The following is a 72,089-nucleotide window of genomic DNA, read 5'->3' on the forward strand; positions in this document are numbered from 1 at the left end:
TCTACTAAGTTTAAAATAGATCATATGTAATAACTAGTATATATATGTTATGTGCGTGTGGTCAAAAGTTACTTACAGATATATCGCCTTGGGTATTTATATACACATTCTGCTAATTGTATACAAGATGTACCCCGATAACACACGGTAAACCCAGTTCAATAACTCTGTTTAACCTCCACTTTCTAATCAATATCTGTGGGTTATAGTAATCTGTATATAGCTTAACTAGGGGGTAATGCTGATGGTGACCTAATTTTCTATGTAAATGTGTTTACTTACCATACACCTGTACTTCACATAGGTCTAGAAGAGCGTCATCACTGTACCAGTCTCGTCTCGTCGGGCTATCTCTGTGGTTACGTATAGTGACATACCGTGCGGTACCGCTACATTCATTGTGGATGACTTCACTTCGAATTTGGTTGACATGCTGTGATTCGTCACGGAAACATAAATCTTCTCCGTTTGTAGTATTTGACAGGTAAACCTCGTAACCAGCAACCCGGTTTCTCCATCCAGCTAGATAAGTTAACGGTAGATATTTATTGTTAAGATTAATAACATGAAGAATAATATGAGTGTATTACGACAATGCCATGACGAAAAATCTATACAAATATCTTGTCGTTTGTCTATGTGGCCATCGTATTCCTATGACCTCAGCTGTCGTGAGAATGTAAAAATCCAATCAAGCAAGTATTTGTTGTCGATTTCGTGTGAAATTGTTACATCAATACTTAAATATTGCGTTCTGGAGTTGCGACATTTCAATTCGGTAAAACACAACTTCAACGTCCGATATATAAGTTAAAATATATACATGTAATGATTACGGAACAAACAAATATTCCTCTGTAGAAGTCTTATTTTGATGTATGAACACAACAAAGAGTACCAACATAATAACAAAACCATAATTCAAACTTAAAATCGATTATATGGGGGCAAAATAAAAAAAACAATATATATATTTGCATGGAGACTCTAAAAACAACACAGAAAGAATGAGACATTTTAATATTAGACAATACTACTCAACAGGCCAACATATCTATAGCACCTGAGTGATACTTCTGATTGAGTGATACTTCTGATTGAGTGATACTTCTGATTGGGTGATACTTCTGATTTAGTAATACGTCTGATTGAGTGATATTTCTGATTGAGTGATTCTTCTGATTGAGTGATAATTCTGATTGAGTGATACGTCTTTCTGATTGAGTGATATTTCTGATGGAGTGATATTTCTGATTGAGTGATACTTCTTTCTGATTGAGTGATACTTCTGATTGAGTGATACTTCTGATTGAGTGATAATTCTGATTGAGTGATATTTCTGATTGAGTGATACTTCAGATTGAGTGATACTTCTGATTGAGTGATACTTCTGATGGAGTGATACTTCGATTGAGTGATATTTCCGATTGAATAATACTTCTGATTGAGTGATACTTCTGATTGAGTGATAATTTTGATGGGGTGATATTTCTGATTGAGTGATATTTCTGATTGAGTGATACTTCTGATTGAGTGATATTTCCGATTGAGTAATACTTCTGATTGAGTGATACTTCTGATTGAGTGATACTTCTGATTGAGTGATATTTCTGATTGAGTGATATTTCTGATTGAGTGATACTTCTGATTGAGTGATATTTCTGATTGAGTGATACCTCTGATTGAGTGATATTTCTGATTGAGTGATATTTCTGATTGAGTGATTCTTCTGATTGAGTGATACTTCTGATTGAGTGATACTTCTGATTGAGTGATACTTCTGATTGATATTTCTTATTGAGTGATAATTCTGATTGACACTTCTGGTTGAGTGATATTTCTGATTGAGTTACACTTCAGATTGATAGATACTTCCAAGTGAGTGATACGTCTGATTGACTGATACTTCTGATTGAGTGATACTTTCGATTTCCATATGATTTGTATTGACTACATACACTGTAATATGAAAACGCCTGTATAATAGATAGTCTTACCCCAGAAAATTCCCTCATTCCAGAAATATATTTTGACCTTCTCAATGTTGACTTGTCTCTGTAGATCGACTTTCCACCAAACCTCCTGTAATCCTAAGGCTTGATGTGTACAGGAATTTCCAGACAGTTGCTGATTTAAGTTTCCGTCCACGACATTCTCAGGCAGGGTCAACAATTTAGATCCATCTGTTGGCATGTACTCGGTGCTTTGACTTGTTTTTCTTTTTAAAGAAACAATTTCTGAAACGAATTCGTGATTTCACTTAGTCTAAATTAGAAACACTTTAAAATTTGCCTGCATCAAAGATCAACAAGGAACAACACGACCATCATTAAACCATTGATATGAATTATCCAGTATCTCAGTGATACAAGTAATTTATTCGTTTGTCAGGTGGTCATAGAGACGGCTTAGCTTCAGTCATTTCCTGTTAGTTTTGAAAGTATTACTGGCGTTATTTTCGTTGCGAATTGGCGAAGAAACCTAGAATAGTCTGTATAAAATAACCCTTCTTAATCTAACAAAAATGGGGACGGGTCTGCTTAATGTGTAGGGAGAAAGTACGCTGAGGAGTATTGACTTACCTGACAACTCCACATCCTGAAAAAGATAGATGTAGACACAGAGTATCGTACTTAGAATACAGGTAGGTCCAGCCATTCAGTCTGATGGCGTTTGGTGCTTTGATGAAGCTCGAGAAAACTGTTTAAAATTCAGATCGAACTCACATTCATCAACAATGTAATATAAGGAAGTAGAAACCCCTATGAGTCAGGCCTGAATGAGACTGATAAACCCTTCATATATGATGTACTAGGACTGACTGATGAGTTGTGAGCCTCGTATTGAAGGAGATGCTCAATGATTTTTTTTTTTTTTAAAAGTCCTACTATCCCCTGACTATATATATAGGGCCGTGTACCCAAGGACTGGTCTCATTTTGTTAGTTTATATCGACCAGGTAGCAATCTAAAGTAAACAAGACAAGGGTTAGGGTAAGGGTGAAAGAGTCTGTCATTGCCATAACTACCATTCACGATTGTGGCTTTCATAAGACTTTCATCTATTTCCAAAACTGAAAACAGCTATTTCAGGCACCCTAACCCTAACATGCAGTGGGTGACTTTCTAAACAGACAAGAAGAGGAGTTCTATAAGATCGGTATTGAGGCCCTTTGACACCGCTGGAAAATGTGTATAGAAATACAATATGTCCGGCAAAATTCAAATCCAATCATTTCCTCGTACGCTTAGAAACTGGACTAATGAGTAGTCGATTTTCAACCAGATATTTAGCTGATAGTCAAACCTCGCTATATCGAAGTCGGGGAAAATGACCCAGTATTCGAGATACCTCGTGTATGTTTATAATTTCACTATCTGCTAAGCTATCACATATCATATAATCATGTCTTCGAGCTATCAAAGAGTATCACTGTATTTTGAATCTCAACAAGATTATTTTGGATATAACGTGACTTTGTGTCTCTAGAAAGCACGGGTATTTGGGATATAAACTTTGTTGATCTAGAAAATAGGGGTATTTGGAATATAAACATTGTTGGTCTAGAAAACACGGGTATTTGGGATACAAGCATTGTTGGTCTAGAAAACACGGGTATCTGGGATTTAACTTGTGATTATTTCACTCTAGAAAACACGGGTATCTGGGATTTAACTTGTGATTATTTCACTCTAGAAAACACGGGTATCTGGGATTTTAACTTGTGATTATATCACTCTAGAAAACACGGGGATCTGGGATTTAACTTGTGATTATTTCACTCTAGAAAACACGGGTATTTGGGATATAAACATTGTTGGTCTAGAAAACACGAGTATTTGGGATTTAACTTGTGATTATTTCACTCTAGAAAGCACGGATATTTGGGATTTACAAATGTAAGCTGTGTTGTTTAACTGTAAAATGTATATTTTACAAAACTGGCGCAACAAGTCATATTAACTTAATCCCGCTTGTTGGCTCGGATTGCATTCCATTGTAAATATCAGGATTGCTATCTTCCAAGTACTGGTGTGTTATTACATGCCATCGAACTTGTCCAATAACATCATTTTTCAGGTAGGAAAATCTTCAAACTTTAATTTGATATGTATCAACATTTAAACTTTAAATGAGCGACTGAGCGGATCGAGTCTTTGGTAATAGCTTATAGTGAAATAATTAGTTGTGTGATACCTTTTCTTGAGATGGAAGAATTACCTCCCTTGTTTGAAGCTCTTCACGAAAAACAAACCCACGTGTGTGGTGTGCTGTGTGTTAATATTAAGATGTCTCCTTAGTCAGCTTGTTAGTGACATTTGCTACATATTTTCAACTGCATAATGAAATAGAATCAACGAAAATGCAGGTTTCAAATCCAAATAACATAAACATCTACAATCTAAGCGCTGGTAAATCACTTCCTGAGGTAAGATATAGGTTTTGAGTTAATGAATCGGTAGCACGGTCCATATTCCTGTCACGGGTACTTGTGGACAGGAGTATGATTTTTCATTAATTATGATGAGTAAGACTAGAAGAAATCGTATTATAGCAATAAAATACTTATAGAATGTTGGTTTCAAGTATATGGTTGCTATAAAACGATTCATATAACATTTTGCAGGTAAATCATGGTCTTGAGCAATTATATAAGGATTCATTTTGGCCGAAAACGACAGTCGGTCATACAGTTTTTTTTCTGTATGACCGACTGTCGTTTTCGGCCATAATCCTTATATAATTGCTCTCCATAATGATGTCACAAAATATATCACACCAGTCCATTGGTTGCCATTCCCAATGTTTTATTATCTCTATCTTCAGACTCTGGCATGGTTTAGAGTCGACAGTGAACAGTCAAGTTCCAAGTATGGATGATACATAGTTCTCCAATAGCTCTCAGTCACACCCATATATATCATCCATACTTTTTTTCAATTTCAACAAATTTTATTGTACAAGATCTTATAGTACAAAGGGATTTGACAACAGGCTTAGCCTATATCAGTCTTCTCCCACATACATATGTAAATGACATTTTGATAATATAATATTGATAGCATTTTTCTAGACAACTTGAACAATAGAGCTATATAATTAGGGTTATTTATAACATTTGAACATACACTCATACACTCATACACACATCATTGTAATAGTTTAAGTAGTTTTTCATAGTTTAATGGAATAATTTCTAGTTGAAAAGTATCAAAAGTTCAGGAAATATTTTTATTTATATACGTAAACATTATATATATATATATAAAAAATAGATAATTATACAAAATTTTGTAGAGCAAAAGCGCTTCACCTACCTGACATTGAGAAAGATGAGTATTTTATTGAACAATGATAATAATATACATACATATTAATGAAATATTATATAATTAATTGATTCAATGGGAATTAAAACCTTCTCGAATTAGTTATAAATCTTTCTACATTACTTAAAACAAATTTGTTAAGATCAAGTGAAAGTTCATAGTTACCACATGTTAGTAAGTTAATATCTATAAAACCAACTTGTATAAATATGTCATGTATAAAGTGCCTTATATGGTTGTAATTTGGACAATAGAAGAAGTAATGGTCTAGATCCTCAGAGTAATAACCACAGGAACAGGCTGAATTTGGAATTAGATGATCTATTAATCTGTGATAATTTAAGTTGCTAGCAGAGTTTCTTAATTGGCAAAGAGTGATATTTAATTTTCTAGGTGAGCAAAGTTTAAATAAGTGAGTAGTATCAGTGTTTAAAGGCCTACTTCTATTCAATTTAGATTTAAAAATATTCAGTGAAGGAGCACTAGTTAAGTCTGTTTCAAGGGAGTTCCAAATTTTCATGACATCAATGAAGTAGCTGTTATCATACAAGTTTGTTCTGCATCGAGGAATATTAAAGAATCTATGATTTCTAAGGTTATGATGTGGAGCATTATTATTAATATAGGGTCTAACAATATCAAATAAATATTCAGGAGTCATTTTGTTCAATATTTTATACATTAGGATAAGTTTATGTTTGCGACGTCTTTCAATAAGTGGTTCTAAATTAGTTTCATTGTAAAGTTTATGATGAGATGTTCCACTTCTTAACCCAGTTATTATTTTCATTGCTTCAATTTGAATTGATTCAAGTAATTTCGACTCTGCAGTAGTACAATTATCCCAAACGGTATCTGAATATTCTAAAATTGGTCTAACATATGAACAAAATAGTGTAATTAATGAGTTCCTATCAATTTTATGTTTGAGCATTCTTAAAATGTTTAATCTTTTATAACCTTTTTCATAAATATCTTGAATATGATTGCTCCATGTGCCTTTAGAATTTAATGTGACTCCTAGATGTTTATGTATATCTTTCTCATTCAGAGGCTGATTATCAAAAATAAGTGTTGGATGATTTCTGTTTTTTTTTGTTACGGTTAATGCTATAGTTTTATTTGGGTTGAAGATTATTTTTCATTGGCTAGCCCAGTTGTTGATAGATTCTAAATCCTCATTTAATTCCATACATCGAACTTGACTGTTCACTGTCGACTCTAAACCATGCCAGAGTCTGAATATAAATATAAAATTAAAGTATCCAAGAAAACCTCCTTCTAATTGATATAGTCCTTCTAATGGAATCTTCCTTTCTAATTCATTCTCCTATTTTGGAATCTCTGATTCTCCTTTTTATGGAATGTTCTCCTTCTTTAGATTTCCCTGACTTTGATGATGATGTTGCTGGTTTAAAGTCTCGATTTAGGTTACAACCTCTACTCGCGACTCTAGGTTAGAACATTAGTCCGGGGTGACTGTTAGATGTTGTCAGTTGGTGATCGATCCCCTCCTCCTTTCTCAACGCGGGCTTGGGACCGGCTACGGCGGAGTTTTCCCTTATTTTGGGCTCTTAGCCCTTACTTTATAGTTACAGCTCGTCCCTCGCGGAGGACACCCAGTATAGAATCCCTAGGGATCTCTGGATATTGCTTGACAGGACCAGATTGTATTTCTTATACTAGTTTCATTTGAACTTTACTATATATTTACAATCAATATAAAAGTTAAATCTAAAAGAGGACTTCTTCTACTTTCTACTGATATAGAATACAGTATATATAAAACCATTATTAAGTATAAATGTTACCTTAGAAATACAGACTTCCATCTACTGAACATTTCAGTAAAAGTTCCACAGCTTCTAAACTATGTAGTCTATTGAATTATAAAACAATTTATAAATTCTAGAACATAAATTATAGAACACTTACTGCATCTAATAATGGTATGGATATTATAGTCCACAATAAAATAGTTATTAAGTTATTTATTGTTTTCAATTTGAAACAAACACAATCTCTTAAACTATCTTTAGCTTGGAAAGTCTCCTGTACCATATGGTCACCATGGGGGACAGACCCTTCCCTTCAGTCCTGGGTTAATGGGACCAGATATGGCACCTGTACCTATACAGTGGACAGCCTTATCCTGTTATCTATATATATGTGTATATATGTTATATAACATAATTAATACTATTTCTATCGGTCATACTCTCATGATAACATATCAACATGGGTTGTAGTGAAGTATGTTAATATCTGCATGTTTAAAACTCTCATGATAACATATCAACATGGGTTGTAGTGAAGTATGTTAATATCTGTGTGTTTAAAACTCTTATGATCACATATTATACATGGGTTGTAGTGAAGTATGTTAATATCTGCATGTTTAAAACTCTTATGATCACATATTATACATGGGTTGTAGTGAAGTATGTTAATATCTGTGTGTTTAAAACTCTTATGATCACATATTATACATGGGTTGTAGTGAAGTATGTTAATATCTGTGTGTTTAAAACTCTCATGATCACATATTATACATGGGTTGTAGTGAAGTATGTTAATATCTGTGTGTTTAAAACTCTTATGATCACATATTATACATGGGTTGTAGTGAAGTATGTTAATATCTGCATGTTTAAAACTCTTATGATCACATATTATACATGGGTTGTAGTGAAGTATGTTAATATCTGTGTGTTTAAAACTCTTATGATCACATATTATACATGGGTTGTAGTGAAGTATGTTAATATCTGCATGTTTAAAACTCTCATGATAACATATCAACATGGGTTGTAGTGAAGTATGTTAATATCTGCATGTTTAAAACTCTCATGATAACATATCAACATGGGTTGTAGTGAAGTATGTTAATATCTGTGTGTTTAAAACTCTTATGATCACATATTATACATGGGTTGTAGTGAAGTATGTTAATATCTGTGTGTTTAAAACTCTTATGATCACATATTATACATGGGTTGTAGTGAAGTATGTTAATATCTGTGTGTTTAAAACTCTTATGATCACATATTATACATGGGTTGTAGTGAAGTATGTTAATATCTGTGTGTTTAAAACTCTTATGATAACATATCAACATGGGTTGTAGTGAAGTATGTTAATATCTGCATGTTTAAAACTCTCATGATCACATATTATACATGGGTTGTAGTGAAGTATGTTAATATCTGTGTGTTTAAAACTCTTATGATCACATATTATACATGGGTTGTAGTGAAGTATGTTAATATCTGTGTGTTTAAAACTCTTATGATCACATATTATACATGGGTTGTAGTGAAGTATGTTAATATCTGCATGTTTAAAACTCTTATGATCACATATTATACATGGGTTGTAGTGAAGTATGTTAATATCTGTGTGTTTAAAACTCTTATGATCACATATTATACATGGGTTGTAGTGAAGTATGTTAATATCTGTGTGTTTAAAACTCTCATGATCACATATTATACATGGGTTGTAGTGAAGTATGTTAATATCTGCATGTTTAAAACTCTTATGATCACATATTATACATGGGTTGTAGTGAAGTATGTTAATATCTGCATGTTTAAAACTCTTATGATCACATATTATACATAGGTTGTAGTGAAGTATGTTAATATCTGCATGTTTAAAACTCTTATGATCACATATTATACATGGGTTGTAGTGAAGTATGTTAATATTTGTGTGTTTAAAACTCTCACACAGAATGGTATTTTTCTGTATATGTTTACAGTGGCTTTCTGACAGGAAGAGGAGAGCTTTACTCAAACAAGATGTTGGTAAGTTTCACAAATTGATTAAAAAATAGTACTTCGCTTACAACAATTTTTCTTTGAAATCTGTGTCAGAGAGGAAAGGATAAGCCCGGTCCAGAAAAGGACCAGCTTAATTAACAATTACAAACTGTCCCCTTCCCCACCTCAAAACCAATAAGAAGGTGCATGTGGTGGGTGTGTTTTAAAATCTGTTAAATCTCCCTATAAACCAATATGAATACTATACTCAATTAATGTTCATGTTGACCTTGAAGTAACATTATCTTATGTTTCAATGAACAGACATTCGACGGAGGATAGAGCTGCTCCAGGATTTTGAGATGCCAACTGTTAGTCATGGGGTACAAGTCACTTCAGATGGACAGTATATATGTACAACAGGTACTGTTTTTGTTTATCAATAAGTTTCTAATATACATGAACAGATGATTACAGAGGGCCTGAGGTATTCATTAGATCATGTTACAGAGAATTTCCATAATCTTTAAACTGTTTTATTACAGACATGGGGATGACACAGTGTTTGCCAAGGGCAATTGACAATTATGAGAAAGAGAGAAATAATTTGATGTCTTAGTGTAGTCCATCTTCGCTAGACAAGGCTTCTGATTACGTTACACTCCACGAACCCTTGGCAGATATAGGTGTCAGTTCTGGCCCTCTAGCGGAGATTCGAAATTACCACCCTTTACACATGAAATTGTCGACCAATCAAAACGAACGTTACCGATTTACTTCATCGGTGATGTTTACAAACGCACATGGAGGCTTGTGTCATTTTGATGAGATATGTGATCAACGACTTCTATTAATTGATCAATCACTGCGAATGTTTCCCAATGATTGTACGTCTCTGTTTTTAGGTAAAATGTGAAACCAAGCCTGGATGTAAAACGCGATTTGATTGGGTGCCCTGGGATTCCAGGGCGCGACAGTTTGAACACGTCTATATCTGCCAAGGGTTCGTGTAGTGTAACATAATCAGAAGCCTTGGCTAGTGAAGATGAGTGTAGTCGTGACAGTGGTAAACAGTAACTATAAATGTATATGTAACTAATGTATATATTGGCCAATTGTATACCAGTTGTTATTCTGTTTGTTAGAGCTATTGACCAAAGTCGTGTTACACTCTGTGATACCGATATATTATCTTTAATACTCCAGAAGAGGTATGTATGTTTATATTCAGAAGAGTGATGTATGTTTATACTCCAGAAAAGAGATGCTTGTTTTATACTTGAGGTGATGTATGTTTTATACTCCAGAAGGGTGATGTATGTTTTATACTACAGAAGAGTGATTTATGTTTTATACTACAGAAGGGTGATGTATGTTTTATACTACAGAAGGGTGATGTATGTTTTATACTACAGAAGAGTGATGTATGTTATATACTACAGAAGAGTGATGTATGTTTTATACTCCAGTGATGTATGTTTTATACTACAGAAGAGTGATGTATGTTTTATACTACAGAAGAGTGATGTATGTTTTATACTACAGAAGGGTGATGTATGTTTTATACTACAGAAGGGTGATGTATGTTTTATACTACAGAAGAGTGATGTATGTTTTATACTACAGAAGAGTGATGTATGTTTTATACTACAGAAGAGTGATGTATGTTTTATACTACAGAAGGGTGATGTATGTTTTATACAGAAGAGTGATGTATGTTTTATACTCCAGAAGGGTGATGTATGTTTTATACTCCAGAAGGGTGATGTATGTTTTATACTCCAGAAGAGTGATGTATGTTTTATACTCCAGAAGAGTGATGTGTTTTATACTACAGAAGGGTGATGTATGTTTTATACTACAGAAGGACGATGTATGTTTTATACTACAGAAGAGTGATGTATGTTTTATACTCCAGAAGAGTGATGTATGTTTTATACTACAGAAGGGTGATGTATGTTTTATACTACAGAAGGGTGATGTATGTTTTATACTCCAGAAGAGTGATGTATGTTTTATACTCCAGAAGGGTGATGTATGTTTTATACTACAGAAGGGTGATGTATGTTTTATACTACAGAAGAGTGATGTATGTTTTATACTCCAGAAGAGTGATGTATGTTTTATACTACAGAAGGGTGATGTATGTTTTATACTCCAGAAGAGTGATGTGTTTTATACTACAGAAGGGTGATGTATGTTTTATACTACAGAAGGACGATGTATGTTTTATACTACAGAAGAGTGATGTATGTTTTATACTCCAGAAGAGTGATGTATGTTTTATACTACAGAAGGGTGATGTATGTTTTATACTACAGAAGGGTGATGTATGTTTTATACTCCAGAAGAGTGATGTATGTTTTATACTACAGTGATGTATGTTTTATACTCCAGAAGGGTGATGTATGTTTTATACTACAGAAGGGTGATGTATGTTTTATACTACAGAAGGGTGATGTATGTTTTATACTACAGAAGGGTGATGTATGTTTTATACTACAGAAGGGTGATGTATGTTTTATACTACAGAAGGGTGATGTATGTTTATACTACAGAAGGGTGATGTATGTTTTATACTACAGAAGAGTGATGTATGTTTTATACTACAGAAGAGTGATGTATGTTTTATACTACAGTGATGTATGTTTTATACTACAGAAGGGTGATGTATGTTTTATACTACAGTGATGTATGTTTTATACTACAGAAGAGTGATGTATGTTTTATACTACAGAAGAGTGATGTATGTTTTATACTACAGAAGAGTGATGTATGTTTTATACTACAGAAGGGTGATGTATGTTTTATACTACAGAAGGGTGATGTATGTTTTATACTACAGAAGGGTGATGTATGTTTTATACTACAGAAGAGTGATGTATGTTTATACTACAGAAGAGTGATGTATGTTTTATACTACAGTGATGTATGTTTTATACTACAGAAGGGTGATGTATGTTTTATACTACAGAAGGGTGATGTATGTTTTATACTACAGAAGAGTGATGTATGTTTTATACTACAGAAGAGTGATGTATGTTTTATACTACAGAAGGGTGATGTATGTTTTATACTACAGAAGGGTGATGTATGTTTTATACTACAGAAGAGTGATGTATGTTTTATACTACAGAAGAGTGATGTATGTTTTATACTACAGAAGGGTGATGTATGTTTTATACTACAGAAGGGTGATGTATGTTTTATACTACAGTGATGTATGTTTTATACTACAGAAGGGTGATGTATGTTTTATACTACAGAAGAGTGATGTATGTTTTATACTACAGAAGGGTGATGTATGTTTTATACTACAGAAGGGTGATGTATGTTTTATACTACAGAAGGGTGATGTATGTTTTATACTACAGAAGGGTGATGTATGTTTTATACTACAGAAGGGTGATGTATGTTTTATACTACAGAAGGGTGATGTATGTTTTATACTACAGAAGGGTGATGTATGTTTTATACTACAGAAGGGTGATGTATGTTTTATACTACAGAAGAGTGATGTATGTTTTATACTACAGAAGAGTGATGTATGTTTTATACTACAGAAGGGTGATGTATGTTTTATACTACAGAAGGGTGATGTATGTTTTATACTACAGAAGGGTGATGTATGTTTTATACTACAGTGATGTATGTTTTATACTACAGAAGAGTGATGTATGTTTTATACTACAGTGATGTATGTTTTATACTACAGAAGAGTGATGTATGTTTTATACTACAGAAGGGTGATGTATGTTTTATACTACAGAAGGGTGATGTATGTTTTATACTACAGAAGAGTGATGTATGTTTTATACTACAGAAGAGTGATGTATGTTTTATACTACAGAAGAGTGATGTATGTTTTATACTACAGAAGAGTGATGTATGTTTTATACTACAGAAGAGTGATGTATGTTTTATACTACAGAAGAGTGATGTATGTTTTATACTACAGAAGAGTGATGTATGTTTTATACTACAGAAGAGTGATGTATGTTTTATACTACAGAAGAGGTGATGTATGTTTATACTACAGAAGAGTGATGTATGTTTTATACTACAGAAGAGTGATGTATGTTTTATACTACAGAAGGGTGATGTATGTTTTATACTACAGAAGGTGATGTATGTTTATACTACAGAAGGGTGATGTATGTTTATACTACAGAAGGGTGATGTATGTTTTATACTACAGAAGGGTGATGTATGTTTTATACTACAGAAGGGTGATGTATGTTTTATACTACAGAAGAGTGATGTATGTTTTATACTACAGAAGAGTGATGTATGTTTTATACTACAGAAGAGTGATGTATGTTTTATACTACAGAAGGTGATGTATGTTTTATACTACAGAAGAGTGATGTATGTTTTATACTACAGAGAGTGGATGTATGTTTTATACTACAGAAGAGGTGATGTATGTTTTATACTACAGAAGAGTGATGTATGTTTTATACTACAGAAGGGTGATGTATGTTTTATACTACAGAAGAGTGATGTATGTTTTATACTACAGAAGGGTGATGTATGTTTTATACTACAGAAGAGTGATGTATGTTTTATACTACAGAAGGGTGATGTATGTTTTATACTACAGAAGAGTTGATGTATGTTTTATACTACAGAAGGGTGATGTATGTTTTATACTACATAAGGTGATGTATGTTTTATACTACAGAAGGTGATGTATGTTTTATACTACAGAAGGTGATGTATGTTTATACTACAGAAGGGTGATGTATGTTTTATACTACAGAAGAGTGATGTATGTTTTATACTACAGAAGGGTGATGTATGTTTTATACTACAGAAGAGTGATGTATGTTTTATACTACAGAAGGGTGATGTATGTTTTATACTACAGAAGAGTGATGTATGTTTTATACTACAGAAGGGTGATGTATGTTTTATACTACAGAAGAGTGATGTATGTTTTATACTACAGAAGGGTGATGTATGTTTTATACTACAGAAGAGTGATGTATGTTTTATACTCCAGTGATGTATGTTTTATACTACAGAAGAGTGATGTATGTTTTATACTACAGAAGAGTGATGTATGTTTTATACTCCAGTGATGTATGTTTTATACTACAGAAGAGTGATGTATGTTTTATACTCCAGAAGAGTGATGTATGTTTTATACTCCAGGAACCTACAAGCCAAGGTTTAGATGTTATGATGTCTCTCAGATGTCTCTCAAGTTTGAACGTGGACTGGACTCTGATGTTGTTAAGTTCTTATTATTGGATAAAGACTATTCAAAAGTAAGTTGATATAAGCTCTTTTACATTATAATTTCAAGATAAAAATATCAGATTTATACACTATGTATAGTCAAAATGATGATGACTACCAAGCTGGTGATCATGATTGTACATATAATTTAGATATCAGCTCATGATGTACATATAATTTAGATATCAGTTCGTGATTGTACATATAATTTAGATATCAGCTCGTGATTGTACATATGATTTAGATATCAGCTCGTGATTGTACATATGATTTAGATATCAGTTCGTGATTGTACATATGATTTAGATATCAGCTCGTGATTGTACCTAATTTAGATATCAGCTCGTGATTGTACATATAATTTAGATATCAGCTCATGATTGTACATATAATTTAGATATCAGTTCGTGATTGTACATATAATTTAGATATCAGCTTGTGATTGTACATATAATTTAGATATCAGCTTGTGATTGTACATATAATTTAGATATCAGCTCGTGATTGTACATATAATTTAGATATCAGCTCGTGATTGTACATATAGTTTAGATATCATCTCGTGATTGTACATATAATTTAGATATCAGCTCGTGATTGTACATATAATTTAGATATCAGTTTGTGATTGTACATATAATTTAGATATCAGTTTGTGATTGTACATATAATTTAGATATCAGCTCATGATGTACATATAATTTAGATATCAGCTCATGATGTACATATAATTGAGATATCAGCTTGTGATTGTACATATAATTTAGATATCAGCTTGTGATTGTACATATAATTTAGATATCAGCTCATGATGTACATATAATTTAGATATCAGCTCGTGATTGTACATATAATTTAGATATCATGCAGCTGGTGTTTAGAATACATTGCAGTAAAGTATATAGAGGATAATAAGACTTATTTGTTTCCCTAGGTCATCTTCCTACAATGCGACAGATATATAGAATTCCATTCCCAGGATGGACGATACTACAGACTGCGTATACCCAAGTATGGCCGGGACCTTGCCTACCATAACGCTACCTGTGACTTGTACATTGGAGGAGTTAGGTAGATATTTCTGTTACAGTCATATGCATGTGAAGACAAAACTTTGTATCTAATTATAAGTGAAAGCATGTTGTGGTGTTTTGTGATGAAATGCTATGGAAAGTGGCACATGATGATAAATAGTATATAGAGGATGTTTAACAGTGTCTCTCGCACACTAATGAAAAATATCAAAATATTAACCACACGAGTGAAATATGTTTGGTGTTACTGAAGATATTGTTAAATACAGTCCAACCCACTTAATACAAACTCTGATAATACAAAAACTTGCTTTATACGAATGAAAATCAAATCCCCTGCAAACCATGCACAATGTGCTTATATTGTTTACCCACTTTATACGAATCGGTTACGACGAAAAACCCGGGTAATACACGGACATGTCAGGGTCCCTTGATCACTGTTTATGTTGTTTTAAACCCACATAATACGAAGTGTCAAAGTCAGAGTCAGCCAAGTGTGACACAGGTAAGTTTTCATGACCTTTGTCTCGGACCGACCCACGCGCTCTATAGAAAGTGTATATATACAACTGTAGGACCCGGATGACAACATCCTGTAATCAGAAATTCAGAATTACGACTTCTCCTGCCTAAGTTATCCTGGCTGAGGAATACCTTGATATTAGCTTGAGATTACTGAGAAATAGAGCTCCACGAGAGCGATGATGATGGTACTGACCCGGAAACACATGCGTTACAGATCACGAGGTCCGCGAATGCTTTGACAAGTTGAAATCATTCGTTCAAAATGACGTTCAAGATTGTGTTTTCAAAAATCTCTTAGACCTGGATATATTTGTAAGTAAGGTCAGCTTGGAAAGAGTCAAACAAAGGCAGGTCAGTGATTATTTCGCAGCTGCAAAAGGTGATTAGCGCGATCGTGATATGACATGTAGCCGTTGTAGGCCTATTGTGCATTGGTAGGCCAACTGTAAATAACCAAAGACTGAACGCCATGTACTTACAATGTACAATACTTTAAACATTTTTTTTTTATATTAAATAATTAAATCAGAGACCTATATACTTAATATAGGTCTCTGATTAAATTAACATACGATTTTGTTTATTCTTAGTGAGAAAAGTGTAACATGAAACGTGTGTATACAACCATGTACGAAGTGTAGATGTGCTGGGCATGCATACATACATGGTGTGGCACATTGGAAATATGACCCCACATAATACGAAACCTGTATATTATGACAACATTTGAGGGGTCCCTAGAAATTCGTCATAACCAGGTTGGACTGTATTTTGTTAATTACATTTTATAACAAAATACACCGTGGCAGCTAAATCTCTCCCAGAATCCATTGCGGTCCTGTGTCGACAGCTCGCAAATGTACACTTAATCAAAAAAATTTTTATTCTATCTTGAATTAAAATGTCATATAACATGACAGAGAGCTAAATGCAAATCTCAGTTTTAGCCATTGTCGTTTGTAAGCAGTGTTCTGATTGGTCAAATCAGAAAAAAGTGATATTTTTCATTAGTGAACAGATGATAATAATGATTGTTTTATCTTACAGTTCCGAAATCTACAGACTGAATCTGGAGCAGGGCAGGTTCCTTAATCCACTTGTGGTTGATGCTGAGTAAGTTAAATTTGGCCATCTTTGATGTATTTACGGTCATGATCAAATCCACATTTGTGTGATCTGTTTGTTTGTAGGCAGCCATCTTGGACTTGATAATTGAAATTGTTAGAGCTCTAGCTATCACACAGACATTTCTGGAGACATTTTTTCTAAAATTTCGAGTGTGTATTACATTTTAGGAAGGACCACAATAAAGATGTCTAACAGGCAGCTATTAATAGTGTCTCTGTTTATAGTTATCTATTTATACATCCTACAGTGTCTCGGTTTATAGTTATCTATTTATACATCCTACAGTGTCTCGGTTTATGGTTATCTATTTATACACCCTACAGTGTCTCGGTTTATACACCCTACAGTGTCTCGGTTTATACACCCTACAATGTCTCGGTTTATACACCCTACAGTGTCTCGGTTTATAGTTATCTATTTATACACCCTACAGTGTCTCGGTTTATAGTTATCTATTTATACACCCTACAGTGTCTCGGTTTATAGTTATCTATTTATACACCCAACAGTGTCTCGGTTTATAGTTATCTATTTATACACCCTACAGTGTCTCGGTCTATAGTTATCTATTTATACACCCTACAGTGTCTCTGTTTATAGTTATCTATTTATACACCCTACAGTGTCTCGGTTTATAGTTATCTATTTATACACCCTGCAGTGTCTCGGTTTATAGTTATCTATTTATACACCCTACAGTGTCTCAGTTTATAATTATCTATTTATACACCCTACAGCGTCTCAGTTTATAGTTATCTATTTATACACCCTACAGTGTCTAGGTTTATAGTTATCTATTTATACACCCTACAGTGTCTTGGTTTATACACCCTACAGTGTCTCGGTTTATACACCCTACAGTGTCTCTGTTTATACACCCTACAGTGTCTCGGTTTATACACCCTACAGTGTCTCTGTTTATACACCCTACAGTGTCTCGGTTTATACACCCTACAGTGTCTCGGTTTATAGTTATCTATTTATACACCCTACAGTGTCTCGGTATATAGTTATCTATTTATACACCCTACAGCGTCTCGGTTTATAGTTATCTATTTATACACCCTACAGTGTCTCGGTATATAGTTATTTGTTTATACACCCTACAGTGTCTCGGTTTATACACCCTACAGTGTCTCGGTTTATAGTTATCTATTTATACACCCTACAGTGTCTCGGTTTATAGTTATCTATTTATACACCCTACAGTGTCTCAGTTTATAGTTATCTATTTTATACACCCTACAGCGTCTCAGTTTATATTTATTTGTTTGGGAACCCTTCAGCATCTCAGTTTATAGTTGTTTATTTAGAAACCCTAGCGTCTAGGTTTATAGTTATTTGTCTGGAAATTCTACAGTGTTTCAGTTTATAGTTATTTAATTAGGAGATTTATTGTTCAGCAATACATGCGTTCTTTTTATACCCCCCGAAACCAAGTTAGGGGTGTTATACTGGAATCTGCATGCATCCGTCTGTCCGTCGGTCGTCCCATAACCTTGTCCGGACAACTCCTACTAAAGTACTGTTTCGATTTCAACAAAACTTGGCATGTGTAATCAGTACAACATGTAGTTGTGCATTCCTCCTTTTTTTTTTTTTTTTTACAATAATGCATTTTTCAAAATGGCTGCCGACTTCTGATTTTTTTGAGGCTTGTCCAGACAAGTCCTACTAAAGTAGAAAACAATTTTTAACCAAACTTGGCCTTGGCATGAAGTTATGCCCAACTAAGATAAACACAAGTCAATTCAGCTCTAGCTTCTGCTAAATTTCGTCAGGATTGGGAATACTTTAGACCCTTCATTTGACCTTATTTAGAGATTCAGTCCTTTTCTGACCAATTTTTTGATCAATCCAAATATGATGTGTATTCTGGATAGCTTCAGTTTGTGATTTTCATTACAGAGAAGTCAACTGCTGTCGTTTTAATCCCTCAAACTACCTTTTGGCTTGCGGGACAAGCATGGTAAGCATTTTGTTTTCTTTAATTGTTTCTTTTTCATTAATAAATAACTGAAATAAATGCAAGCATGAAGAAGATGAATGAAATGATAAGAAGCAGAACCTCTCTATTCTTCACCTCACACCCATACAGTGATCATTCACTTGTTTAAGTAGCTTTATTAATCACCTGTTAAAACAACTACCTCTGGACCATCTTCATAGGTTTCTGATGTTTGACTAATACTTTCTAGAAATGAATTCACACATAACTCAGATTTTGATGTCACCAAAAGTCCCTTAATATATTAAAACAGTAAATATATAGCTTGGTAGCCTTGAGTTAGACTATTTAGACAGTAGCTTGTTAGCCTTGAGTTAGACTATTTAGACAGTAGCTTGTTAGCCTTAAGTTAGACTATTTAGACAGTAGCTTGTTAGCCTTGAGTTAGACTATTTAGACCGTAGCTTGTTAGCCTTGAGTTAGACTATTTAGACAGTAGCTTGTTAGCCTTGAGTTAGACTATTTAGACCGTAGCTTGTTAGCCTTGAGTTAGACAATTTAGACAGTAGCTTGTTAGCCTTGAGTTAGACTATTTAGACAGTAGCTTGTTAGCCTTGAGTTAGACTATTTAGACCGTAGCTTGTTAGCCTTGAGTTAAACTATTTAGACAGTAGCTTGTTAGCCTTGAGTTAAACTATTTAGACAGTAGCTTGTTAGCCTTTAGTTAGACTATTTAGACAGTAGCTTGTTAGCCTTGAGTTAGACTATTTAGACCGTAGCATGTTAGCCTTGAGTTAGACTATTTAGACAGTAGCTTGTTAGCCTTGAGTTAGACTATTTAGACAGTGGCTTGTTAGACTTGAGTTAGACTATTTAGACAGTAGCTTGTTAGCTGGTAGCATTGAGTTAAACTATTTAGACCGTAGCTTGTTAGCCTTGAGGTTAACTATTTAGACAGTAGCTTGTTAGCCTTGAGTTAGACTATTTAGACCGTAGCTTGTTAGCCTTGAGTTAAACTATTTAGACAGTAGCTTGTTAGCCTTGAGTTAGACTATTTAGACAGTAGCTTGTTAGCCTTGAGTTAGACTATTTAGACAGTAGCTTGTTAGCCTTGAGTTAGACTATTTAGACCGTAGCTTGTTAATCTTGAGTTAGACTATTTAGACCGTAGCTTGTTAGCTCACCTGGTCCGAAGGACCAAGGTGAGCTTATGCCATACCATGGCGTCCGTCGTCCGTCTGTCGTCCGTCCGTCCGTCAACAATTGAATTATTTGACTTCTTCTTCATAACCGCTGATTGGAATTTCACCAAATTTGGTCAGAAGCATCCCTATGGGTAGGGGACTCAAAATTGTACAAATGATGGGGCTGACCCCCTGGGGGCCTCTGGGGCGGGGCCAAATGAGGTCAATCGGGCTATATTGATATAAACGACTTCTTCTCTGAAACCGAGCGTTGGATATGGCTCATATTTGCCTGGTAGCATCACTATGTGGTGGGGATTCAAAATTGTACAAATGATGGGGCTGACCCCCCAGGGGCCTGAGGGGCGGGGCCAAATGTGGTCAATTGGGCTCTATTGATATAAACGACTTCTTCTCTGAAACTGAGCAATGGATATCGCTCATATTTGCCTGGTAGCATCACCATTGAGTGGGAACTCAAAATTGTATAAGTGGTGGGGCTGACACCCCGGGGCGCTGAGAGGCGGGGCCAAACAGGGTCAATTTGGCTAAATTGATATAAACAACTTCTCCTCTGAAACTAAGCAATGGATATCTCACGTATTTGCCTTGTAGCACCTACTTGGGGTAGGAATTCAAAATTGTACAAATGGTGGGGCTAACCCCCTGGGTGTCTTAGGGGCGGGGCCAAAAAGGGCCAGATTGGCTAGATTGATATAAACGACTTCTCCTCTGAAACTAAGCAATGGATATCTCACATATTTGACTGGTAATATCCCCTTGGGGTAGGGATTCAAAATTGTACAAATGATAGGGCTGGCCCCCCTGAGGGCTGAGGGGCGGGCCAGAAGGAGTCAATTTGCCTAAATTGATATAAACAACTTCTTCTCTGAAACTAAGCAATGGATTAATATATATCGCTCATATTCGCCTGGTAGCATCCCCTTGAGGTAGAGATTCAAAATTGTTCAATTGGTGGGGCTGACCCCCGGGGGGCCAAAAGGGATCAATTTGGCTAAATTGACATTTTTAGAATTACAATAAAAACAATGTTCATGTAACCATATGAAATGTCTATGATATATTGACATAGCAATACCAGTGGCAAATATACTTAAGCATAGTTCTTGTTTCATATATCATGAAACCAGGTGAGCGATACAGGCCCTCTGGGCCTCTTGTTAGCCTTGAGTTAAACTATTTAGACCGTAGCTTGTTAGCCTTTAGTTAGACTATTTAGACAGTAGCTTGTTAGCCTTGAGTTAGACTATTTAGACCGTAGCTTGTTAGCCTTGAGTTAGACTATTTAGACAGTAGCTTGTTAGCCTTGAGTTAGACTATTTAGACAGTAGCTTGTTAGACTTGAGTTAGACTTTTTAGACAGTAGCTTGTTAGCTGGTAGCATTGAGTTAAACTATTTAGACCGTAGCTTGTTAGCCTTGAGGTATACTATTTAGACAGTAGCTTGTTAGCCTTGAGTTAGACTATTTAGACCGTAGCTTGTTAGCCTTGAGTTAAACTATTTAGACAGTAGCTTGTTAGCCTTGAGTTAGACTATTTAGACCGTAGCTTGTTAGCCTTGAGTTATACTATTAAGACAGTAGCTTGTTAGCCTTGAGTTAGACTATTTAGACAGTAGCTTGTTAGCCTTGAGTTAAACTATTTAGACAGTAGCTTGTTAGCCTTGAGTTAGACTATTTAGACCGTAGCTTGTTAGCCTTGAGTTAGACTATTTAGACAGTAGCTTGTTAGCCTTGAGTTAGACTATTTAGACCGTGGCTTGTTAGCCTTGAGTTACACTATTTAGACAGTAGCTTGTTAGCCTTGAGTTAGACTATTTAGACAAAAGCTTGTTAGCCTTGAGTTACACTATTTAGACCGTAGCTTGTTAGCCTTGAGTTAGACTATTTAGACAGTAGCTTGTTAGCCTTGAGTTAGACTATTTAGACAGTAGCTTGTTAGCCTTGAGTTAGACTATTTAGACCGTAGCTTGTTAGCTTTAAGTTAGACTATTTAGACAGTAGCTTGTTAGCCTTGAGTTAGACTATTTAGACCGTAGCTTGTTAGCCTTGAGTTAAACTATTTAGACAGTAGCTTGTTAGCATTGAGTTAAACTATTTAGACCGTAGCTTGTTAGCCTTGCGTTAGACTATTTAGACAAAAGCTTGTTAGCCTTGAGTTAGACTATTTAGACAGTAGCTTGTTGGCCTTGAGTTACACTATTTAGACAGTAGCTTGTTAGCCTTGAGTTAGACTATTTAGACAGTAGCTTGTTAGCCTTGAGTTAGACTATTTAGACAGTACGTAGCTTGTTGGCCTTGAGTTACACTATTTAGACAGTAGCTTGTTAGCCTTTAGTTAGACTATTAAGACAAAAGCTTGTTAGCCTTGAGTTAAACTATTTAGACAGTAGCTTGATTTTAGGAGTATCTAAAAGTTTATTTTAGAGTAAGTTTGATGATTTCTGGAGTAATAAAAAGTTTGTATAGAGTAAGTTTGATGACTTCAGAAATATTCAAAAGTTTGTATAGAGTAAGTTTGAGGATTTTTGTACATAATTTGAGGTATTTGGATTTGCCTAATGGTATGTCTAGCTGTTTGATATGAGATACATGCATCCTGTTAGGGTATAGTAACGTTGGGAGACATCCTGCTAGGGTATAGTAATGTTGGGAGACATCCTGCTAGGGTATAGTAACGTTGGGAGACATCCTGTTAGGGTATAGTAACGTTGGGAGACATCCTGTTAGGGTATAGTAACGTTGGGAGACATCCTGTTAGGGTATAGTAACGTTGGGAGACATCCTGCTAGGGTATAGTAACGTTGGGAGACGTCCTGTTAGGGTATAGTAACGTTGGGAGACGTCCTGTTAGGGTATAGTAACGTTGGGAGACGTCCTGTTAGGGTATAGTAACGTTGGGAGACGTCCTGTTAGGGTATAGTAACGTTGGGAGACATCCTGCTAGGGTATAGTAACGATGGGAGACATCCTGCTAGGGTATAGTAACGTTGGGAGACATCCTGTTAGGGTATAGTAACGTTGGGAGACATCCTGCTAGGGTATAGTAACGTTGGGAGACATCCTGCTAGGGTATAGTAACGTTGGGAGATATCCTGTTAGGGTATAGTAACGTTGGGAGACATCCTGCTAGGGTATAGTAACGTTGGGAGACATCCTGCTAGGGTATAGTAACGTTGGGAGACATCCTGCTAGGATATAGTAGCGTTAAGAGACATCCTGCTAGGGTATAGTTACGTTGGGAGACATCCTGCTAGGGTATAGTAACGTTGGAAGACATCCTGCTAGGGTAAAGTAACGTTGGTAGACATCCTGTTAGGATATAGTAGCGTTAAGAGACATCCTGCTAGGATATAGTAATGTTGGGAGACATCCTGCTAGGGTATAGTAACGTTGGGAGACGTCCTGTTAGGGTATAGTAACGTTGGGAGATATCCTGTTAGGGTATAGTAACGTTGGGAGACGTCCTGTTAGGGTATAGTAACGTTGGGAGACATCCTGCTAGGGTATAGTAACGTTGGGAGACATCCTGTTAGGATATAGTAGCGTTAAGAGACATCCTGCTAGGGTATAGTTACATTGGGAGACATCCTGCTAGGGTATAGTAACGTTGGAAGACATCCTGCTAGGGTAAAGTAACGTTGGGAGACATCCTGTTAGGATATAGTAGCGTTAAGAGACATCCTGCTAGAATATAGTAACGTTGGGAGACATCCTGCTAGGGTATAGTAACGTTGGGAGACATCCTGCTAGGGTATAGTAACGTTGGGAGACATCCTGCTAGGGTATAGTAACGTTGGGAGACATCCTGTTAGGGTATAGTAACGTTGGGAGACGTCCTGTTAGGGTATAGTAACGTTGGCAGAATCACAGTTGAGTTTTGAAATGTTATATAATAAGATGTCTTTAATATTAATTTTCAAATACTTATTAACTTTGGTAGGGTACAGTGGAGTGCTTTGATCCACGTGTCAGAACTCGAGTGGGCGTGCTGGACGTAGCCCTCAGTAAACATGTTGATGATTTGGAGTAAGTATAGAGCTTTATCTTGTATATAAGATCTGTGTCTTCATGTATGATCTAGTTTTATTAACTATCTAAAACAAATCATGAAATTATATAATTCACTTGTATCAAATTGTGTTGGAAAAGAACAAATTGTTTGCAATATTTTGTTGGAAATGATTTATACAATGTGCCCTTGTTCTACAAGCTGTCATCATTTTTATCAACAGGTCAAGTTTGGACCAAAAATTACTTTTAGAAAAAAGGATCAACAGATTACTGATTATAAATGGTAAAAGTGTAGTTTTGTTGAAGAAAGAGTCATATTTAAAGAGATAGAAATTTCCACAGAATTTTAAAATCAGGTCTGATAAGCATTTATGATGTTTTTAACGTTTTGTTTGAAGAACCTTAGAAATCCCAGCTGTGACAGCACTGAAATTCCGTGATGGCTTGAACATGGCTGTAGGAACAAGTACCGGTCATGTAAGTGTTTGAATATGGCTGTAGGAACAAGTACCGGTCATGTAAGTGTTTGCATGAATATGGCTGTAGGAACAAGTACTGGTCATGTACATGTAAGTGATTGAATATGGCTGTAGGAACAAGTACTGGTCATGTAAGTGTTTGAATATGGCTGTAGAAACAAGTACTGGTCATGTAAGTGTTTGTAATGGCCATTAATATGCATTGCAAAATTAATGGGTACATATACCAGTAGTGCAAGTCTATAAAGACAGAAGTCTGTCATTTTTAATGACCTCATGCAAATTAGCTTCTTCTTATATCTGTCCGCAACACTACTTCTGAACTGTTGAAACTATGATGATTAAAATTGAACAATACTTGCACCACATGCATACAGCTGATATGCAGTGCACTGCCGTTAAGTCTCTGTAATCTCAAGGCCAAGAGATAATAATTTCTTGCCAGGGCCATAGTTTCTAAATTGTTGAGGATATTTTGATGCATCACCTAAAACTGATGTCAGTGCACTGCAGTTTTGTCATTGACTTTGACCTCAAGGTCAAACAAATGCAAATTTTTCAGCAATATCTTGTTCGGGCCAAAATGTCTATCCTTTTGAAGATATGTTGATGAAACGTATAGCACAGCTGCATCCTCTAAAGGTTGTTTGCATTGCAAAGCTATAGATCACTGTGACCTAAATGTCAAAGGTCAAATAAGTGTTTATTTTTCCAATAATTCTTGTGTGGGCAATAACTTTTTATCCATTAAAGACATCCTTATTAAAATATATGTATATCTTAATTACTGAAGAAGTTGGTGCATTGCACTCTCATTTGATCATTGTGACATGACCCTAAGGTCAAGGGTCAAGTGAGTATGATTTTTGGTCATGCTAAAACTTCTGAATTGTTGAAGATATCTTGACAAAATTTGCAGTATACTTGCATTACCTTAAACTGATGTGCAATGCTCTACCATATCTCAATGTCAAAGGTCAAAGTGTAGATTTTTCTAATAATTTCTTATCCGGCATTAACATTTAAACTGTTAAATGTATTCTAATGAAAGTTACTGTATACGTTTTTCACCCTAAAGGTCAAACGTCAATAGAGTGTTAAAGTAAAGGTCAAATGTCAATAGAGTGTAAAAATAAAGGTCAAATGTAAAAAAAAATCAATACATAGTAAAGGAGAAGGAGTGACATATGTTTACATTGGTTTTAGGTATTACTGTATAACATGAGATCTGACAAACCACTGCTAGTTAAGGACCACCAGTATTATGTTTACATTGTTTTTAGGTATTACTGTATGACATGAGATCTGACAAACCACTGCTAGTTAAGGACCACCAGTATTATGTTTACATTGTTTTTAGGTATTACTGTATGACATGAGATCTGACAAACCACTGCTAGTTAAGGACCACCAGTATTATGTTTACATTGGTTTTAGGTATTATTGTATGACATGAGATCTGACAAACCACTGCTAGTTAAGGACCACCAGTATTATGTTTATATTGGTTTTAGGTATTACTGTATAACATGAGATCTGACAAACCACTGCTAGTTAAGGACCACCAGTATTATGTTTATATTGGTTTTAGGTATTACTGTATGACATGAGATCTGACAAACCACTGCTAGTTAAGGACCACCAGTATTATGTTTATATTGGCTTTAGGTATTACTGTATGACATGAGATCTGACAAACCACTGCTAGTTAAGGACCACCAGTATTATGTTTACATTGGTTTTAGGTATTACTGTATGACATGAGATCTGACAAACCACTGCTAGTTAAGGACCACCAGTATTATGTTTACATTGGTTTTAGGTATTACTGTATGACATGGGATCTGACAAACCACTGCTAGTTAAGGACCACCAGTATTATGTTTATATTGGTTTTAGATATTACTGTATGACATGGGATCTGACAAACCACTGCTAGTTAAGGACCACCAGTATTATGTTTACATTGGTTTTAGCTATTACTGTATGACATGAGATCTGACAAACCACTGCTAGTTAAGGACCACCAGTATTATGTTTACATTGGTTTTAGGTATTATTGTATGACATGAGATCTGACAAACCACTGCTAGTTAAGGACCACCAGTATTATGTTTATATTGGTTTTAGGTACTACTGTATGACATGGGATCTGACAAACCACTGCTAGTTAAGGACCACCAGTATTATGTTTATATTGGTTTTAGGTATTACTGTATGACATGGGATCTGACAAACCACTGCTAGTTAAGGACCACCAGTATTATGTTTATATTGGTTTTAGGTATTACTGTATGACATGAGATCTGACAAACCACTGCTAGTTAAGGACCACCAGTATTATGTTTACATTGGTTTTAGGTATTACTGTATGACATGGGATCTGACAAACCACTGCTAGTTAAGGACCACCAGTATTATGTTTATATTGGTTTTAGATATTACTGTATGACATGGGATCTGACAAACCACTGCTAGTTAAGGACCACCAGTATTATGTTTACATTGGTTTTAGGTATTATTGTATGACATGAGATCTGACAAACCACTGCTAGTTAAGGACCACCAGTATTATGTTTATATTGGTTTTAGGTATTACTGTATGACATGAGATCTGACAAACCACTGCTAGTTAAGGACCACCAGTATGAGCTGCCAATCAAGTCCATCGAGTTCCAGGAATCCATGGATATTGTGCTGTCTATGGATACCAAGATTTTGAAGCTGTGGAATCGAGAAACTGTAAGTTTCTGGAGTGAAAAAATGTCATTTACTGTCAGTCGAATAAAATGTTGGAGATGTTTAGAGTAATATAATATTTTTATGCATGTCTGTTCTGTGGACAACCAGAATGTATGCGTTTGGCCCATGAGGCTTGGCGAGTGTTAGCCAGCTAAAGCCAGCTAAACTCTTTAACGAAAGTTGAGCTATCCATGTCAACTGAACAGACCATGTTTTTCTTACTTACCTATAAACAAGTCAAAGGGAAAAAAATGTCAATAAGATAAACATCAATGTTGCTATGAGGGATACTCCATTCCCATTCACAATAATTGCATGACATCATGGAAATAGATTGTATATATGAATTGCCTCTCACTTATGTTTAAAGATTCGCTACATTTATTTCTGATTCAGCCTAACAAATCATTCAAAGACTAAAAATTCAGAGTTGAATATTGAAACAGTTTAGACAGAATTGTAAATATCTAATTGCAAGAATGTAGATTTCAACCAAAGACTTATAACATTCCAACTAAAGACTTATAACATTCCAACTAGAGACTCATAACATTCCAACTAAAGACTTATAACATTCCAACTGAAGACTTATAACATTCCAACTAGAGAGCTAAAAAGGGCAGGTCTTAGGTAGTTTCCATAGTAAGCCATAGTCTCGCATACATTCAGTTAAAGTTCTGCATCAAAAAGATCAGTAGTTGGAAAGCCCTGATGATTAACTGAACTTAACTGAAGTGTTTTCTTGACTCCATTAATGATTTCCTGAGTAAGTCTTAAGGTAAGGCATTGTCACACATATGTTTGAACTTCTAAGCAGAGAGGAATGAAATATGTCAACTTTAAAACTTACAATACTTTTTATTTGAGAGGAAGAGAAATACATACATGTATTAGAAATACTGAAAGGAATTGTCAAAGTAATGTACATTGTAATACATTTCTTCAATGTGTTTGTAGGGGAAGGCTTTCACATCTATTGAGCCTGGTACCAACTTGAATGATCTATGTTTGTAGGGGAAAGCTTTCACATCTATTGAGCCTGGTACCAACTTGAATGATCTATGTTTGTTACCCGAGTCTGGCATGATCTTCATGGCTAATGAGGCACCAAAGATCCTAAGCTACTATATCCCAGTAAGTCAATCAAACTTTATTCTCAAGTACAAATAGCACAGAGTCAGTTGTTCATGAGAGAAATTCAAAACATATCTTTACAATTTGTTTCAAAATTTAGAATGATTTTATAGGCAAACAAAGCTGATGTCCTTTCAAATAAGTTATGTTCTTTACGAATATGATATCTTTGATTCTGATATTTGACAGGAAATTACTTCATTTTTACTGTCCGTCCATCAACATTTGCTTCAAATCGCTACTTGTCAAAAAGTTTTAATTGAATTTTTACCAAATTTGGTCAGAAACATCCTTGGCGGAAGGGTATAAGATTTTGCATAAATGGTAACTCTGACCCCCCAGGGGCCGGAGGGGCGGGGCTCAATAGGGAAAATTGAGGGAATTCCTTTAAATCGCTACTAGTCATAACGTTATGAATGAATTTAAACCCAATTTGGTCAAAAACATCCTTGGGGGAAGGAGAACAGATTTTGTATTAATGATGACTTTGACCCCATGGAATCAAAGGGATGGGGCCCCATAGGGGAAATAATGGTAATTCCTTTAAATCGCTACTAGACATTAAGTTATGAATGGATTTGAACCCAATTTGATCAGAAACATCCTTGGAGAAAGTGAAACAGATTTTGCATTAATGATGACTTTGACCCCCATGGGACCAAAGGGATGGGGCCCCATAGGGGAAATAATGGTAATCCTTTTAAATCGCTACTAGTCATAAAGTTATGAATGCATGTTGTAAACTTTGATCGTCTGGACTTCATTATTTCTTTAAAGCAGTTGGGATCCCCACACTATAACCATATATAGCATTGTTTGAGGTTGACAAACAAAATGAATTGAACATTGATTGGCCTCTAGTTTTTTTTTTTTTTTACATATTTTACATCACACTATAACTACTAAATTACCTTGATATCACTGTAACCAATGTAAGTAACATTGACATCACCTCTGTAGGTAACTGTGACTTTTGACCTTCATGTTAGTCATGTGGTCACCTTGACCAGTCACTGTTTCTATAAATACATCATAATTAGATATGTTGATACTGGTAACATACCTGTATACTAATACACTGTACACTTATCTTTAATTTACCAGTCTCTAGGGACTGCACCAAAATGGTGTTCATTTCTGGACAATATGACTGAAGAGTTGGAAGAGAACACCGCTGACATGGGTAAGGTGTATAAAAGAGAGATATCTATAAACTCTGATGATGATGATGATGATGATGATGACATGGGTAAGGTGTATAAAAGAGAGATATCAATAAACTCTGATGATGATGATGATGATGATGATGATGACATGGGTAAGGTGTATAAAAGAGAGATATCAATAAACTCTGATGATGATGATGATGATGATGATGACATGGGTAAGGTGTATAAAAGAGAGATATCAATAAACTCTGATGATGATGATGATGATGATGATGACATGGGTAAGGTGTATAAAAGAGAGATATCAATAAACTCTGATGATGATGATGATGATGATGATGACATGGGTAAGATGATGATGATGACATGGGTAAGGTGTATAAAATAGAGATATCAATAAACTCTGATGATGATGATGATGATGATGATGACATGGGTAAGGTGTATAAAATAGAGATATCAATAAACTCTGATGATGATGATGATGATGATGATGACATGGGTAAGGTGTATAAAAGAGAGATATCAATAAACTCTGATGATGATGATGATGATGATGATGACATGGGTAAGGTGTATAAAATAGAGATATCAATAAACTCTGATGATGATGATGATGATGATGATGACATGGGTAAGGTGTATAAAATAGAGATATCAATAAACTCTGATGATGATGATGATGATGATGACATGGGTAAGGTGTATAAAAGAGAGATATCAATAAACTCTGATGATGATGATGATGATGATGATGATGACATGGGTAAGGTGTATAAAAGAGAGATATCAATAAACTCTGATGATGATGATGATGATGATGATGATGACATGGGTAAGGTGTATAAAAGAGAGATATCAATAAACTCTGATGATGATGATGATGATGATGACATGGGTAAGGTGTATAAAAGAGAGATATCAATAAACTCTGATGATGATGATGATGATGATGATGATGACATGGGTAAGGTGTATAAAATAGAGATATCAATAAACTCTGATGATGATGATGATGACAAGAATAAGGTGTATAAAAGAGAGATATCAATAAACTCTGATGATGATGATGATGATGATGATGACATGGGTAAGGTGTATAAAAGAGAGATATCAATAAACTCTTTTCGTTTCAGTGTCTCCTGCCTTGTATCAGTTCAGGAACTTTCTCAGAAAGTGGAGACTCTATTGCCAATACCTTTCTATTTCATTGAGCCTAATATATATAAAACCATAAACTGTTACAATATTTTAATAGCTCAGTTATTGATTTCCACACATAATCTGTATTTCTTTGATGTTTCATAGATTTAATGTTCTTAAATTGGTGTTTGGGTCCTTTGTTCAACTTTTTCCATGGACGTATTTTTGTCATCTTTTGTATTGGCCTGAGGCAATACTTCTAGGTATATGTAGTATACCATTGAAATAGGTCCCAAACAGAGTTATCTGTGTTCATTTTAGTCCATTGCCTCTTGTAGATGATGTTTAGAACTGTACATAATTACCATTAATTAGTCTTGTTCAATGGTGCATTAAGATTTGACGCAAAAGTAATATTGCTCAAAAGCTGTATACATGCATAAAGTTTTATGAGGTGACTGTGATTAAGAAAAAAATGTTTTGTTTATTAAGATATCCTAAAGAGCCTTATATGAGCTTGTATGGTAATTAGACTGATGGGAATCACAGTGGATGTTTTATACTCTATGGTGTGGTGTCACACTTGTAGGGTAATAACACTGAGGGGAATCACAGTGGATGTTTTATACTCTATGGTGTAGTGTCACACTTGTATGGTAATTAGAATGAGGGGAATCACAGTGGATGTTTTATACTCTATGGTGTAGTGTCACATTTGTAGGGTAAGGCAGTATAAGAAGCTTGAACAAATCTCATTAAATTTACACAGTTTCTTTAAATACATTTAATTTGATGTCTTGATTCAAATTCACAGTGTATGATGATTACAAGTTTATCACAAGGAAGGAGCTGGAAGACTTGGGTCTGGTTCACCTCATAGGTTCCACCATGCTGAGGGCTTACATGCATGGCTTCTTCATCGACATCAGGCTTTACCACAGGGTGAGGACATTTGATGTGATCCATCATTCCAGGAAAATATATTCTTGTTTTCAATAGAATTACCGGTACACCAACTGTAATAATTATCAGTGTACAGTTTCATCCACAATACATGGAAATTATGTTTAAGATAGGTAGAATTTGACATTTTAATGAGGAATTTTCAATATTATCCTTCTCAAATAGGCAAAATCCATGGCAGAACCATTTGCATATGAGGAATATCGAAAGAAAAAGATTCGTGAAAAATTGGAAGAAGATCGGGCAAACAGAGTACGCTCCAAGGTTTGTGCTTTATTTAAATTTATTTTGATATTTTGAATATAAAATTGGGATGTATGTTGATTACATCATCATAGGTATCTTAATCAAAGCTGTTCTGGTAAAATACAAATTTAGCATATGTAGAGGGAAGTTCTTTTATTTATATAAAAACTGAAAAACTGGTAGCAATGGATGTATTTGTGATTAATTCTAATAAAATCAAGTGGATTTTTAGTTCGGCAAGTAAGTTCATGTGGTGGCAAGCATCCATTCAAAGTCACAGGGGTCAAATAGGCTAAAAGCTTTACTGGTTACATATAAGCAACTTCTGATATTGAGCCTGTAACATGCTGGGGTAAAGGGCTACAATGTACCAAATTTGTCTAAGTGAGCAATATGTATCTACATCTTACGTCAGATAATCGAAAATCTATAAAAAGCTTAGGCCCAGGATCATGATATTTGGCCTTTATAGCATGCTGGGGTGAAGGGATACCAAGTTTGTTTTTACAAGTGAATGACCTTGACCAACTTTCAAGGTCACTAGGGTCAAATATGCTGATATTTAAACAATTACTGAATTCTTAATAACCAAGGGACCCAGTGATCTGATATTGGGCCAGTTAAATAAGAAAATCTATTTTAATCGATAAACCTAGCCTACTCTTATATTTGAAGAAAATGATAATCACCTTAGCATCCAACTAAGTTTCCTATAGAGATCAACTTCAAAGTTGCGTTAGAAGCAGGTGATCGATACAGGCCCATTGGCCTTTTTTTTGAGTTTTACAAACTTTTTGCTAATTTTAATTTTGCAACATTTTTTAAAAGAAGAAAAAAAAAATGTACTTTTACTTTTTATTTACAATCAATATAATTTATGTATCTCAGTAGAACTGAATTTATTTTTGTTACATAGAAACTTCCAAAGGTCAATAGAGATCTTGCAGAAAAACTAATAACAGCTAAAGAAGAGATGGCAACCACTTCAGCCAAGAAAAGACGGGCAAAAGTAAGTCAAAATTTATTTGTTTACATTCACTTGACATGTGTATATCATTCTAACCCTGTAACAAAGTTAGGGGGTATACTGGAATTGTGTCTTCACTCCTTATTGGTACTATGAGATCCCGTGAATTGCATGCACATTGTCAGCAGTCATAGCGTGCTTTGTTAGCAGATTGATCAGAGGGACTTTGTGACCTCTGATTTCATTTAATTAATTTCGGCAGTTTTTTAATATTAATATTCCTAAGAGGCTCTCTAGGGTGTTGTTAAACATTAATATACTGCTGTAATCAGTTAATTTTGATCGAATTATTGGCCGTCTTGGGTATAAAAGTCTTCAGTGTTACGATGGGCTCCCTCGCACTGCTAGGTTTGGCGAACGTATGGCCGCCATTTTGTAGTAGTCAATTAGTTACAATTCTATCAATAGCTTTGCATCCATACATTCCATGGGATAACTTCAGCTGTCACGTGATCATCAGCCAAAATGGCGGATATGTCTAATGTAACTAAACCAGTGACTGTTCGCAGTTTCATATTTATTTGTATATCGCTAGAATACGCAAGAAATATGACCAGGAATTGAGGGCAAGTTGTAACAAACCACATTGCCGTTTTTCATGAGGATTTTATTAAATAAGATTATTATTTGTTTATTTGAAAAGACTCTAATGATTATGATCCCTGACTGATGCACTGGCATCTTGTTTGTCAAAACTGTAGGCCTACATATATGTCTCGTCGGTCAGCGTGACCGCAGTTTTCTATCGGAGGTAAAATATTTCAATTTTGGTGTTACTAGGTTTCATATAAATAGATGTTTGCTAGGCCTAATAAACATCTTATAATATAAATTTTAAAAACATCTTGTACATCTTGGATTTTATCTCTGCATGTTGTTAAAAAACCGATTTGTTCTTCAGTTGATTTTTTCAAAGTTTACAAGCAGCTTTACTGATTCAGAAGTATATCAATAATCTTCCACAAACATTAAAGAAAATGGTCAGGGAAAGAACTATACTCATCTTTTGGAAAGTTTTCAGCAGATAAATGTTATACATGTTTTCTTAAATATATATATATATAATAGGAATAACCAGATTAAGACATTTCATTTGATACAAATGTAGCTGTCTGACTATAAAATTCAATTTTAAATTCCTTATTTTATTATCTCAGATGCTGACGTTTCTCAGGGCCTTTGGCCCTTTGATTGTTGTGTATACCTGGGCCAAAATGTTTACCTTTTTGTAAACACTTCTTAAATAAGTGTTGGTATTCCTTGTCCAAAGAAGTTGGCGGGGGATATACAAATGGGTTCTTTCATCCCTCCGGATTCGCTTTCCTCATGATATCTTTTGAAGGAATCATCGGATTTTAATGAAACTTGGTTGGTTGACTTATTACCTAAACAGATCACTCAAGTTCAATTATCGGCATATTCCGCGCATATTTGATGAGGCTGCTGTGATCTCATTGGCTGATTGTTTTTCGCACGATATCTTTTGAAGAAATGATCTGATTTTGATAAAACTTGCTTTGTTGATTTATTACCTAAACCCCTCGTTCAAGTTTGATTATCGGCATATTCTGCGCATATTTAATGAGGTTGCTGTGATCTCATTGGCTGATTTCTTTTCCCACGATATCTTTTGAAATCGCACGATATCTTTTGAAGGAATGATCGGATTTTGATGAAACTTGCTTGGTAGACTTAATACCTAAACCCTTTGCTCAAGTTTGATTATTGGCATATTCCGCGCATATTTGATGAGGCTGCGGTTATCTGATTGCTTTTTGTACGATATCTTTTGAAGGAATAATTGCATTTTGATGAAACTTGCTTGGTAGACTTATTGCTTTAACCCCTTGCTCAAGTTCGATTATAAGCATTAGCCATACATATTAAATGAGGCTGCTGTGATCTGACTGCCTGATAGCTTTCCGCACAATATCTCTTGAAGGAATGATTGGATTTTGATAAAACTTGCTTGGTAGACTTGTTACTTAATATGTTGATTAATTTCACAGGAACGTGATGACTAAGGCCTGTATCTGTTGGGGGAATAAATTCAATTTGACCAAATAGATGCACTCAGCAATCAAAAAATAACATCCAAAATCATTTTAGAGTTTCACCTCATTTTTGTATAATTAACCTTTTTCTTCACATTGAGGAGTTGCCTCCCCTTTTGTTGCACCATTGTTAATCTTAATTCATGTGTGTATATGTTTATGTTTGTTTGTCACCTATTATATAAGGAGAGGACTAATATAGGCAATGCCTGATGTCTAATCCTATTGACAAAATTACATCTTATGTCAATAAAATATGTTGAAATTGAAGGAATGATTGGATTTTGATGAAACTTGCTTGGTAGACTTGTTACTTAATATGTTGATTAATTTCACAGGAACGTGATGACTGTGCACAAATACATGTAGTGATTCTAAATGCTATGTCATGAATGTGTTTCATGTTTTTATGCATGTTACCCACTTTAATTTCATGTAATACAATATTTGCATGGTTGGGGTATCTTGACGACTATAGCCTTGTTATTAATCAAAATTGTATACACTTTTAGAAACCATCAGTTTTCCTCAATAATTTGTCATTAATATTTCATAAGGAGTATCAAACTATCATTTCATCAAAGATTTTGTGACATGACAAAAAATAAGCATGCTTGACAAAACTGTCCCTTTGAGGTTGTATGTTATCAGACAAGTGTAAGGTAAAGAAGATTTACATGTATACGTAGTTTTTCACGGAAAATTTGAAATAATCTGTAAGTTTCTCTTACTATAGTTAATCTATTTTCAGACATACCGTATTTGACCTAATAAGGGCGCCCCTACCTTTTTTCAAGGAAATAAATCTTTGACTGAGGGTCAAAATGGTGTTCAAAAGTAATAATTTATGAGAAATATTTTGCTACTTTATGTGTTCAATTTTCTTCAGCAAATTAAGTAACTGGAACACATGTTTTCGCCACATTTTGTGTATTCCTACAGGCTACAGATGACATGTCAGTGCAAAGAGCACCCAAAACTTAACACACATACAAATAATAACTTACCATCTTTATTTGAAGATAAACTAAAGACTTCATTCTTGTTGATAAATAACTTTTGTTCAGAACAGAAAGCTAGTAAAAGACATTGTAAATCAATTATAGGTCAAAGAAAACGATGTCTGATATGATCTGGGAAATTACCTGTTTCTATAAATAGAACACAAAAGAGTTCCATTTAACATAAATGGTGGAACACACGTTCTCTGGTCTTAAGATCAGCTGGCATGGTTTACAAGTTTACAGGAATATTCAAGTGATGTTTAAGCTTAATATATGATAATGAATAGATATCTTCATCTGGAATAATTTTATGACTGAATATTTTACCGTTTCCACAACCTTGGGTATTCTGCTATAAGGTATAGTCTGTTTCATAAAACTTCAGAATAACTAATCTTAATACGGGCGCCCCCACTGTCAATTACTCGCGTCCTGCGCCCTTATTAGGTCAAATACGGTATATTAATTATATGTATGTAATTCTGATTAAAAGCATTTGTAGTCACAACAGTTTAAGAATTTTGAATGCTGCATAATGCCACATTATATCTCCTCATTATCAGAAGGCCGTTAAGGTCCATGGGCCTCTTGTTCTTTTTAGCTCTTTATTATCAGATGGCCATTAAGGTCCATGGGCCTCTTGTTCTTTTTATTTTCTATTATCAGATGGCCATTAAGGTCCATGGGCCTCTTGTTCTTTTTAGCTCTTTATTATCAGAAGGCCATTAAGGTCCATGGGCCTCTTGTTCTTTTTATTTTCTATTATCAGAAGGCCATTAAGGTCCATGGGCCTCTTGTTCTTTTTAGATCTTCATTATCAGAAGGCCATTAAGGTCCATGGGCCTCTTGTTCTTTTTATTTTCTATTATCAGAAGGCCATTAAGGTCAATGGGCCTCTTCTTCTTTTTAGCTCTTTATTATCAGAAGGCCATTAAGGTCCATGGGCCTCTTGTTCTTTTTAGCTCTTTATTATCAGATGGCCATTAAGGTCCATGGGCCTCTTGTTCTTTTTAGCTCTTTATTATCAGAAGGCCATTAAGGTCCATGGGCCTCTTGTTCTTTTTAGCTCTTTATTATCAGAAGGCCATTAAGGTCCATGGGCCTCTTGTTCGTTTTAGATCTTTATTATCAGAAGGCCATTAAGGTCCATGGGCCTCTTGTTCTTTTTATCTCTTCATTATCAGATGGCCATTAAGGTCCATGGGCCTCTTGTTCTTTTTAGATCTTCATTATCAGATGGCCATTAAGGTCCATGGGCCTCTTGTTCTTTTTTTCCAGGAAGCTGTCAGTCTTTTGGAGGATAACCGTTTCAGCGAGATGTTTACAAAGTCGGACTTCCAGATTGATACCTCTACAGAGGAGTATCGACTCCTGAACCCTGTCATCTCTAAGCTGGACAAGGCAGTGAAGCGTAAACAGCAGAGTCAGCTTGCTAATCAGTATGAGGAGGTGGAGGTGAGTACTCTATATTATACACAGGTGGTGTTTTTTTTATTCTGAAAGCCATTATAGTGCAGTCTAAGCTCGATTTGGAAACGCTGAAACACATTAGTCTGTCTTTGCAATTTTGAATAAAGAGTGGTTTTCCCAAGGTAGAAGGATGTCTGATGTCTAACAAGGACAAGGAAAAAATGGTCATTATGATTGAAAAGGATTACTGATAAGAAAGAACAGTTTTACTGTGTTAGGTCTGGGCAGCATGGTATCATTAAAAGTATAGGTACATATTTTATTATTCTAGGGAAACTCTCATTTTAAGATTTAGTCCTGATGAAACCTTTAAAACTGATTAAGAAGGGTTTAATATAATATTGTGGGGATTGATAAATATCTAGCTCAAGACTCATCAGTACATTTGTTTCAAATAAACGTTTCTATGGATACTATTTACAATTCACGATCAGAAAGATGCTTCATCTTAATCATTTGAATGTTTGGGTGTGTGTTGATGTTCCTTGTTGGTCAGCAGTCAAAAATGTTGACCTCTCAAATTTTTTTGTTGGGAAACAGGCAAAAATACTTAATTTCCATTCTGTTACATGTTTACATTTGATTAGTTTGCTTACGTTTTTTAACAAAGTTAAACAAAGAAATATTTATGTTAAGGGATATTGATAATAGAAATGTAACCTGAACATATTCTGTGTTTCATAGTGTATATAGTAGATATGTAGGTCTAATAAGCTTACTGAAACAAGAACTGTCAGTATCACTAGTTCTAAGTATCTGAGTCAGATCTTGTCAGAATGAAGGACATGAAATCTGTCATTACTTCTAACGTAAATTACAATCTTGTCAGAATGTAGGACATGAAATCTATCACTATTTCTAACGTGAATTACAATCTTGTCAGAATGAAGCACATGAAATCTATCACTACTTCTAACGTGAATAACAATCTTGTCAGAATGAAGCACATGAAATCTATCACTACTTCTAACGTAAATTACAATCTTGTCAGAATGAAGCACATGAAATCTATCACTACTTCTAACGTGAATAACAATCTTGTCAGAATGAAGCACATGAAATCTATCACTATTTCTAACTGTGTAGGAGGAGGAGATTGAGGGACGTGCAAGCGAGGATGATAGTAGCTCTGACGACGAACATGTGTGGACAGATGATCACAAGCGTGACTACCACCAGGCAAAACGTCTTCAGTATGAGCAGGATCGCCAGGACAGATTGGAGAATAAGGAACTGAGCCAGCCAAAGTTCTACCAGCTTAAAGAAGGACAAGACGCTAACAAAAAACAGGATAAGCAAAAGAGAAAGGAACTCCGGTAAGATCTGAACTCAAGTAAGGTCAGAGTTCATTACTCGTGTATTGTATCGAGCAAAATATCTGTAACTGGCTTAGCATAAAATTTGTAGCATCAGACTTTTCAAGCTCAAAGTAAGCTGTTATCCTCTATGGCCATTACCTATAGGTATACATGTACATAAGTTTTCATACTTAAGTTTATTTTATATGCCACCATCTTAATGTATGTGTTTGTCTGTCCTTCCTAATGTCCATCCTTTTTGTTTATTTATTCAACTGTGACCATGGTTAATCTTTTCCTTCCATTTTCATGATGTTGTATATACAGAGATCATGCACAAAGATTTTGACATTATAGATTCAGTATGTCGAACAAAGCAGAATTGGGTACAAATCTATATAAATCTGATCTGGAAAATGAGCTGTAATAAGATTTAACATTAAGAATCTATTGGTCTCTATAGAAATGTGGTGTTTGAAGCAGAATTATTTTTGTCTCCCCCTCAAATCAATGGAGATATGTTGTATTGGTTCTGGTTCTCCAGGTTTTGGTTCATCAATAATTTCTTAGTCCATTACTTCTGAACTGTTGAAGCTATCTTGTTTAGTTGTATCACCTAACACTGATGTGTAGTACATTGCCATGAGGTCACTGTGATCTTGACCATAAGGCCAAAGGTAAAATAAAGTGCAAACTTTCCAAATAATTTCTTTTCTACATGATAATCTTTAAACTGTAAACCTTCTTTTTCAGGTGAAATGACAGATAAGTGTTAGGGAGAAGGCAGACATGTTTTTTGTTCCCAAAATCTCTAGTTTTGATTGTTGATTTGTTAAAACCTTTTAAGCACTTAATAAATGCATGCTTAAAACTTTACACAGGCAAATTATTTTTGTTACTGTTTACCTGGTAATACACATTGTTCATCAGTGTAAAGAGTCTACATACATTTTGGTTATATTACAGGAAAAGCCTTGCAGAAAGGTTAGAAAGTTCACATGACAAGTCGATCATCAAGGAATCAGGAACCAGAGGCAATAAAGAAATGACCTTCAGATGGAAAAAGGTAAAACATATATTTAAAGAAAAGTAAAACATATATATAAAGAAAAGTAAAACATATTTTTAAAGAAAAGTAAAACATATATAAAGAAAAGTAAAACATATTTAAAGAAAAGTAAAACATATATTTAAAGAAAAGTAAAACATATATTTAAAGAAAAGTAAAAAATATATTTAAAGAAAAGTAAAACATATATTTGAAGAAAAGTAAAACATATACTTAAAGAAAGGGTAAAGCTAATGTAAGACAAGAATCGTTTATAAACAAGATATTGGTTATAAAAGCTAATATTACCATGAGTGTTGAACAAGTATGGTATTAGTGACCACTGTAGACCCTGATAACCATGTCGAAACATTTCTGTCAATCAAATTAATACTGCAATAATAGGTTTTGTTGTAAAGTCAGATTTGGCTCTTCTCAGAATAAGTAATAAACAATGATTTGAGAATTATTTACTGAAACTGGACATATGTATCAACGTAATTTTCAGACAAAGGTTGGTTACAATAGACAGGTGTTGGTTTAGATAGACAGGTGTTGGTTTATATAGACAGGTGTTAGTTTAGATAGACAGGTGTTGGTTTATATAGACAGTTGTTGGTTAAGGTAGACTGGTGTTGGTTTATATAGCCAGGTGTTGGTTAAGGTAGACTGGTGTTGGTTTATATAGACAAGTGTTGGTTAAGGTAGACATGTATTTGTTTATATAGCCAGGTGTTGGTTTATATAGACAGGTGTTGGTTTAGATAGACAGGTGTTGGTTTAGGTAGACAGGTGTTGGTTTAGGTAGACAGGTGTTGGTTTAGATAGACAGGTGTTGGTTAATATAGACATGTGTTGGTTAAGGTAGACTGGTGTTGGTTTATATAGACAGGTGTTGGTTTAGGTAGACAGGTGTTGGTTAAGGTAGACTGGTGTTGGTTTATATAGACAGGTGTTGGTTTAGGTAGACAGGTGTTGGTTTATATAGACAGGTGTTGGTTTAGGTAGACAGGTGTTGGTTTATATAGACAGGTGTTGGTTTAGGTAGACAGGTGTTGGTTTATATAGACAGGTATTGGTTTATATAGACAGGTGTTGGTTTATATAGACAGGTGTTGGTTTAGGTAGACAGGTGTTGGTTTATATAGACAGGTGTTGGTTTATATAGACAAGTGTTGGTTTATATAGACAGGTGTTGGTTTATATAGACAGGTGTTGGTTTAGATAGACGGGTGTTGGTTTATATAGACAGGTGATTGTTAAGATAGACAGGAGTTGGTTTATATAGACAGGTGTTGGTTAATATAGACAGGTGTTGGTTTATATAGACAGGTGTTGGTTAAGGTAGACAGGTGTTGGTTTATATAGACAGGTGTTGGTTTAGGTAGACAGGTATTGGTTTATATAGACAGGTGTTGGTTAAGATAGATGTTGGTTTACATAGACAGATGTTCGTTTAGATAGATAGATATTGAGTTAGCATTGTGTAAAGAGGGTCTGTAGTATTTGACCACACTGTTTTTTATTACAGGTGTTGGTTTAGATAGACAGGTGTTGGTTTAGATAGATGTTGGTTTATATAGACAGGTGTTGGTTTAGATAGACAGATATTGAGTTAGCATTGTGTAAAGAGGGTCTGTAGTATTTGACCACACTGTTTTTTTATTACAGAGTGAACGTGAGAGTAGACGACAGAAGGCAAACAAAGAGCATTACGAGGAAAGAAAGAAGTTACGGCGTACAGCAGGCGAAATAAGCAAAGGGTTCAAGGACAAACCAAAGTATTGGATGGGAAAGAAAGTGACATGATGACATTGATATTAATGGAAATACTCTTCAGTAGATATATTGCATTATATTTAGAGGCAGCATGTTTAAACACTGAGTTGTAATAAATCACAAATACATCGATTGGAAACCTAACTGACAGGCATGCACCTCGAAAGCTTGATGGTTGCGTCTTCACCCTGAAAGAAGTCATCATACATGTGTATATATAATATGAGAAGTATTTTCCGAAGTTGTGTCTTGTTGTATGGTGTAATAAATGACTGAAAATCATGTTATTTAAGCCAGCCTTTAGAGATGGTATACTGTATGTTATTATAAACATGTTCAAAATGTTGCCATCATCAATGGAGAATAGAAAACAATCTTAAGTCGCACATATTCAGGGCTAAAATCAGATGCAACTTATTCTACTTTGTTAGGGATCCAGCTCATAAAGTTGAGAGCAAACCCCAAGTAAAGAAAAGTGACTCCAATGATTTTCAATAAGCACAATATTTTCCTAGAGCATATGGATTTTAATTTTGCTCAGTAAGGAATTGTGTAAAGGTTCCTATTAGAAGACTTATGCCTTTAAAATGGCCTTACTGTGGCAGGACAGTTACCCATTCCAGCCCTTGGTATTATTTTCTCACCTGCCTGAAGTCTGTCAATATTTCCCTTTAAACAACTTCTCAATAACCATGAGACACGGAGATTGGTTTGTTCAAATGACTGACCTTGACCTACAATGTACAAACAACTTATCCTGGATACCCAAAGGGACCAGGGAGTTGATCTTTAGTCTGTAGCATACTGGGATGAAGGGCTACCTAGTCTGTTCAAATGAATGATCTTCACCTGCATTCAAGGTCACATGGGTCAAAAAGGCAAACATTTTTAAACACCTTCTTCTCGAAAACCAAGAAATCTATGCTGTTGATATTGGGTTTGCCGCATGCTAGGGTGAAGGGCTTCCAATTTTGTTCAAATGAATGACGTTGACTAGCATTCAAGGTCATGGGGTCTAATAGGCTAAACTCTTTAAAAGACTTCTTCCCAATTATGAAGAATCCTTGGAACATGCTATTTGACCTGCAGCATGCTTGAATGAAAGACCTTGACCTACATTTAAGATCTACATTTAAGTTCACAGGAGTCAAATAAGCTCAAATCTTTAAACAATAATTTCTCAATAACCAAGAGACTCCGAGACGTGATATTGGGCCAATAGTACGCTGGAATGAAAGACTAGAAAAATTTAATTGACATAAATAAATTTTAGCCTCCTCAGATAACAAAGTGGTAATCACTATAGTAGCGGCAAAAAATATACAAGATCAACTTCAAAGTTGCTTTTGAACCAGGTGAGCGATACAGGCCCATTGTTTCTACAGGATATTTATTTTAGTGAAAGTACCAAATATTGGATTCTATGTTATCAGTGCAAAATGTTTAGTTCTGTGACAATAACAGAGAGTGGTATTAGGTTTTTATAAAAAGTTTAAATTTACATTGTCTCTCATGCAGTTTACTTTTTTATACCAAGGTATGGCTGGAGTTTGAGGAATTGGATAGTTTCCAAGGCTTCAACTTGTCATCATATTTAGTTGTTATCCAGTATCTGTATTTGAATGAAGCACCAATAAAATCATAACAAAAAGTGTTTTTTATTGTTGTTCTACGATTTTATTAGCCCAACACATGGTGGGCTATTCCAATCGCCTGTTGTCTGTGCATCTGATGGTAAACAATTCTTCTTCCGCCCGAAGGTAGATTTGAATTTTCTGTCATAGTTGTACTGTGATGAATGTTTATAATATTTTCATAGATTTTCCAAAGAAAGTGAGGTGGATGACAGCCGTGTAAACAGAGGAAAATAAGTAACAATGATATTTGAAGCATGGTTGGTGGTTTATCCCCATTCCCACTTCAAGTGTCATCATAGGACAATCTGTTGTTTTGAATTGAGGTTGTTGATTTAACACACCGTTACTCCTATCATACATCAAATCTGATCAGCTAGGCTGCCATCAAAAGGCGGTATGTCGGATATAGACAATAAGATCAGTCATTTTTAGCTCACCAGTTAGGAGTAACCGAGAGCTAATGATGTACCCCCGGCGTCAGCGTCCCACCCCACTTTAAAGTTTTTGGGATCAATTTTATTTGGTTTATACATTCATTAGAGGTCTAGGAGAAACCTTATGGCAAAATCATGCAGAAATAAATTGTGATTTTTTCGTATTTAACCATTTTGTGGACTTAACTTTTTAGCACCAAAATCCACTTTTAAAGTTTTTGGGATCAGTTTTTGCAGAGCTAAGTCCAAAAGTATACACCTCACGCCCTTCTAATTAGGTTTATACATTCATTAGAGGTCTAGGAATAATGTTACGACAAAATCATGCAGAAAAAAATCGAGATTTTTTTGGCATTTTACCGTTTTAGGACTTTTTTTAGCACCAAAATCCACTTTTAAAGTATAAGGGATCAGTTTTTGGAAAGTCCAAACGTATACACCTCACACCATTTTAATTTGGTTTATACATTTATTAGAAATCTTGAAGTGATGTAATAGCAAAATCATGGAGAAACAAATTGTGATTTGTTTCTTCGCATTTTACCATTTTGTGGACTTAATTTTTTTGGCACAAAAACCCTCTTTAAAGATTTTTGGGGTAAGTTTTGGAAAGTCCACACCCTTCTTATTTGGTTTATACAGCCATTAGAGGTCTAGGAGCGATATTATGTGACTTGACATTTCTAATGAATGCATAGTGTGATTGCTGCCGCCGGTTAGCTTTCACAATCGTATCAGAGAGCTGAGACAGATGCATTTCATCAAGCAAAAAGGAGGTGAGAGTCTAGCTGAATTATCTCGAAGGGTTCACCTTTTTAGCCATGGCTTTCTAATTGGCGATATAGAGGAGACCGTAGACCAGATTGAAGCTTTCTTGAGAGCATGCAAGGACAAGCCATGAGCAAAAATTCTAGATCTCTTTATAATGCACTGCACTGTGTCAAACGAGGCAGTTAGCAACAAGGTTTTGTAAGGATCTAGGCCTGCAATTGGGGCACGCCAGGTAACATTTGAGGATGAAGTTTGTGGTGATTGAGGATAAAAAAATACGATGCTTGTAAGGTAGAATCATCATCTAAGACAGAAATGAACGAGCTTGTTACTCTGATGAAGGATCCTGTCAGCAAATTTGGTAGAGGCAAAAAAGGTCACGTGATCGGTCAACATCTTCAGTGGGTTCTCCGCGCTCTGCATCGAACAGTCCAGGTAGACTGGTGCTGAATTGAATTCAAGAATCCTAGGTTACCGACTGAAGACCATTAGCATTCGAGTTGACAGCGAGCTTTAGACACGGAATGATATTGCAGCTCCAACAAATGAAGACCTCTTGTTACAGATGGATTTCCTTTGTACACACACACGTATAGATTTGACATGAAAGACAATACTGTCTTTGACCTACAAAGTTTGGTAATCACATTTAGATTCTAGTGGGTGTGTTTGTAGAGAGGAAGACGGAGTCCAATGTAGTGAAAGCCTTCAGGTTTATTAAACGTGTAGGTCTGTTGAATACGGACCCAGGAATGAACAAAATCAGTGTTAGATATACAGTCTTATATAGTCCTATGTATACAGTAAATAAGTGACTGATGCAAGGTTACGTATGAAAGCTGTCAAATAGTCGGACAGACGTCAGACAGAACCTTTTTCTTACCCGAAATCTCCAGACATGATGATATAACTCATACGGTATTAACATAACATCAAACACATGAACAGGTATAAACATAGTGGAGCCAAAGGGCAAATATGTAATATGAATATTCTACCTGGGAATATTTTGGATATCAATTACGTTATAATTTCTACTGAATTTTAAGATAATTTATCATTTTTCAAGTCGAAATTGGGGAACTAGCTTTCTGAAGTATAATGATTTATTTTAAAATCTATCAAAATTATTTAGAGTACGGTTTATATTCAGAGGGCACGGTATGTCCAAAGGGCAGTATATGTGTGTAGACGTGGCTACTACCTGTTGACACGGACACTGCCCCTGGGTATACAATGTCATTTACATAAGAACTCTGTCTATTTGGACACGAGTTATATATTTACCGAAGTATTTAGTGATTTGGATTATGTAATTCACATCATCCCTAGCATATAAAAGTAAGCAGTGAGACAAGAAGAGTTAGTTAGGGGTGAGAGAGCCTTTTGGACGATAGGTGACTGGTCCTCGGGACAGTCCCGGCCAGTAGACCGGGCGGGGATACACCTTACGACTCCCTCTCACTGGACATACATTGTAAAAATACCTGCCATGTAAACTATGCAGCGTGTACTTAATAAACACGAAGAAGACTCTACATTCTTCAATTCATCTACATACATACAAACAACAACTCTACAAGTGACTACAACCCTGTAGTTCACATTTCTACGGCCTTCTTAAAATGAGAATGAAGAGGCAATAAGGACTTATCAGGTAAATGCCTAGAGTTCATTAAAATTACCTCCTTATTCAGTGACAAAATATTCAGTTCCGTTGGATTCACCAGATGACGCCGAAGTAACGTGGATGGTTTATCCAAATGAGCATAACCAATTCCTTGTGTTGGCTTCTGTTGTTTTAGGAAAACAGGCCGAGGATGTACCAGTGACACTTCTAAACGACTCTGGTATGCCAATATCCACTAAGAAAGACCAATATCTTGGAAATGCTACAGAGGTTGATTCTATGACATGCAGCACTATGAGGAGAATTCTTCCGCTGAAGCAATTCTTCTGAATACATTATCTAAGGACAGCGAGATGCCTTCTCACCTGGCAGAACTTTTAAACTGATCGTACGAAGGACTGGATGATAATGAAGTATCTGAATTGCGATCACATCGAATTTCAGAGCATATTCTCGATGGACATTGGATGTATGAATGATATCACACACCAAATTCACACAGGAAGTAAAAAGCCAGAGCGACAAACAATGCGAAGAACTCACCTTGGAGTTGAAAAGGGTATACCGGTATTTCGCAGTGTCTATGTAGATTGATTTTTAAGGTGCGAACTTTTGAATGGACAAGCCAACACCAACATAGGCATTTGAACGTCTGAAGAATGCTCTGACAACAGTACCATGTTTAGCATATCATAGGAGTACATGAGTATTTATCTTGGACACGGATACGTCGGACACTGTGGTTGAAGCTTAGGTACTGACAGACCATGATTCTCAGACGCGGATCACTCGCTTCCGTCATTTGGAGGGGCCGCTAGCCAGGTTACTAGAAGAGCTCGCTTATTTCAACAAGGAAATCAGTGACACGAGTCGAAAATTGCATTCGAGAATCCCAGATATTCTTATTCCGTCTTATTGATATTCTGCTGGATCTTCCCCATAGAACTTGCCGTGTAAAGGTTACAAATACTCTGAACGGGCTCATTAGTAAGGCAGCGTTTTGCAGAGGACGACGACGATGATGTTCCCATGGCAAACTAATTTGAACCATCACCAGTTCCCTGTGTTCAGTCAGTAAAACAGGTTGTTAAATCTTCAGTCAGAACAGAAGACGAGAAGGAAAAACTCGATTGAGTGATACTCGGTTGCTGTAATCCGGCAAATGCAACTTTCTGACAAGGGCTTAGGATGTATCATTATATGGCAGGAATGTAGTTCCCTATCTGATCATGAACTATTCCTTGCCAGTCCTACTACCAAGTCAGTATGGCGGGTACCATACCCAGCTAGTTATGAAGAACGGTGTCCTCGTGTACTTGTGGAAAAACAAACCAGATAGACGCCTGTGCCTGGTCGTCCCTCAGGCTCTTAGTAGAGAGGTTTGAAATACTCTCATGATGTGTAATCAGCAGGGCATTTTGGACAAGACAAGATTATCCAGAAGGCAAAGTGTTCCTGAATATGGTATTATTTGGCAAAAGACTGCAAACACTATGTTAGCTCGTGAAAAGTTTGCAACATGAACAAAAAGCTCCCCGTAAGACCAAAGGCTGCTTTGTCATAATGAAGCGCGTGTATCTTGATATCCTTGGACCGTTCACACAAAGCGAACAAGGATATGTGTATGTGCTGGTTATGATTGACCGGTTTTCCAAATGAATAGAGTATGTTGCAACTAAAGAGCTGAACTTAAAGGATTTTTTTTTTATTTCGTAGTTATCTTTGGGTGTCCATTGACTGTGCATACAGATCGAGGGAAAACTTTGATATTAGTCTCCTCAAAACATTCTGTAGTATACTTCAAATAACAAAAATTCGCACTACGTCCTACCATCCATCATCTTACGGGCAGGTCGACAGGTGTAATAGGAGCATATTACAGATAAGATACTACATTGAAGGAAGAGTCCAGCACTGGGATGGGGATCTTCCAGCATTAGTCATGGCTCTTCACGCAACTGAAACCCGCTCCACTAGCTACACACCTAATAAGCTGATGCTCACCAGTGCGGTAATTATGCCAGTGGACATACTTCCAGCGGTTGCTCAAGCCAACATTTCTCGTTTTGAACCTACAGAGTGGGTCCTGAGGTTGGAGCAGGTACTCACCGACGCTCATGACATGGTCCGATCAAATTTAGGTAATTCGCGAAGGAGAAGAGGCTATGATATGATGTAAAAACTTTTGAAACATCAGTAGAGTTCTACAATGTTGGTGATGTTGTCTATCGACTGAACGAGTCGTTAAAGATCGGAGTCAGCAAAAAGCTCTTGTCCCCATGGAAAGGGCCATACAATGTTACTGAAAGTAGACGGCCACTCTACAATGCCCGAGGTCGAAACGATAAAGAGCTGAGCTAACGATTTACCACGTTAAATTGACACGATGCATGGACCGGGACCTACCGTCATGGGTGAGCAGATTGCGAAATGTTCTCTTTCGCACTGCTACACACAAGTGGTGAAGAAGAAGTTGAATATGTAAGTACTTATAATAATGGCATGGAAACGGATGCTGACGATAAGGACCCCAATACAGGAGAGGCCGAAGAAGAGGACAGAATGGATGCTACCAGGGATACTGTGTTGGACATTGACGTTAATGAGGATAGAAAGATGCTAATTATGCGTGGTGGCAGAAACGTTAAAGTAACATCCATCTTCAAGGATTATGTTCTGTACTAAAGGACTGTTGTTTCCCTTGTTTTGCGACTATCCGAGGATCAGAATATTTTCCGGAAATCGCGACATTTTATAGATCGTTACGTCTTCGGAAACATTACGTAACGTTTTCAGTGCACTGTACGCAGAAAACCAATGACAGGTAGTTCTGTTACTGGTTGAATATTTCCACTAATTTACCGTTAACAGCCCTCGAGAATAATGCGATTCAAATCTAAAGGTAATTATTAATCGTTTTGATGCGTGTTAATTATTATGTTATCGTAATTTAGTGGGATATTCAAGAAAATGAAGATCGACGGTTACGTCACCACTTTATGTGTACGAAAGATTACTTGCCGGATATATTAGTCCTATTTTGGAAGAAAACTTTCGTTTCTGGTTAATAAATGATCAAAACATCAACATGTGATATTTTGTTTATCTATGAATTGGTTAAAGATGTTTGGAAGTAACGTAGCTGTATTTATGTAACAGAATGATACAGATACAAGTGTGTGTACCTTCGTCGGTAATGTAAACAAATATGGCGTGACGGCAGTACGCGGCGATCAGGCTCAAGTGTTACCGGAGTATCATCAGATATACCAAGAAATTTTCATGGATGAAGACATAGTGACGAATTTGAGGGTTTCTATATATATCAAAGATATTGAAAATATTTCCGAGGACGAAACCGGATTTAACGGTTGAAGGCAACAAGGAACCGTCTACTTTCACTTTCACTGGTAATGCATGTATCAACATGGAAATCTTGCCTGTACCTGAAGAAGGTAGCGGATCATATTTGGACTACTTTTAGTGTATTTTATTGACAATATATTTGAAAGGATCGTAGAAGAAACAAATAAATATGCTGCTACGTATATGCAAACACAAATAGATCTTCCAACCCAGTCTCGGTACCGGCTATGGACCGACACAACACTTGGAGAAATGAAAGCTTTCATCGGAATGACGATTGCAATAGGTCTAGTTCAGCAGATGAATGATGTTGTGATCAAAAACACACAGTTTTTCAGGTCTGTAATATCCAGAGATACATTCTTATCACTGCTAAAAAAAAGCGTACTTCACCTGGCAGATAATACTGCATCAGTTCCTAAAGGGCAACCAGGCTACCCCCCCTCCCCCTCCCCCTTCTGCTAAAACTTGGAGACTCGTACAAAGAGATCCTTTCTAATTTCCAGAGGTGTTACAATCCAAGCAAGAACATTACAATTGGTGAAGGAATGATACCCCGGAGAGAAAACCTGCATTTTCGAGTTAAAGCCCAGACAAGCCCTTTAAATAGGGACTGAAAGTTTACATGTTGTGTTACTCTGACAAGGAGGATAGAATAGGGCAACCAAGTCAGTTTGGAGCAACATATTATCTAATCATGCATCTTACTGATCCTTTTCTAAACAAAGGTTTCTATTTAAACTACTTCAGTAGTCCACACTTAATTTATTCCTTGTATCTCAACGGAACCTTGGCATGTGGTACTTTGCGAAAAAAACAGAAGGGTGTACCCCAGGCTCTAAAGAATCGGAACCTAATTAGAGGCGAGATGTTCACAATGAGCAATGACATGCTTGTTGTGGTCAAGTACGCAGACAAAAAGGATGTAAACAATACACAAAGGTACAATGCATTCATTGAACACATTAACTTACTTTGATGAGTTAATATCACATTCGTATATTCTTCAATAATTAATTTACTTCATTTGAAAAAAATAATATCAATATGTACTGATGTACTGAATATTATTAAACTAACTAATGTAACTGTTTTAATGCCTATAACAATTGTACATTTTTGCCTTTCTAATTCCATTAATGTTCCTGCACAACATGTTAATTTTAAACTTTCATACACTGTAAATGAGTAGATTTATTCTTCCAAGCTATATTTTGTTACACTTACCACATCTTGTTGCATGACAGTTAGTTCCAGTATATAATATCTATTTAGTTGTCATGGTAGACTCGGGTAAACGAGACCAGGAATGAATTGAAATTAGGAAACCTGACTGCATACTTAGTTATAACAAGTATATAGGTGTTGTTGATAGATGCGACCAGATGGTAGCATATGGAAGTATTGAACGACGAAATTTGAAGTGATGGAAAAAGGTGTTTTCTTTTCTCATGTAATTGACCTTGCTATGCTGAATTCATATATCATTTACAAAACAAGTTGACAGCAACCTGTCCTGCAGAGAGTGTTTAGAAAGTAGTTGGTGGATCAGCTGGTGACTGCTTCAGGAATTTCTGGTGCTTCACCTAGGGGTAGGAAGAGAACATCCGCAGAAGTTCTGCAAAGACTGACCACAAGATACTTCATTTGCCACTTGCCATCATCGGGAAGATATATCATGCTAAGCGCCGATGTGTTGTACGTGGACCTGCTGAAGCAGAGTTATTCAGAAGTTCTCACCCTAAGGAACCAGTGCCAAAACGAACTGCGCAAGGAACGTCATTTCATTGTAAACAATGCCAGGAGGTAGTACTGTGCATTGAGCCATGTTTTTTTCACACAAAATCTAAATATATGCTGGCATACAAACGCCAAACGTTTGCACTGGAGTAATAGACTCCATCAAAACTGTACACAATTTGTTACTGTTGACATTTTTTCAGCAAGTTTGACTGTACGGCATATTGGAATGAAACTTACGTAGTTTTTTTTAGATAAGTGTGTTTACAGAGTTTCCGCCTAAGAAACATCAGTGGTATTCAGTATAGAAAAGTACAATCAGTACTATTAGTATGTCCTTATGAATGTAAAACCTTTCTGAAAGTCTGTATCATGTGTGACAACGACCTTTATTGCAGATTTGTATTGTATGCAAGATGTCTTTAATGCAGGTTTATCCATATAAGTCTTCTAAAACATTACAAACTCACAGATCAATAGTATTTAATGGGATACAATCACAAGTCTTCCTGAACCTAATCTATCAATCTATCCCAGTATTACTATGTACTCCTAGTGGAATATTACCTGAATGCATATAAGGAACTCATCAGTTCTGTTATGAACTACGGACTATGACATTTAGGCTTGGAAAAATGTTAAACTTAAATAATGTTGACAGATGTTTTGGTGTGAGTCATAAATACAAGAGATATTACTATCTCAGAATTTATTGGCACGGGTTTGGTAAGTTTGGAAATGCAAGTATGTTACCGATAGTATGGAGTTTATATTTCTTTTTTTAAGGGTACGTGTGCGCAAGGGTGGGTGGGTGTGTTTGAAGGAGGGTTAGTGTGTGTGTGTGTGTGTGTGTGTGTGGGTGGGTGGGTGTGTGAGAGAGAGAGAGAGAGAGAGAGAGAGAGAGAGAGAGAGAGAGAGAGAGAGAGATGAAATGTAAAAGTGTCTTAATAGTAATGAAATATGAATGAGAAGAATGAATTAACGGTGTGACTATATCTATATAATAGTAAGATATATCTAAGAGCCTATATCTGAGCAATAAAAAAAAAGTTTTGAAATCCAAAGGTTTATTACAGATATATTGTTCTTTCAGTTGCCATCATCGAAGTTGATAATTTATAAAACTTGTATCGGTGTTTGTTGTATATTGTAATAGATGGCATATAAATGGACTTATACACGAATCCTTCTAGAGTCTATTTTCCATTTGAGTCAAATTCGCAAACATCACGTCGCGTTTACTTGCACTGTTTTCTCACCTTTTATTTGACTTTTTATTCTTATCGTCTGTACGCCACTTAAGATGTTTTCTAATCAATTACAGTATAGGCACTCGGCGAATTTACAAGTAAAATGATATTGTTCGTTATTTATCTACTAAACTTGAGTAAATGTTTCATCTTCTATATCTATAATATATTATATGTGTTTTCAATAGAGTATATTTTAAAACACTCAAGTCGGGCAGTATGTACTATGATTCATAACAGTGAAATACTATAGACTAGAGGACGAGAGAGACGGAAGGACCAGTGATACACGAATATCTCACCATTTTTTTCTTCTTCAAATTTTCCATTAACCACTCAAGTTGGTGGGGTTGGTTATGGTGCATGTCTCATCTGGCACTTAAACGTTTAATGACATACACTTGATTATATACTTAATTTATTTTTCGCAGAATATCTTATCATTTTTGTTGGGAAAAGGGACAGGTCAAATTACAAAACGAATAGAAAGATATGTTCGTGATATTGAGATAAAGGACACCAGTAAGTACCTACTTCATTTTATGGGTTAAACATGTGATAATTGTATTTGTGTATCTGTAGTGATGTACATCAATGTATAACACGTGACCATTACACTTGTATATCTGTAGTGATGTACATCAATGTATAACACGTGACCATTACACTTGTGTATCTGTAGTGATGTACATCAATATATAACACGTGACCATTACACTTGTGTATCTGTAGTGATGTACATCAATGTATAACATGTGACCATTACACTTGTGTATCTGTAGTGATGTACATCAATGTATAACACGTGACCATTACACTTGTGTATCTGTAGTGATGTACATCAATGTATAACACGTGACCATTACACTTGTGTATCTGTAGTGATGTACATGAATAGTATAACACGTGACCATTACACTTGTGTATCTGTAGTGATGTACATCAATATATAACACGTGACCATTACACTTGTGTATCTGTAGTGATGTACATCAATGTATAACACGTGACCACTACACTTGTATATCTGTAGTGATGTACATCAATATATAACACGTGAACGTTACACTTGTGTATCTGTAGTGATGTACATCAATGTATAACACGTGACCGTTACACTTGTGTATCTGTAGTGATGTACATCAATATATAACACGTGAACGTTACACTTGTGTATCTGTAGTGATGTACATCAATGTATAACACGTGACCATTACACTTGTGTATCTGTAGTGATGTACATCAATGTATAACACGTGACCGTTACACTTGTGTATCTGTAGTGATGTACATCAATGTATAACACGTGACCATTACACTTGTGTATCTGTAGTGATGTACATCAATGTATAACACCTGTAACCGTTACACTTGACCAAAGGCCTTGGATACAGATAAGAACATATTTTCTCACTCCGGCCCTACAGTATAAGTTATCGGTCGTATTAGATACTATAAAATATCCTGAATGTTAGAAAATCTTTTGGTATGTCTGAAAACATTCGTGTGATATATTATTAAGCAACAATACAGATTTGAAGAAAAAAGTTCGATTTTATAAATTAAAACGTTTGGTCACAAACTAACATAATGTACATGTTATGTACCCTTTTGATGATGTCATATACAAAGAGTTTCACACTACTTCACCCAATACTGTCCCGTCAATGATCAACTTCCTTGTATAACATTGTCTGATGTATGCGAGATCGGTCGGAGGTGATAAACAATTTCATCGAGCTTCATCAAGTTTTCACCCGCCCAATGGCTGTTCCTGGCTGTATTCTAATTACACTACTCTGTTTCTTCATCTGTCTTTTCCAGGATGTGGAGTTGTCAGGTAAGTCAGCCATCGGTATGTTTCTATCTGATAGCAGACCCGTCCCCGTTTTTGTTACGATTGATATTTTTTTCATACAGACCTTCCTAGGGTTTCTTCATCAATTAACAAAACAAAAACCACTTACAATATTTACAACACGATCAATAGAAGACGTATTTAAGACGAATTGACAAATGAATAAATTACTTATATCACTGAGATACTGGATAATTCATATCGATGGTTTAATGATGGTCGTGTTGTCCCTTGCTGATCTATGATGCAGGCAAATTTTGAAGTGTTTCTAATTAGATTAAATGAAATCACGATTTCGTTTCAGAAATTGTTTCTTTAAAAAGAAAAGTAAGTCAGAGCACCGAGTACATTCCAACAGATGGATCTAAATTGTTGACCCTGCCTGAGAATGCCGTGGACGGAAACTTAAATCAGCAACTGTCTGAAAATTCCTGTTCGCATCAAGCCATAAGCCAACAGAAGGTTTGGTGGAAAGTCGATCTACAGAGACAAGTCAACATTGAAAAGGTCAAAATATATTTCAGAAACGAGGGAATTAACTGGGGTAAGCTGTTTAATATACAGGCGTTTCAATATAATGTAGAGTGAATACAAATCATATGGCAATCGGAAGTATCACCCAATCAGAAATATCACTCAATCAGAAAATCAGAAGAATCACTCAATCAGAAGAATCACTCAATCAGAAGTTTCACTCATTCAGAAGTATCACTCAATCAGAAGTATCTATCAATAAGAAGTATCACTCAATCAGAAGAATCACTCAATCAGAAGTATTACTCAATCAGAAGTATCACTCAATCCGAAGTATTACTAAATCAGAAATATCACTCAATCAGAAGAATCACTCAATCAGAAGTGTCACTGAATCAGAAGTATCACTCAATCAGAAGTATCACTCAATCAGAAGTATCTATCAATCAGAAATATCACTCAATCAGACATATCACTCAATAAGAAGTATCACTTAATAAGAAGTATCACTCAATCAGAAGTATCACTCAATCAGAAGTATTACTCAATCAGAAGTATCTATCAATCAGAAGTATCACTCAATCAGAAGTATCACTCAATTAGAAGAATCAATCAATCAGAAGTATCACTTAATCAGAAGTATCACTCAATCAGAAGTATCACTCAATTAGAAGTATCATTCAATCAGAAATATCACTCCATCAGAAGTATCACTTAATCAGAAGTATCACTCAATCAGAAGTATCACGCAATCAGAAGTATCACTCAATCAGAAATATCACTCAATCGAAGTATCACTCAATCAGAAGTATCACTCAATCAGAAATATCACTCAATCAGAAGTATCACTCAATCAGAGGTATTACTCAATCAGAAATATTACTCAATCAGAAGCATCACTCAATCGAAGTATCACTCAATCAGAAGTATCACTCAATCAGAAGTATTACTCAATCAGAAGAATCACTCAATCAGAAATATCACTCAATAAGAGGTATTACTCAATCGGAAGTGTCACTCAATCAGAAATGTCACTCAATCAGAGGTTTTGAGGTCAATATGACCTGAAAAAATATTGACCTAAAATTGACCCGAATTTGACCTGAAATTGATCTGATGTTTCGCATGGAAGAAACTTCAGGTCAATTTCATGTCAAGAAATTGATATGAAATTGAGCTGATTTTGACCTGAATCTTACCTGAAATTGGCCTGAATTTGACCAAAAAAAATCATGTAAAATTCAGGTCAAAATGAGGTCATTCTTGACATCAATTGACTTATCTTCTGTTTCAGGTCAAATTGACCTGAAAATCTTGACCTGAAAACGTTGACCTGAGATTAGCCTGAAGACATGTCCCAGCTGATTTTATATTCAATGGTTTTCCCTGATTATTTCGATTATCGTGAAATATGTCAACTACTGACGGAGAAATTAACAAGATACGTTTTCGATAAGATGTTGATAAGACTGAAGTTTTATTGTCGTCATCATAAACTCTCATTTGAAAATGTTTTATTTCCTTATCCGGTATGTTTTATTTCCTTATCCGATATGTTTTATTTCCTTATCCGGTATGTTTTTATTTCCTCATCCGGTATGTTTTATTTCCTTATCCGGTTTGTTTTATTTCCTTGTCCGGTATATTTTATTCTTTACCCGGTATGTTTTATTTCCTTATTCGGTATGTTTAATTTCCTTATCCGGTATGTTTTATTTCCTTATCCGGTATGTTTTATTTCCTTATCCGGTTTGTTTTATTTCCTTGTCCGGTATATTTTATTCTTTACCCGGTATGTTTTATTTCCTTATTCGGTATGTTTAATTTCCTTATCCGGTATGTTTTTATTTCCTCATCCGGTATGTTTTATTTCCTTATCCGGTATGTTTTAATTTCCTTATCCGGTATGTTTTATTCTTTACCCGGTATGTTTTATTTCCTGATCCGGTATGTTTTATTTCCTGATCCGGTATGTTTTATTTCCTTATCCGGTATGTTTTATTTCCTCATCCGGTATGTTTTATTTCCTTATCCGGTATGTTTTGTTTACTTATCCGATATATTTTATTTCCTTATCCATTATGTTTTATTTCCCTATCCGATATGTTTTATTTCCTTATCCGGTATGTTTTATTTCCTTATCCGGTATGTTTTATTTCCTGATCCGATATGTTTTATTTCCTTATCCGGTATGTTTTATTTCCTTATCCGGTATGTTTTATTTACTTGTCCGGTTTGTTTTATTTCCTTATCCGGTATGTTTTATTTCCTTATCCGGTATGTTTTATTTCCTTATCCGGTATGTTTTATTTGCTTATCCGGTATGTTTTGTTTAGTTATCCGATATGTTTTATTTCCTTATCCGGTATGTTTTATTTCCTTATCCAGTATGTTTTATTTCCTTATCCGGTATGTTTTATTTCCTTATCCGGTATGTTTTATTTCCTGATCCGATATGTTTTATTTCCTTATCCGGTATGTTTTATTTCCTTATCCGGGAAGGAGTCAGACGTGTTTGATTCTTTTTGACATACGTAGTTGATCCATTGTCACCACCCTGCCTCTCATTTGAGATAATGGCCTTGAATGGACTTTTCCTAGATTGGTATGACGGGTGTCTTATTTTCCTTGTTGTGGTTCAGGAGTCTTCCATGTTAATCTATGAATTAATGTTTTGTCCTCGCTTAATCGATTTAGTGTTCGAATGAAGTTTTTTTTTTTTTGTTATTTTGTCAGTATTCTTTGATTGTTTCATCCATTAAAATGAGACTTCGACAAGGGAATATTGGTTTGTTCCGCTATTATTACAGGTGTATATTTTAACATACATATCGGAAGCTGAAGTTGTGTTAACCAAAATAAATATACCGCAACTTTAGAACAGAACAACATTTAAATATTCATGTAACTATTTTACACGAAATCAACAACAATTCTCGCGAAAGCTGAGGTCATATGAAGAGTGACGGCATTAGCAAAACATTTGTATAGATTTATTGGACAAGTCGTTTTCATAATATTACTATTATAGATGTTTTCAATTTGAACATCTGGAAATATCTAACGTTAATTGATCTAGCTGGATGGAGAAACCGGGTTGCTGGTTACGAGGTTTACCTGTCAAATACCACAAACGGAGAAGATTTATGTTTCCGTGACGAATCACAGCATGTCAACCAAATTCGAAGTAAAGTCACCCACAAGGAATGTAGCGGTACCGCACGGTATGTCACTATACGTAACCACAGAGATAGCCCGACGAGACGAGACTGGTACAGTGATGACGCTCTTCTAGACCTCTGTGAAGTACAGGTGTATGGTAAGTAAACACATTTACATAGACAATTAGTTCACCATCAGCATTACCCCCTAGTTAAGCTATATGCACAGTTCACCATCAGCATTACCCCCTAGTTAAGCTATATGCACAGTTCACCGTCAGCATTATCCCCTAGTTAAGCTATATGCACAGTTCACCATCAGCATCACCCCCTAGTTAAGCTATATGCACAGTTCACCATCAGCATTACGCCCTAGTTAAGCTATATGCACAGTTCACCATCAGCATTACCCCCTAGTTAAGCTATATACAGATTACTATAACCCACAGATATTGATGAGAAAATGGAGGTTAAACAGAGTTATTGAGCTGGGTTTACCGTGTGGTATCGGGGTACATCTTATATACAACAAACAAATGTTGTATATAAGTATCCAAAGACAACCTGTCTCTCAGATTTGACCACAAGCACATACTATATATCCTAGTTGTTATTACCTCTTATAGACAAAAGGTGTACAAAGGATTATTCTCTGTCGGGTACCTCATTGTATTGTAAGTTATAATGAATGTGGTTAAAATCAGTCATGTCATATGACGTTGTAAGTTATAATGAATGTGGTTAAAATCAGTCATGTCATATGACGTTGTAAGTTATAATGAATGTGGTTAAAATCAGTCATGTCATATGACGTAAGTTATAATGAATGTGATTAAAATCAGTCATGTCATATGACGTTGTAAGTTATAATGAATGTGGTTAAAATCAGTAATGTCATATGACGTTGTAAGTTATAATAAATGTGGTTAAAATCAGTCATGTCATATGACGTTGTAAGTTATAATGAATGTGGTAAAAATCAGTCATGTCATATGACGTTGTAAGTTATTATGAATGTGGTTAAAATCAGTCATGTTATATGACGTTGTAAGTTATAATGAATGTGGTTTAAATCAGTAATGTCATATGACGTTGTAAGTTATAATAAATGTGGTTAAATCAGTCATATCATATGACGTTGTAAGTTATAATAAATGTGGTTAAAATCAGTCATGTCATATGACGTTGTAAGTTATAATAAATGTGGTTAAAATCAGTCATGTCATATGACGTTGTAAGTTATAATGAATGTGGTTAAATCAGTCATATCATATGACGTTGTAAGTTATAATAAATGTGGTTAAAATCAGTCATGTCATATGACGTTGTAAGTTATAATAAATGTGGTTAAAATCAGTAATGTCATATGACGTTGTAAGTTATAATAAATATGGTTAAAATCAGTCATGTCATATGACGTTGTAAGTTATAATGAATGTGGTTAAAAACAGTCATGTTATATGACGTAAGTTATAATGAATGTGGTTAAAATCAGTCATGTCATATGACGTTGTAAGTTATAATGAATGTGGTTAAAATCAGTCATGTCATATGACGTAAGTTATAATGAATGTGGTTAAAATCAGTCATGTCATATGACGTTGTAAGCTATAATAAATGTGATTAAAATCAGTCATGTCATATGACGTTGTAAGTTATAATAAATGTGGTTAAAATCAGTAATGTCATATGACGTTGTAAGTTATAATGAATGTGGTTAAAATCAGTCAAGTCATATGACGTTGTAAGTTATAAATATGGTTAAAAACAGTCATGTTATATGACGTTGTAAGTTATAATAAATGTGGTTAAAATCAGTCATGTCATATGACGTTGTAAGTTATAATAAATGTGGTTAAAATCAGTAATGTCGTATGACGTTGTAAGTTATAATGAATGTGGTTAAAATCAGTCATGTTATATGACGTTGTAAGTTATAATAAATGTGGTTAAAATCAGTAATGTCGTATGACGTTGTAAGTTATAATGAATGTGGTTAAAATCAGTCATGTCATATGACGTTGTAAGTTATAATGAATGTGGTTAAAATCAGTCATGTCATATGACGTTGTAAGTTATAATAAATGTGGTTAAAATCAGTCATGTCATATGACGTTGTTAGTTATAATGAATGTGGTTAAAATCAGTAATGTCATATGACGTTGTAAGTTATTATCAATGTGATTAAAATCAGTCATGTCATATGACGTTGTAAGTTATAATGAATGTGGTTAAAATCAGTCATGTCATATGACGTAAGTTATAATGAATGTGGTTAAAATCAGTCATGTCATATGACGTTGTAAGTTATAATAAATGTGGTTAAAAACAGTCATGTTATATGACGTAAGTTATAATGAATGTGGTTAAAATCAGTCATGTCATATGACGTTGTAAGTTATAATGAATGTGGTTAAAATCAGTCATGTCATATGACGTTGTAAGTTATAATAAATGTGGTTAAATCAGTCATAGTCATATGACGTTGTAAGTTATAATAAATGTGGTTAAAATCAGTAATGTCATATGACGTAAGTTATAATGAATGTGGTTAAAATCAGTCATGTCATATGACGTTGTAAGTTATAATAAATGTGGTTAAAATCAGTAATGTCATATGAAGCTGAGTGAACGCGACTATTAATTAACAATTAGTAGTCATTCCAGTAACAATGGAGTAGCTTCTCAAGATAACACTTACATTAAATATAGAGGCAGCTAGTGTCTGCTTTCAGATTAAACTTAATTAAACTTAATTAATATAATCTTTTTTTAGGACGAAACGTCTGTTGACCCATTAGCATTTTAACGCGCAGGATATTTTTTTTCTTTTTTATTTGACATAGCGTTCCATAATAGAATAGAACATGGGTATGTAGATGTCACGCTAACATCCGCTTTCATCTCACGAAAGCCGCGTTCATGGTTGTTTTTAATTACATGTACTATATATATTACTCTTGCTGTATATTATTTCTAGTACTGTTTATATATCATGTGATTGTGTTCTTTGTGTCTTGATGAAGGGGCGGATTGCCTCGAAGATTTGACATCTGTCATTGTACTGTTAGAACTACTTCTTTGTCTCATATATAAAGTTTTATGTATGGCTATTCCGGCTTTCCTCCAACACCAAAACATGGCACGTCCTTAAATGACCCTTGCTGTTATTAGGACGTTAAATAAAATAAACGAATAAACCAAAACTATTATTATTGAATACAAAAACAAATTTTGATAGTTGGGACTATATATGTATTGCCGATTTCTTCGAATCATGGACGATTGTATAGGAAATAAACATCCCCCTCCCCCAAATCATGGACGATTGTATAGGAAATAAACATCCCCCCCCCCCCCCCCCCCCGAATCATGGACGATTGTATAGGAAATAAACACCCTCCCCCCCAAATCATGGACGATTGTATAGGAAATAAACATCCCCCCCCCGAATCATGGACGATTGTATAGGAAATAAACATCCCCCCCCCCCCCCCCGAATCATGGACGATTGTATAGGAAATAAACACCCCCCCCCCCGAATCATGGACGATTGTATAGGAAATAAACATCCCCCCCCCCAAATCATGGACGATTGTATAGGAAATAAACATCCCCCCCCGAATCATGGACGATTGTATAGGAAATAAACATCCCCCCCCCCCCCGAATCATGGACGATTGCATAGGAAATGAACATCCCCCCCCCCCCCCAAATCATGGACGATTGTATAGGAAATAAACATCCCCCGCCCCAAATCATGGACGATTGTATAGGAAATAAACACCCCCCCCCCCCCAAATCGTGGACGATTGTATAGGAAATGAACATCCCCCCCCCCCAAATCATGGACGATTGTATAGGAAATAAACATCCCCCCCCCCCCCCCCCCCGAATCATGGACGATTGTATAGGAAATAAACATCCCCCCCAAATCATGGACGATTGTATAGGAAATAAACATCCCCCCCCCCCCCCCGAATCATGGACGATTGTATAGGAAATAAACATCCCCCCCAAATAATGGACGATTGTATAGGAAATAAACATCCCCCCCAAATCGTGGACGATTGTATAGGAAATGAACATCCCCCCCCAAATCATGGACGATTGTATAGGAAATAAACATCCCCCCCAAATCGTGGACGATTGTATAGGAAATGAACATCCCCCCCCCCCCAAATCATGGACGATTGTATAGGAAATAAACATCCCCCCAGAATCATGGACGATTGTATAGGAAATAAACATCCCCCGCCCCAAATCATGGACGATTGTATAGGAAATAAACATCCCCCCCCCCCCCAAATCATGGACGATTGTATAGGAAATAAACATCCCCCCCCCCGAATCATGGACGATTGTATAGGAAATAAACACCCTCCCCCCCAAATCATGGACGATTGTATAGGAAATAAACACCCTCCCCCCAAATCATGGACGATTGTATAGGAAATAAACATCCCCCCAAATCATGGACGATTGTATAGGAAATAACCCCCCCCCCCCCCCCCCCCCAAAAAAAAAGAAGAAAAAAAAATACGTATATTAAGAGTACACAGTTGTTTGATATATTCTAACGAAGTGATCAGTTAACTTCGTTTATGATGTTATCTTGTCAGGTTGATTAATGTCCTCTCTCCTCCCACAGGTTGTGATCAAGGCAGATACGGAAAAGACAATTGTGACAAGAACTGTTCCTCGAATTGTCCGGGAACGCTCTGTCATCCAACCTCCGGACATTGCCTATGTAAGTTATCAAGAAAATCATTTTTGTATTATTTTCCCTTTTTAACTAATCGACATTAAATCACGATATCAATGCATGGATCAATTATACAATGTATATCTGATGTAACTTATCTAAATTTGTTGTATCAGTATAAGTTTCCAATTAACATGTGATATATAAATTTATTGAATTGTATATTCAACTCATCAAGACTGCGGTGACAACACATACATGTACACTGTACCCAGTTCACGGAGATCAGTCTGCAGGCCTTGCCCAGAAACTTGTGCTGGTAAATGTGACAACACGAAAACCTGTGATGGTAAGCTGGCGTGTTTTTTTTTAATTCTTTCTACTTCTAAAGACAATCAGTTCATTGTTGATATTTAGTAGAACACGAGAAAATTAAAGGAGTTGACATGATACGATACAGCTTGTTGTTTTACGGTCTTATGTATTTCACTAAAATCTAAAAACGAGGACACTCTTATTTGGTAGTTATCTTATTCGATTGTCTGTGAATGGTTTATTGTCGGGGTATAACCCCAGTGCTTTGTTCATGTACGATCATCAGAGTTATGGGTAAATATTAGGAAGGCCACGTGCTTTGTGCGGAAAGAAAATATTTCCTGGTTTTTTTAATCTATGAACTTCCTTCTTCTAGAACATATCTCTTGTCTCTATGCTACGTTGGACCATTGCCATTGTTTAGATATGCGGATGATGACAGTGTAACGTGGACTCGTACTTTTATATCTTTTAATTAGTCACAAAAGGTTTCCGGAACAGAAATATCGTTGTTTATAGGTCACGCAATGCCATCAGTATTTGTGTGTACTCGAAGTAGGTCACTCTAACATAGCTTTTGATATTTGGCCTCGACAAATTGCCAGCAAGTTAAGGTGCGTTTTTTCGTACTTTTTCATATCGAAATTCTTTAAGTCAATCATTGAAATCAATCAAACAAACACCAACATACTTACATGACTTAATCAATATCATAGAAAATTCATACACATTCAGATATTACAACAAAGTTTTAAAATTTTACCAATGTGATTTTGTGAAGCATTTTTCCATATGGTAGAACAGAAATGGTGATTGATGAAACAATTGTAGTAAGTCAGACATGATGATTCGGTGAGAAAAGGTCGAATACGTCTCATTTGGAATATCTGGTAAGATAACTTTTTTGATGTTTCTGCAATTTGTTTGTCCCACATTAGACAATCATATATGGTAATTCCGAGAAGTTTTTCTTGTTTAACATTTTCTATTGTTACATCGTTTTTTTTTTCATTGAGACAGGGAGCTGTTCGGTTTGTTCAGATTTGCGTTGAGATGTTCCAATTATCATAACTTTCTTTTGTTTCTGTATTGACACACATTTTGTTTACATCACACCAATTTTAAATAGATCTAGCGTCATCATTTAGTTTTTCATTAATGTTCTCAACTGATTTGCCTTGTGCATGGGCGGCTGTGTCATCCGCATACATGTTCACTGTTGAATATTTTGTTACTAAAGGCAAATCATTCACATATATGATAAACATTAGCGGCCCGAGTATTGAGCCCTAGGGGACACCGACTGTGAGGGGGTCACTTTGAGACTTTTTGAAATTAATTTATTATTAATAATTATGAGATAAATAAAAAAGGACGTTTCGACAAATTTGTTGAGTGAAAAAGGAAAACATTCCCAATTAACGAAATGTGTTAAATCTTTTGTAACTTATATCACTCGATCAAGTACATGATCGATTTGGTATCAATGCGAAAGAAAAGCCGAAGGTATCAACACAATTATATATATAATTTAAAAAGACTGCCAGGCGTAATCGCGCCGTGTCTAATCGATAAATAGCAATGACTGAAGGAATGGAGGTTTATAATATGATTATCTCTATGGCGTATAGTTATGTTAATTGACTGAACACGTGATCCGTTAGTGTAGGGTTTAAGCGTGATGGCCTTCCGGCAATATTACTTTGGTTTAATTTTCGTATCAGATTCGTATTGGTATATTCTCAAGAGTCGGCTCAGTTTACAAATCATGTATGCTTTCCCAGAATATTTCCATTTCCTATCACTTTAAAACCCTTTGTAAGGTATTGAATAGAGTTTTGATTTTTTTCCCGGCACATTGAAGTTAGTCTTATCCATACAATATCATATGGACAAGGGTTGTGTAGATACTTTCCAGTTAAATAACGCTGTTTTATAATAGCAGTAAGGTACTGATGTATATTTCAGTTTGGGGGCCGCGGTGGCCGAGTGGTTAAGGTGTCCCGACACTTTAACACTAGCCCTCCACCACTGGGTTGCGAGTTCGAAACCTACGTGGGGCAGTTGCCAGGTACTGACCGTAGGCCGGTGGTTTTTCTCCGGGTACTCCGGCTTTCCTCCACCTCCAAAACCTACATGTTTCGGGTGGGGGTTTTTAGTCTGTGACGGAATGTTTCGGGTTGGGGTTTTTAGTCTGTGACGGAATGTTTCGGGTGGGTGTTTGTAGACTGACGGATCGTTATGGGTGGGAGTTTGTAGTCTGTGATGGAATGTTTCGGGTGGGAGTTTCTAGTCTGTGACGGAATGTTTCGGGTGGGAGTTTGTAATCTGTGACGGATCGTTATATGTGGGAGTTTGTAGTCTGTGACGGAATGTTTCGGGTGGGAGTTTGTAGTCTGTGACGGAATGTTTCGGGTGGGAGTTTGTAGTCTGTGACGGAATGTTTCCGGTGGAGTTTGTAGTCTGTGACGGAATGTTTCGGGTTGGAGTTTGTATTCGGTGACGGAATGTTTCCGGTGTGAGTTTGTAGTCTGTGACGGAATGTTTCGGGTGGGAGTTTCAAGTCTGTGACGGAATGTTTCGGGTGTGAGTTTGTAGACTGTGACGGAATGTTTCGGGTGTGAGTTTGTAGACTGTGACGGAATGTTTCGGGTGGGAGTTTGTAGTCTGTGATGGAATGTTTCGGGTGGGAGTTTGTAGTCTGTGATGGAATGTTTTGGGTGGGAGTTTGTAGTCTGTGACGGAATGTTTCCGGTGGGAGTTTGTAGTCTGTGACGGAATGTTTCGGGTGGGAGTTTGTAGTCTGTGATGGAATGTTTCGGGTGTGAGTTTGTATTCGGTGACGGAATGTTTCGGGTGTGAGTTTGTAGTCTGTGACGGAATGTTTCGGGTGGGAGTTTGTACTCGGTGACGGAATGTTTCCAGTGTGAGTTTGTAGTCAGTGACGGAATGTTTCAGGTGGGGGTATGCAGTTTATGACGGAATGTTTCGGGTGGGAGTTTGTATTCGGTGACGGAATGTTTAGGGTGTGAGTTTGTAGTCTGTGACGGAATGTGTCGGGTAGGGATATGCAGTCTGTGACGGAATGTTTCGGGTGGGTGTTTGTAAACTGTGACGGAATGTTTCAGATGGGGGTATGTAGTCTGTGACGGAATGTTTCCGGTGGGAGTTTGTAGTCTGTGACGGAATGTTTCGGGTGTGAGTTTTCTTTCAGTCTGTGGCGGAATATTTCGGGTGTGAGTTTGTAGTCTGTGGCGGAATGTTTCGGGTGTGAGTTTGTTGTCTGTGACGGAATGTTTCGGGTGGGAGTTTGTAGTCTGTGACAGAATGTTTCCGGTGGGAGTTTGTAGTCTGTGACGGAATGTTTCAGGTGGGAGTTTGTAGTCTGTGACGGAATGTTTCCGGTGAGAGTTTGTAGTCTGTGACGGAATGTTTCGGGTGTTAGTTTGTAGTCTGTGGCGGAATGTTTCGGTTGGGGGTATGTAGTCTGTGGCGGAATGTTTATGGTGTGAGTTTGTAGTCTTTGGCGGAATGTTTCGGGTGTGAGTTTGTAGTCTGTGGCGGAATGTTTATGATGTGAGTTTGTAGTCTGTGACAGAATGTTACAGGTGGGAGTTTGTAGTCTGTGACAGAATGTTTCCGGTGAGAGTTTGTAGTCTGTGACGGAATGTTTCAGGTGGGAGTTTGTAGTCTGTGACGGAATGTTTCGGGTGTTAGTTTGTAGTGTGTGGCGGAATGTTTCGGTTGGGGGTATGTAGTCTGTGGCGGAATGTTTATGGTGTGAGTTTGTAGTCGTTGGCGGAATGTTTCCGGTGGGAGTTTGTAGTCTGTGACGGAATGTTTCGGGTGGGAGTATGTAGTCTGTTACCCAATGTTTCGGGTGGGAGTATGTAGTCTGTGAGCCAATGTTTCGAGTGGGAGTATGTAGTCTGTGACGGAATGTTTCGGGTGGGAGTTTGTAGTCTGTGACCCAATGTTTCGGGTGGACGTTTGTAGTCTGTGACGGAATGTTTCGGGTGGGAGTGTGTAGTCTGTGACGGAATGTTTCGGAACCATTGTTATCTCGATAGTGACATTGATTCATTATGTATATCATGACAAGTGTTTTTTTATTCGTTTTAGAATGCAGAGACGGATTCTACGGACCTCAGTGCTCACTTGAGTGTCCCTCAAACTGTGCAACTCGTAAATGTAAAAAGAGTAACGGTGTTTGTAAAGGTTCGTATAATGAATATGTCATCGATTGTTTTTGTAAAATGTAGGGAAAGTTAGATATTACTCTGGAAATAACTGAGACTCGCTACCTGTTATAAATTGTTCAGGGTATGTTTAATCCACTAGTAAAAGCTATCCAGTCGCCTGAAGGAAAAGCATCAAAAATACTTCCACACATATATTACAGTTGTATTGAATAACGATTGTGTCAAAACAACAGAGAATACCGATATTAACATGTAGTTCTACCTCAAAACACGAACGAAAAATGTCGGTTTGAATGGAGACTCTCGAAAAATGGAGAAAATGACTCCAAACATAGATCAACATACAAGGACATATTTGGTTGGACATTTAAAGAACAGGTACAGACAGAGTTATATATACAAAAAAAACTACGAGGCGTAATCGCGCCGTGTTTAATCGATAGAAGTAAAATACTGGCCCGGTCATAAATGTACTTAGATATATGTTGCAATTCAAGTAATCATATCATCATATCTAACAGACGAATATTTCGCTGTGGTAACGTTGTAATTATAATACTGGTCAGACTTATTAACTGAAGTACGCCATGGACCCATCTCTCTCTCTCTCTCTCTCTCTCTCTCTCTCTCTCTCCTTTTAAGTTTATTTATTTGCCGATGCGCGAGAGGCAAGACGCCTTTCTAAATTATATTCTCACACTTCTTATCCTGTAGATAATAATTTCATTTAACGACTTCCCTATGTCGCTTTACACAACTCTTTTTTAAATCAAATACCTAAGCTCAGTGAACTGAAGCTGGTGTTATATATTTCAACTGATAACTAAGGTGAAATCTCTATTTATCGATTACATATTTAGTAATTCGCTAATTCCATTTGCCGATTCATTTGGTGATATTCGAATTCATGATATTAGTGATAATCCATTTCATATTGAGATATTTCGAAACCATCAAGATATCTGCGAGTATTTGTATTAATGCATTATACGTCAGAAGAAACTGGTACGAATAATTAATTATGTAGTGGGGAATTTTGACTAGATTTGATTTTCTATACAGATTGTGTAAAAGGATTCTATGGATATAAATGCGAGTCTACATGTTCATCTAAATGTACAAGTAATGGATGTGAGAAGATCGGAGGTGCCTGTAAAGGTTTGTATAGTTAAAAACACTGAGTAAAGGAATGAAGGATTATGATATGGGGTATAGTTATGACGTATGTTTATGTTAATCGAGTGAACACATGTTCCGTTAGTGTAGGGATTAGCGCTCTCACCTTCCATCAATATCACTGGGGTTTGATTTTCGTATCACATGCGAATGGGTACATTCTCATAAGTCAAGTTTATTTAACAGATCAGGTATGTGTTCACACAACATTCAAATTACCTGTCACTTTGTTAGGTATTATTGGAATGAAGATCAATGAAAAATGAAAGTTGATAAAATGAACAATGTTAAAAAATTAAAAACTGAAATACAAATAATTTGATGTTCCTGTTTCACCAACAATGACGTGCATCTGAGAGGCTTTACACAATACCTTTGATCTGTTCGGACATTTGGAACAACGCTTCATTCATGTATATCTATTTTGTACATTTGTTGAATTTTACGGATGCTAGTATTTGGTGGTTGTTCAAGTCGGAAAATATTGTAGAGTATTGTTTGTGTTAATGTCCCTTCGGTCAATAACAATGTAGATATGTCTCCAAGTTTATCTCTATTCATTATTTTATACAGAATGTCCGGAAGGGTTCTTTGGATCTATATGTGGTGACCGGTGCCCAACTACCTGTGGAAGCGCTGGATGTGAGGTCTCTGATGGAAATTGCAAAGGTTTGTAGAGTATATACTGATTGTGTAACTACAGGAACTATATTACTACATTATAGATGTGATTTCAGCCGCCGTATCTGATAATCATGGTTAACAAAGCTAACAATAACTGTCCGATTGATGGCTTTATAACATTCGTCAGCTGTTCAGGTCAGGAAATTCATGTTTCTAAGCAATTCTTTACAATAATTTCCATTACAAAATATTGTCTTTTCTGATGTTTTACATTATCCATGTATGTAAATACATTGCGATCCAGGTATTCTATATCATCTTATAGACGACTTCCACAATGATCATATCAGGGTATCGGGCCGACCATCACTGCGCCATTGAAACGTTCTTTTTAATAACGCCGATGTGGCGCAGCGGTATAGGCTGCGGATATTTCTGGCTAGGCGATTGGGTGCCGTAGATCGTGAGTTCGAAGCCCGGTCAGGGCACGAGTCAAAAAGTTGTCTTCCTTCGTCATTTGTGTTTCTAAGCTATATCTATTTATTAGAACAATGTATCATATACACTATGTGTTGGTGATCCGAAGATAAAGATTTGAATTTCCTGTCGTAGTTGTACCGAGAGAAATATATATATATCCGTTTAAGTTTATCTATTTAACGATGTACGAGAGGCAAGACGCCTTTCTAAATTATATTCTCACACTTTTTATCCTGTAGATAATAATTTCATTTAACGACTTCCCTATGTATGCCGCTTTACACAACTCTTGTTTAAATCAAATACCTAAGCTCAATAAACTGAAGCTGGTGTTATGTAACGCAGTTGCGTTTCGCTCGTTTATTTTTGGACTCGTTCCGGAAAATTGTAACATCCGGTTACGCAAGATACCCGTGCTGCTCTGGGGTCAATGACTTTTCGTCCGGGTGTCAGCAGGGTAAGTGGTGTTGACTTTTAATCTGTGAAATTAATTAGATAACCGTCGCCCATCCTTTCCTAAATTTCATATTAAGTTGTCTGCTGGATATTATTTGCCACTATCGTACATGTATTTTTATTTTCACGTGTAGTATTTTGATGTATTTTCGATGTATAGAACTTTGTTTAATTTGAGTCTCGTGTGCCGGTGTCATGTCGGAAGTCAGGTTGTTGCTTGAAGGAGTTATTCCATTTTGAGAGCACTCGCGGAGTGGCTAGAGAATATTTCCGCCTCTCGGGCTGTTTCTATACCGGTTAAGCGAGGGACGGTTGTTGGTAACCTCGCAAGTAGATACGGGAGAAAAGACGGGTGGTTAGCAAATGTTGTATTCTGACCGGACATGCCACGTGCTTGAGACTCGGGGTAAACTACCATTTATTTCATTTATATGGTTAGTTGTGATTAAAAGATGGTTGGTAAATGTTTTAGGCTAGACGTATATAATTGTGAATTCCTCACTGTGCCTCGCGGGTATTATTTTGGTACTTTGTTATTTTTACACATGTTAATAAATTGTTGAACTTTATATGACGAGTCTATTTTCTTTCTCACCAGTTTACTAAATACTGTCTATTACTTGAAAATTCATTTGTGTTTGGAATCTGCAAGCGAAAGCGGCAGTCGAACCCTGGGCAAAAACTTGGTAGCAGTCCGACACACGTGGCACCCCTGCGGTACACGTGCTGCGCGTTACAATTGGAACCTCCGGCGGGACCGGTTTATTTCTGTGATATTGCGGTCTCCGTTTTGTAAAGTAGAGCGGTAGTTTTTTTTAAGTAATAAATTCGAAAGTAATATTGTAATATTGAGCTTGAAGGGATAACTTTGGTTAAAAAAAAAAAAAAAAACTGGTGAGAATGGAAGGTTCTGAAAGGATGGGCGACGGATTTATCGAGGGGAAGCCACTCGTTAGTATGGGGGTTGGGGGTAATATAGATAATCCTTTGGAACTTAAGCCGGAGTTTGAATTTATTGGGATGGCCAGCCCCTCAGGCAGGGGGACGTCGTAGGCGTCCGCCGACTGGATGAGGTCTGGGGCCTATGACCTCACCTAATTACAATTGTCACTTCCTGTATGTAGTGTAGGATATTTATCATGTGAGAGAATGTTTTAAGTCATAATTATATAACTAATAGATTATTTGTTATTTACTTTCATGTAAAATCCTGTGTTGCTGGCGCCCCTCTGACCTGGGGGAGGGAACCACGGAAGAGGACCCAGGCCCCTGTGACCATATGGAGCTCCAACACGACTGCATGCAGTAGACCTGCCCGGACATAGACACTCAGCTTCCAGAGGTACCATGATTATGACCTTAAGAAAGCACATGGCGTTTGATCAACTGATGGTGCATGTGAAATAACCACATAGGAATTGCATACAAACTTTTGCAAAATACCTTGGATGGCCACCAGGGTTGAGCTGTATGGTGATGGATGTGAACACAGGACATTGGGGTAGTCAACTTTGCCCCCTGGTTGACCGTGACCCCCAACCGTGCAGTGCTTTATATATATATGTGACTGGAAGGTCCATCCGAAGACGTCTGGAGGAACTTTCATAAAAATATAACAGGTACTATTGTTCTATTACATGTGGTGGTTGAGTGAAGTTGTTGGCACGGGCAGGCAACATGGGCAGGGGCCTGGAGGACACTGGAGTCGACCCCTGGAATTCCTTCCCTTCCCCAGGAGGTGTGCCAGTGACGCTTTAGTGACAGTAATACCATGGACAGTAATTATAGTTGTATTAATCTGGATGTGAGGAGTATGGTAATGTATTGAGGTGAATTGTAACAATTCTTTTTTTTTTTTTTTATTGTAGGTACAATTAAACATGGATAGACAAGTAACAGGCAAGGTGGCCCTTGTGGGGCATAGTTTTGTCAACCGGGTGGGGGGTTTGATAAAGACTAACAGGGGTGGGCATTATAGGGAGAATTTAGGATTGAGGGGGGTGGAGGTTAGAATGTATGGCAGGTCCGGGGGGAGGATATGGGACGTAGTCGGGTTAGTG

General features: G+C 36.1%; 1 protein-coding gene across 1 annotated transcript; it reads left to right on the forward strand.

Moving 5' to 3' along the window:
• Positions 1-4,249: 4,249 nt before the first annotated feature.
• Positions 4,250-43,406, forward strand: LOC117324926 (nucleolar protein 10-like). The gene is made up of 19 exons (XM_033880768.1): positions 4,250-4,429; positions 9,094-9,139; positions 9,419-9,517; positions 14,252-14,367; positions 15,273-15,409; positions 16,948-17,013; positions 18,937-18,997; positions 24,124-24,209; positions 24,593-24,671; positions 27,266-27,415; positions 28,430-28,549; positions 29,654-29,732; positions 31,676-31,803; positions 31,990-32,088; positions 32,987-33,079; positions 37,434-37,610; positions 38,712-38,941; positions 39,890-39,989; positions 41,643-43,406. Exons 1-19 carry the CDS (start codon positions 4,364-4,366, stop codon positions 41,778-41,780), a joined length of 2,070 nt encoding a protein of 689 aa, XP_033736659.1. The 5' UTR covers positions 4,250-4,363; the 3' UTR covers positions 41,781-43,406.
• The last annotated feature ends 28,683 nt before the right edge of the window (positions 43,407-72,089 follow it).

Source organism: Pecten maximus, chromosome 4 (assembly GCF_902652985.1).
Source record: "Pecten maximus chromosome 4, xPecMax1.1, whole genome shotgun sequence".
Classification (NCBI taxonomy): Eukaryota; Metazoa; Mollusca; class Bivalvia; order Pectinida; family Pectinidae; genus Pecten; species Pecten maximus.

Bases quoted from the DNA above. Each gene is read 5' to 3' on its own strand.
- LOC117324926 (XM_033880768.1), top strand. From the start codon at position 4,364: ATGCAGGTTTCAAATCCAAATAACATAAACATCTACAATCTAAGCGCT. The intron at 4,430-9,093 runs GTAAGATATAGG...ATATGTTTACAG, and splicing joins CTGGTAAATCACTTCCTGAG to TGGCTTTCTGACAGGAAGAG. The intron at 29,733-31,675 runs GTAAGGTGTATA...TCAAATTCACAG, and splicing joins AGAGAACACCGCTGACATGG to TGTATGATGATTACAAGTTT.